Source organism: Rhododendron vialii, chromosome 12a (genome assembly GCF_030253575.1).
Source record: "Rhododendron vialii isolate Sample 1 chromosome 12a, ASM3025357v1".
Lineage (NCBI taxonomy): Eukaryota > Viridiplantae > Streptophyta > Magnoliopsida > Ericales > Ericaceae > Rhododendron > Rhododendron vialii.
In genome coordinates this window covers 34,718,232-34,774,996 of record NC_080568.1, presented here as the reverse complement: position 1 = coordinate 34,774,996, position 56,765 = coordinate 34,718,232, and the positions used below count along the sequence as shown (strand labels likewise).

The 56,765-nt window shown below is 37.6% G+C and overlaps 5 protein-coding genes and 1 non-coding gene across 6 annotated transcripts; 2 read left to right on the top strand and 4 right to left on the bottom strand.

The window, feature by feature from the left end:
• Positions 1 to 1,112: 1,112 nt before the first annotated feature.
• LOC131310913 (casein kinase 1-like protein 2) lies at positions 1,113 to 7,064 on the bottom strand. The gene is made up of 14 exons (XM_058338178.1): positions 6,834 to 7,064; positions 6,679 to 6,719; positions 5,636 to 5,705; positions 5,363 to 5,511; positions 5,172 to 5,267; positions 5,009 to 5,079; positions 4,721 to 4,782; positions 4,536 to 4,599; positions 4,376 to 4,460; positions 4,141 to 4,267; positions 3,968 to 4,050; positions 3,650 to 3,707; positions 3,254 to 3,396; positions 1,113 to 1,878 (listed from the first exon to the last, which is right to left on the bottom strand). Exons 1-14 carry the CDS (start codon positions 6,907 to 6,909, stop codon positions 1,579 to 1,581), a joined length of 1,425 nt encoding a protein of 474 aa, XP_058194161.1. The 5' UTR covers positions 6,910 to 7,064; the 3' UTR covers positions 1,113 to 1,578.
• Positions 7,065 to 8,230: 1,166 nt separating this feature from the next.
• Positions 8,231 to 16,837, bottom strand: LOC131310743 (probable phospholipid-transporting ATPase 4). Its single transcript, XM_058337924.1, has 11 exons — positions 16,597 to 16,837; positions 13,314 to 15,275; positions 13,101 to 13,211; positions 12,449 to 12,725; positions 12,274 to 12,362; positions 11,507 to 11,594; positions 11,208 to 11,417; positions 11,004 to 11,129; positions 10,252 to 10,350; positions 9,958 to 10,149; positions 8,231 to 9,117 (listed from the first exon to the last, which is right to left on the bottom strand). The coding sequence occupies exons 2-11, from the start codon at positions 15,092 to 15,094 to the stop codon at positions 8,458 to 8,460; spliced, it is 3,633 nt and encodes a 1,210-aa protein (XP_058193907.1). The 5' UTR covers positions 15,095 to 15,275; positions 16,597 to 16,837; the 3' UTR covers positions 8,231 to 8,457.
• Positions 16,838 to 22,838: 6,001 nt separating this feature from the next.
• LOC131310758 (coatomer subunit zeta-1-like) lies at positions 22,839 to 26,731 on the bottom strand. Its single transcript, XM_058337953.1, has 6 exons — positions 26,627 to 26,731; positions 25,254 to 25,413; positions 24,957 to 25,104; positions 24,780 to 24,857; positions 23,836 to 23,920; positions 22,839 to 23,098 (listed from the first exon to the last, which is right to left on the bottom strand). The coding sequence occupies exons 1-6, from the start codon at positions 26,663 to 26,665 to the stop codon at positions 23,039 to 23,041; spliced, it is 570 nt and encodes a 189-aa protein (XP_058193936.1). The 5' UTR covers positions 26,666 to 26,731; the 3' UTR covers positions 22,839 to 23,038.
• A 2,311-nt stretch (positions 26,732 to 29,042) lies between these two features.
• On the top strand, positions 29,043 to 29,116 carry TRNAN-GUU (transfer RNA asparagine (anticodon GUU)). Its single transcript has one exon. It is a non-coding gene; the product is annotated as a tRNA-Asn (tRNA).
• A 10,591-nt stretch (positions 29,117 to 39,707) lies between these two features.
• Positions 39,708 to 42,363, top strand: LOC131310756 (transcription factor MYB26-like). Its single transcript, XM_058337951.1, has 3 exons — positions 39,708 to 40,078; positions 40,815 to 40,944; positions 41,496 to 42,363. Exons 1-3 carry the CDS (start codon positions 39,946 to 39,948, stop codon positions 42,115 to 42,117), a joined length of 885 nt encoding a protein of 294 aa, XP_058193934.1. The 5' UTR covers positions 39,708 to 39,945; the 3' UTR covers positions 42,118 to 42,363.
• Positions 42,364 to 46,143: 3,780 nt separating this feature from the next.
• LOC131310755 (uncharacterized) lies at positions 46,144 to 52,236 on the bottom strand. The gene is made up of 10 exons (XM_058337950.1): positions 51,733 to 52,236; positions 50,167 to 50,261; positions 49,944 to 50,011; positions 49,817 to 49,860; positions 49,547 to 49,624; positions 49,304 to 49,457; positions 48,360 to 48,503; positions 48,139 to 48,249; positions 47,448 to 47,513; positions 46,144 to 46,730 (listed from the first exon to the last, which is right to left on the bottom strand). Exons 1-10 carry the CDS (start codon positions 52,026 to 52,028, stop codon positions 46,632 to 46,634), a joined length of 1,155 nt encoding a protein of 384 aa, XP_058193933.1. The 5' UTR covers positions 52,029 to 52,236; the 3' UTR covers positions 46,144 to 46,631.
• Positions 52,237 to 56,765: the final 4,529 nt, after the last annotated feature.

Sequence of the window (56,765 nt, the reverse complement as noted above, 5' to 3'; positions counted from 1 at the left end):
GCTTTATTTTTGTACATTTGCAAGTTTGGGGTAAGAAATGCAGCAGATAAAATTGCTGTTCTTGTCACAAGGATCACAGTTTGAACTTTGCCTCGATGTTGATCGAGCTCCCCCTCTAGTAGATGGGGGAATTGTTCTCAGATAAAATAGTCGACATGCGACTAAACAGGCTAGGAAAAAAAAAGTCCAAGTTGTTGTCGTGGAACTATTGTGCGCCTGATTCAAACCCAACAAATTCTCAAACCATTTATTACAATTGACAATTTGTCTGTCGTTTATAGAAGATAATTCAGTTTGATCAATTTAATCTCTCTCTCCTCCAAACAATAGATGGTGACGGAATCTGTGTTCAGCTTGGTTTGGATTGAGGTCATTTTGGGGTGCCAAGCGAAAATAAGAACGAAAAAACCAAGTGGAATTTGAACGAAAGATCAAGAGAGAGAGAGAGAGAGAGAGAGAGAGAGAGAGAATATGCCCAGTTTCCAAAAGTCACAAGTGAAATTTAATTTGAAAAGGTTTGTCAAGGCCAGTCCTTGTCCATTGTCTCCACCTAAAAAGAGTATGTGACATATTTGGAGCCAAATTCTAATTGAAATTGAACGTACAAAGTATTTGATTCAATAATTACTTGAAATTTCTAGCTCGATTAGTAAGTTCAAGCCTTCATAACCGCTTGATGAGACTAAATATAATTAGCAGCACACGTTGCACCCGGTGGGACTACAACTTCGGCCCTGACATAGCGTTGTGACACCCCCTGCAGATTGCTATATGGTGCTACAGAGAATACTCTGCAGCGTATATATAAAGTTTGTCTATTTACACATCCATTTATGTACTTAACTAAAACCAACCATTTCAAAACTGCTAAAAATAAATAGCTTCAATTTCTGATATCCCAGCGCAAACCGCCGGACCCTATCCTTTCACCTGAGCCCTTTTTAGGGTGGCGGGTTGTTAAACAGAACACATGACTCTTCCCGAGGCCTGCCGACGTCTCCAGACTCCACTCATATGAACCGCAGCAAAACAAAAAATTAACAAGTTCCCGCTCTTCGCATTGAGAACAATAATCACAAAATGCTTATAATTTCCCAAGTACAGGAAAAACAAAAAGAAAATGCTTATCTTAAGCTTCATAATCTTAATTCCAAGTCTTGTAATCAGAAGAGCCAGAAAATTCCATACAATGCAAATAATTACAGTTTACATTGGATATAACCCGCACAACATGGCTTATGATGTCGCTAGAACCATACACATTGAAAATAGCAAAAACAAAAGAAAAACCCCAGAAGGAAGAGCAGTGGAACAACACCAAAATAACTCATCAAAGACCGTATCGACCAAACCCAAGGGGGGACAGTTGGTTTCAACCGGAGTGCTGCTACTAGATCTGTTTTTATCGTGTGGTTTTCAGAGCATTATTCTCCGACTTGAACCACCTACAATTTTAGCTCAGCCGCTTTCCGGGAAAGATTCAAAAAAAAAAAACCCCACAACAAATTTACCCCAAGAGGATGATGAGGTATCCCGTTTCAAGATTTACAGTGGGAGAGGGTGTTCAGAACGTAGGAGTTAATAATGCAGCCTTTCATCACTATTAAAATTCAGGCCTTCGATACCCTTGAGAGCGGATTCCAAATTCTTTATGTTAGAGGTGTTTCTCATAGAAGCGCCGCGCTTTTGATCCGAGGATACAACCGGTGAACTCCTTTTTGCAGCACTAGAAATTTTCTGCAGCGCCCCTGGGCTCACATCTGTGGTTCGGACACGGGAGGGATCAGATTCGGTTCCAAATATCACTGGGTCACGACTACTGGAGACAGCAGGTCGCCTTGAAGATCCACTTGACCGCAGAAAATTAGAGCTAGATAACTGCATGAGCCAAAAAACATATCAAGTGACGGAAAAAGTGGGGAACACAATAAATGGGCACAAATACACAAGAACGTTGATGCCATGCACATTACAAGACTAGTTTGAAGTGTATTAACTGGCTTACTGACGCTATTTCTAGAACAGGCAGTTCGGATCCAGCTGGACACCTTCAAGGCTGGCTCACTGAGGCTATTTCTAGTACAGGCAGTTCGATCCAGCTGGACACCACAAAGGCATACCTCCTCTCTCATAACAGGTGACAAGTTTGTTCCCACTCAACCTGCTGCTCTTTCCTTTTTTCACTAGTCCTAACAGATCTACTGGATAATTGGCATTTTAGCCAATAGATGAAACCAGTTATTGGCCTGTAAATGAGGTTTTATACCATGAGCATACCATGGCTGCTCAAAGCAGCCACTGGAACACATGTACACACGCGTGCACAGTTAGAGGGAGGAGGAGGCAAGCGCCCATCTTCCACCTATATCCCTAGTCACTCCGCAGTAATAGTTCCACCTATGGAACTTCTCTTAGTTGGACAAGTGACTGCTGAACATGCACAACATGTGCTCATACTTGGCTGCAAGTGCCCAAGCTTTCATAGTTTGCACTTAGAAAAGTTCCCTATTATACTGTATTCAACTGTTCACAATATTCATAACGACCCAGCTATGTTACAGGAATAAAGACTAGCAGAAAGCTGATTCTTTACAGTTTACAAAGCTTCACTCATCTACCATTGCATCAACGGAATCCAAGTCAATGGCCACATGGGGGCAGAAACTGTAGCCCAACCTCACTGGTTTCCTTTATATTTGATCAATGCAATGCAAAAGGCTCACTGGTAGAATGCCACCGATAGCCAGCATGATAAGTATGCATACGCTATGGTTGGCATTTCTGATCAGCGATCAGCCCCTGTTACTATGTAAGGCAAATTAACATCGAAAGTGTTACGACCTGTCAATGTATACTATGTTCGAAGTACGTGACATAACATATCTAGTAAGTCTGTCACGTGGCCTTGCCAACTTTCAAGGCCCAAATAAAAAACGATTTTCCTAGATTGGTTGGGCTTGAGTCACTACATGCACCCAAACCAAATCTCATTTTGCATTCACCAAAATTCAAAACAATGCTACTATCTGCGATTTAGGCACACTGATGCTCCTCTACGGTTCTATCAAAGGCTCTAGGAAAAGAACAAAACAGTTTCATCCAGGTAGGTGGATGGGTGGGTGTGGGTTTGTTAACAGTATCTTTGAATCCCAAGGAATTACAAGCACGCATAAGCAGAAGTCAAACTGTAACCATACTTGTAAAATAACTTGCAAGGAAATATAATGGAGAAAGACAAATTAATTGAACTCACATTAGGGTCTTTGGAGGTTGGTGAATCATTTGCAACCAGACCTTTTTGTTTAGACAAGCTTCCAGCATTTACTGGTAGTCCGGAGTTTCTACTACGAGAAATATTTGCCGCAGACCAACCAGTAACTCTACCTTCCTCACCCCCTACAACAATTTCACGGTATGAAAACATCAAACTATGACTATTGACTCAATAAAACACAACCAAGATACTAGAATAAGATCAGATTTTCATTACAACCAACAGCAGAAGCTCCAAAAACCATGATCGCGTAGGTACAAGAATAAGTTATCCATACAACAGAGAGCAGAGATATGGAAAGAAACAACTTAATGTGCATTGAATATAAGAGAGTATAAAAAAGTTTTCCCCAAACATGGGACAAAGAAGAACTACCTGCATGTCTATCAATGTTAGTAACTGCATGAGGCATCCCTGAACTTGTTCCAGCAGCCTGTCCAAAGGCTCAATTAGTGTATAAAGCCAACACAAGATTTTTCTTGTGAGAAAAATTTGGTATTGAAGCATTTTCAGAAGTTGTTGATGCTTGGCAATCAAAAAGAATTTGGAAGTTTAAGCTGATACCGACATTTAATGAGGCAAAAGAATGCACACATATACAGATCACCTCCCGTATTACACAAATCATTCACCAGGGCAGGAGGAAAATAATAGATAAAAGGAAACAAATAATAGTTGTTGTATCTAACTTACAAGAGCTCGAGAAGGAGGATTGGCAAGCTGTGATTGCTGATACTTCAATATAGTCCAATCAAACACATAATCAAACTGAAAGCCTGAAGCAACAAGAAAGCCACGAATAATGGCATTAGACAGTAACTTCATTAATAGACAACTTTCAATGGAGGAAACATAAAAACTCAGACCTTCACGAATGAAAAGATCACGAAAGATTCTCTTCAGATAAGCATAATCTGGCTTATCGTCAAACCTTAGTGATCGACAATAATGGAAGTATGATGCAAATTCTGTAGGATAACCCCTGCACAAGGCCTACAAAAAAGTAGATAACTTTTCAGTAAGATTTACAATGCCGAGCAAACATAATAGGCGCACCCCTTACTCTATGCTAGGAATATGGGGTCAGAAATCAAGAATTACCTCAATAGAGGTTGAAACTTTCTTCTCACTGATCTTCTCATACTTCTGTTTCTTTGTCCCTGCTTTCAGCCCCTGCCACGGGAGACTGCAAATATACAACATAAGAAAGCAAGTCCAGTAGAAGAACAAAGAAACTAGTAAAGATGGGACGAAAATTTACCTTCCTCTTAAGAAATACATAAGAACATATCCAAGCGATTCTAAATCATCTCTTCGGCTTTGTTCTATGCATTATAAAAGCAACATGGTGAGAAAAGACCACTACAGTCATAGCAATGCCTAACCATAAAAGTAGTTGTTATATACACATGAATAGTACTCAAATTCTGAAAACCCAAAGCATACCAATCCCAAGGTGAGTATTCATGCTTGCATATCTTGCAGTACCAGTCAAATTCTTATTTTCCCTGCATTTCATATCATGACAGCATAAAGAGAAAAAAAAGACAGTAACAATCGTCAAAAGTCACACTAAACCAAATCCATTAAGGGAGATAATACACGAAGCCTAGGTGGAGTATGAACAAAGGCAGGTAAATCAGGATAACTAAACATATCAGGTAGGATCTGAGCCAAAGCTACCAATATGAAAGCTTGAAAAAAATTACATTAACAGAGTTCAGCAAAGCTTACCTGTAAGGAATGTGTTGATGGGTTGAGGAGTCTCTGTATTTCTTCGCCAGACCAAAGTCAATAATGTAAACCTAATAACGAGTGAATGACAAACTAATGAACTAATGTAGATCATGGAACCAACTACATGAAAAGCAGAAACCAAATATTTGACTAGGAAAACCTGATTTGCACGCCTCCCTAAACCCATAAGGAAATTGTCTGGCTTAATATCTCGATGTAGGAATGACTTGGAGTGAAAAAATTCCACCCGATTGATCTGAAACAAATACAGTTTCCAGATAAAAATCAAGCAAAACTTTGTCACTATACATTACTCCGTATAACACAGTGGGGGCAATGACGAAATCTTACCATCTGATCAGCAAGCATAAGAACAGTCTTTAAGGATAACTTCCTACTACAAAAGTTAAACAAGTCTTCGAGACTAGGTCCCAGTAAATCCATCACAAGAACGTTATAGTCTCCTTCAACACCAAACCATCTGACATTCGGAACTCCAGCTGCCAAAATTAAAAGAAACAATTACAAACTGATAGGGATTGCAAATAAACAAGAAAAATTGTCAATTTGCAAGTGGGGTAAGGGGAGGGGAGAAGACTGGCAGTAGACAGGACAGTTCATTACTTCCTCCCTGTAAGATTTTGTACAACTTTGATTCATACAGCAATTGAGGATGCTTTGTCTTCACATTTTCCTGATGTAAGAAACCATAGCAAAAAGTCATGAATAAAAGCGACGTCTAATGTCATGCACAAAGTAAATCTAGAATCCAAGCAAGGGTCAAATCCAGATAATATGATACCAAAGAAATTATGATAGTGAACAACAATAGTGACTGTAGTCTACACTCAATCTATTTCTTGCCAATTTGGTCTTGGAAGATAAGCAGCAGTAAGAATGGTAACACCTTAAGAGCATTAAAATATAGGTGCACATCAACTGATTAAATTTTGCTGCGTGCATATAACAAATTCTGCTCCTGGTCAACATACAACAAACTAAGTAAGTAGTTAGTGTTTGGTTCGCTTGAATGATCTTGGAAAGGAATGGAATGGTCATTTCTTGGCCCCGAGGAATGACCATTGACCTAAATTGGTAACGGTGATTCTGCTAGTAAAAATAACTTCTTGTAGAGAACCATGAGCAGTCCAGAGGGAAAGAAAATATCCATTCCAGCTTCATCCAAGCAAACCAAACACTCTCCAACTGTTTCCAACAATGATGGTCCCAAAATTTTGCACATACAACCTAAACAACCAGCTAACAAGAAGTCTGAAACAACATGAAGAAGTACATATTATGCCCACAACTCCAAATACAAGTTCCCACAGCCATTCCATGAAAAAATTAAACTTTCACATCACTTCCTATCCAATTAAGTTGTTATCGTTTTCGTATCAAAAACATTTGCTTCAATTGGGAGTTTTCCAACAACGCCCATTTTGAAGGAAAAAATTCACAACATCCAAAAATCAAATACGGACACTGGACACAAAATCACCTAGTCACATAATGGCGCAGACGTCTTTCAAAAACATCCCAAGCCACTAAAATTTGCGAGAGCGAGGAGGATCGAGAGCGGGAGTGAAAGGGCCCTACTGAGAGATTTATGTGACTAAGCAAAATCAACATATTTCATATATATGAGAGAAAATCGAAGCACTCACGAGCTTAATAGCGACTTCTTCGTTTGTCTGAATATTAGTACCTGAAAATTTTCAAATCAACAACCAAAAATTACAAAAAAGAAAAACAAACAAATTTCACCAAATAAGAAAAGGAAAAAAAAAAAAGAAAAAAAATGAACAATCGGGAGACGAACCGAGATAGATCTCTCCAAATGAGCCGCTGCCGATCTTCCGACCGAGTCGGAACTTATTACCTACGCGAGGCTCCATCAAAACCGTCTCAAGACCAGCAACTACGACGAAATCCGAGCTCTCAAAATTCAAAACCTATCCAATTCCGAAACCGTTGACCTACCAATTCAACGATCGGAAATCAACAAATACTATCTTCGAGAAAGAGAGAGAGAGAGAGAGAGAGAGAGAGAGAGGGGTGGAGGAGGATTAGGAGGAGGAGAGAGAGAGAGAGAAGGCATGACGATGATATCACCGCTGCAAACGTTTTGATCGAATCGAAACAGACTTTTTGCACCCTCTCTCTCTCTATATATTATTTCTGCCTCGTTTTTATTTTCTTTCTTTTTTTTTACCCAAATTAAACGACAGAGTTCTGAATATGGTTAATTACAGTTACCTCATCTGAGGTTTATTAAGTAATATACAATTCATGCCTTTCATGTTTAAGAAATTACGTACTCCTCCCCACATTTTTCTAACCCTGTTCCACATAACCCCTTCTTTGGTCAACTGCTACTAGATGGACTGAGGCTGAGTTTTCCTACTGGGCTAAAGATGCTTATTTTCCTTCACAAAATACAAAGGGTAATAAGCCCTCTTTAACCATTTAGCCCCGTAGAAAAACGATGTCTAATTGATACTTGCTTGGTTAGCCTTTACATTGCCAAAATGCCAACTTCAATCTAAAAGCCTCCACCACCTATCGAGAGACTCGAGCGGCATAATCATCCTGCCGCACCATGCAGTGGCAAATCCAGAAATTTAATACAAAGGGACACTAATTGATGGTACTTTGAAATGTTTTCCCAATTGAAACTTCATAAGATAATACAAAACTCAAGTATTCATCACGAAGCACAATCTCTATAGAGTATACCTAGTTTTGTCTTACTAAGAATCTATACCTAGTTTTGTCTTACTGAGAAGGCAGTTTCGGGATAAGTGGTAGGTCAATAGATGGCCTGATTCCAATCTACTTGCCTAACTAATACGAGTAGTAGAAGTTAAAATAGCCTCAATTCTTGCACATAACTTAGCAAATTTAATAGTCTCTGGAAAGAAAGGTATTCATAGAAACATTGCAGAATCGTAGTACTCGTATTAGATTGAAGCCCTCAGCGAAACGAATATTTCGCAAAGAAATTCCATTATAGCCACCGTTTTGATCCTTTGGAACAACTAAGTAGATCCTTTTCTCACACAGACGCTATTTGCCACTGAAGTTTTCTTGTACTACAAAATAGAACCTCATGAATTTTCACTCCTCTCTATTTTTGCTCCAGATTTCCTTCATATTGGTACAGGATTTCTGAAACATAAGGTGACAATAGCAAGCAAAGTAGGTTGATGTGCACAATTTTCACAAAACTGCAATGAGATCAGATAAGTAATGTACATACAGCAGCTTCAGAAAATCTAGTATAATGAATTGGGACTTCAACAAATCCCTCTACACTATATAACAAACTAAATAAACAAGAAAATGAATTGGGAAAAAAGCCCATGAAAACAAAACTAAAAATGCCCAAAAACCAAAAGAATTATACAAAAAGAATCGGAGGGACAAGGATCGCGACACCGTTGCTAAGGAGACATTAGAAATTGTGTCGAATACTTCTTTGTGATCTTCCCTCTCAATTGTCTGATCTTCGCGTCTACCCTAGCGGTAAAACCTATCTTGGTCTCTTGTCGTGCTTTAGACCGCTCTCGAGTCCACATAATTCGATCCTCAACATCCTTCTTGTAATACTTAATTTCTTGAATAATGTGATGGTCCATTGGATTAAAGCACCGTTGGAACGATATATGAGCCAAATAGGGAAGAATACAAGCCAAGGTTACTAAGAGAGTGGTAGACCAGTAAATAGGAGCCGGAGCAAGGGCTTCTACGAGGATTTGGTAGGAATCACCGGAATAAGTGGGTGACATCATTCCGTAGAGTAAAAGAAAGATGTACCACGTGGCAATGCTACCCCATACACAGAGGTGTTGGATCCATGTGAAGTGAGACATTATGAGGGCGATTTGGCAGTTGACGGCCCAAATTGTGCACGTAAACATTGTTGTACCAATTGCTGACATGTCAGCGGTTTGGCCACCGGACCGGAAGGCTTGGTCGTAGAAAATGATAATGGAGAGGAAGAAAATAACAAGGGAACAGTAGAGGCCGTTCCCCATCCACCCAAATATCCTAGTCCAGTCAAAGAACAAGTTTCTTGGTCCCTGCTGATAAAGTGCTGGGAACTGCAAAATAAACGGGGATACAGTAAGTATGAAACCAAACAACAATAATACGGATACGGGAATCATGTACGCTCTCCTCTTTAATCCACTTACTATACATTTTTTGCCTTTTAGTCTCTAATGGGGGCGCGGGGGAGGCTAAAAGTGAACTGTTAACATTAATTCTCCGCGGAAATGGAGTTTCACACAAGGGTGTTCAACAAAACCAGTAGAACTAATAAGCTGATCTGAACTGGTGTCTGGTGCAACAGTTCAGTCTGGTTTTCTACATGATCAGCTGGGTTCTGATTCAAAGTAGTTCAAGATCCTTACTCGGGTACAGTTCGGATTTAGATTGAAGTGAACCACATAGAAACAAAAGTTTAATATGTAAAACACACATATCACATGTAGTATAATATTTACAGATCAATGCACAAATTATTAGTGGATATAAAGAGGCTTCCATGTTTTAGGTGTAGTTTGTTTACTGCTGATATGATTTCTACACCTAATTCATCACTGAAATTGCATTTATGTAGAGATAATAGTAAATTACAAAGAATGAGTTTGCATTTACATGTCTTATAAAATCTGGTTCGGAATAATATAAAATTTGAAATATATATATTTTTACCTTGGGAATACTGGTATATTCAATTTTGTTAAATATATAGTTTTGGTTTAGTGGTGAAACAGAAACAAACTAAAACGATTTGATTTGGTTCCTCAAATTTCTAGAGCTGTAGGTATTATTTGGTATTGTAGAACAACCGAGCCAACCTGGTTCACGGACGCTCCTGGTTTCAGATTAGTGCATTATAATCAGCCTATGAGGGTTCAGTGTAATTATTGGCCTACCTGTAAGCAGATCTCCGAAGAAACATCTTGCTCAAACACTCCAAGTGAAATGACCGGTAGTGAAGTAAGCATCACATTGAATAGCATCAAGTACCAATCATCGTAAACCGATTGCCCAGAAAAGCCGGTGAATGCCTCGAAGTAGAAGATTGTAAGGCCAAAAGCTATATTCTTGTAGAAGAAATAACAGATCTGAATGCAGAAAGAGTTGCAGTTTGAGGTAGAGATAAAAGGAATGGTAGCATGAAGCAAAACAACTGTGTTATGCCAATATAATTAGTTCGGATTTATTACCGCCTGGGCAATTCTCTTGTAGCACCAGTGTCCATGTACTACCAAAAGTCTTTCCAGAAAGCGAAACTGAGCAATGGAAAAGTCACTAGCCATCACAGCCTGCAAAAAGCAAAAGTTTCAGAAGGCTGACCATAACACGCAAAGGCAGTACGTGCAATAAGGAGTAGCCAACCCTTAGGAAAAGTACACATTTCGTAAGTCATACCAAAACAATCGAATAAAGTTTAAGGGTTAAATTGGTCACAGTGTCCAATAAAACAAAGAAACTTGCAATAGTTTAAAAGGAGGGGCTGTTAGTCCGTATCTTGGAACTAAACCAGGGAATCAAAGTATTAAGTGTGTTCAGGTGTGGCAACATCTCTGTATTTAATCCAGACTAGTAACCACAAAAAATTGGAACATCAAAGAAAACTAGGATGCATGAACAGAAAACTTCTAATATTCTGGATACTACTTTAGAAAGATTCTTGATAGTAAATAAAAAAATTACACTGGAGAAAACAAAATTAGAAATTAATTCAACAAGGACAGTTCCCACGGTAGAGGGACTGGAATCAGAAAAGATAAACTGGAATCAGAAAAGATAAACTGGAATCAGAAAAAATTATTAAGTCTCGTATTAGAAAGAAGAAGACAGGGTTGGTGTCCACCTTTGGGCAAGACACTCCTGTTGTAGAAGATCACCTTAAGGCGTTCTCATTAAAGCATAGCCGACCCCAATTATACTGAGCATTATATGAGATATTACCAACCTGCATTCCTTCGACCCCACTAATGCCAACACCTATATCAGCTTCTTGAATCATCCCAACATCATTTGCACCATCACCTATTGCTAATGTGGTCTTCCCAGTTCCCTCTTTTACTAGTCTTGTTACCTAGTGCGAAACCAAAATAAATTAACTAAAGTTCAGAAGCCAAAGATAAATTTTGTTGACAAGAGTAAAGGACAGTACCAGGGCTTTTTGCTTAGGAGATACACGACAGCATATGACAGACGCACAATCAACTGCTAAATTCAAGAACTGATTCTTCATATCCTCCTCTAAGGTATAAGTAAGAGTTTTGCCATCAATAATCAATGCAAATGCAGCATGAGGATCATTTTCTAGCTTGATCATTTGCGAGGCATTGGTAATTTGCATCAAAATGTTCTCCTTCACAGCCTGATGAGTAACAAATGGAAATAAATTTTGACGTTAAAGCATACAAATTTCCTGAGAATTATACATTGCGGTTTTTCTAGAACATGTACCTCTTTGGTATCTTGTGCTAACAAATCGGTATTCATTGTTGTTATGCATATCTTCTTCATGCCCTGTCGGAGCAGACTACAGGAATATCTGCATCACAAAGACAACTCCTTTATATTAGTTTCTGGAGGACTTTTAAATGTAAGTTGCTAGGGATGAATCATCAGAAGAGTGGCTCCAGGGATTTAAGTACATACTGGCAGTGCTCACCTTTTAGACACATATCTAAACACAACCTCAGAAGGGTGCAAGAGTAGGGTTCATCCAACCGACAAACTTGAATAAACCTCTCTCCAATATCAAGGAGCGACTCCAGGGATTTAAGTCAGTGATGACAGACATACTGACACTCACCTTTTAGACACGTATCTAAACACACCCTCAGAAGGGTGCGAGAGTAGGGTCCATCCAACCGACAAACTTGAATAAACCTCTCTCCAATATCGAGGAGCGACTCCAGGGATTTAGGTCAGTGATGACAGACAAACTGGCACTTCAAGGTGCTCACCATTTAGACACGTATCTACACACACCCTCAGATGGGTGCGAGGGTAGGGTCCATCCAACAACCCGACAAACTTAAATAAACCTCTGAAACTAGTAGTGGAAGAGGACTTTAAACATAATGATACTATTCTTTGCAAAAAAAAAAACATGAAATGCTACAATTACCATCAACCGGTTTTGTACTACTGCTAAAAAGAGAATTTTTTTCAATTATCTCATTATTATATGTCATTGTCACTTGAACTCTTCAGTGGATACATACCCAATGTTTATTGCCGTTTCCATCTTATCTCCTGTCAGAACCCAGATCTTGAGACCAGCCTGTGCCAGTTTATCTATACACTGAGGAACCTGCGGAGAAGACATGCAGTAAGGAAGTTAGAAAACCACAATAGAATTGCATGTAACTATGGCCCTATAGAAAAGACAACACATACCCCTGGCTGCAATTTGTCTTCCACAGCAGTTGCGCCAATGAGGACTAAATCTCTTTCCATCATATCAGATACCCTTTCAAGCATTGCCTCCCTATCACCATTAATGGAAGTCTTTGCTTTAAGAAACTCCTTGTTCCAAGCAGAGAACTCAGCCTCTTCAAGTTTTCTGTAAGAAAGAGCCAATGTACGTAACCCAACTTCTCCGTATTCATTCAGGTGCTTTGTGGTAACCTCCTCGTACATTCTTCCATTCCTTGATAACCTTTCAAAGATGATGCTGCATAACCCAAGCAAAGAGACCATGTAGGATTTAACAGGCCGACATAGCTTAAAGCAAAGGGTATGAACTTGAAGAGCAACTGCTGTATGACAAGAACTTAGAACAAACGTTTTATTTTAGCAATAACTTGTTCTCAGAATTTTAATTGCAGTGCCTCTTGTTTTGGCATGTTTCTAGTATTTTCACTCAGTTTCCGGATTTGGACCTAATTCAAATTGGCTTCTTTATTTTGTCTTTCGTTTGTTTGTTTCCTTGATTAGCCCCAAAATTTTAACCGTCTTCTATTATTCTTGTCCTACATCCTTGTATGGCTGAAAATGAGTTTCAAGGAAGGGGGGAAAAACATAAATGAAAGGATTTCAAGAGCCAAACCTGTCTGCACCTTTGCAAAAGAGAAAAATTTGGCCATCCTCATCTCGGACTATAACAGACATTCTCTTCCTTTTGCTAGTGAAGTCCAACAGATTGAGAATTTTGTACTCCCTGGAAATTATCCAGAAGACAAATGAATGGTAAAACAACAAAAGTCAAGGGCTGAATAACAAAACGCCAAAATATAAAAATAATTATTTGACCATGATTTACCTTTCAATCGGCTCTTCAGAACGAGAATATCTTTCACGAACAAATATGCTCGATTGAGTTCTTTTACAGAACTCAAACCCAAATTCTCTTGCAGCAACAAGAAAAGCTCCTTCATCAGGAGACTCAGCTTCATAGGTAAAGCCACCATTCTCCACATTTGCTTCTGGAATTGCAGTGTGACAAATAGCAAGTATCCGGAAGAATAACAAAATGGCATCCGAATCAGGCTCTCTCAACCAATTTCCATTCATGAGGCGGCCATCCTCAAATCCAAACCCCTTTATCTTAGGTTTCCGAACTTTTTCACCTTTAGAAGTCACAACAGTCTCGAGCTCAATTTCTGAAACATACGCACCATTTGAGCTGGTCCGAGGGGACCCTTCGAGATCAATGGCCATTTGATGTGCTGCAGCTAGTTCGACTTCACTAGAATTCATACCATAAGCCACACCAGCAATCGAACACTTGAGAAAGTCCATTTGGTTGCAAGTCAAAGTGCCAGTTTTATCAGAGAGGATTGTGTCAACTTGACCCAATTCCTCATTTAAATTTGATGTACGTGCTTGAGCTGGAGTTCCAGTCTCATCATCATACATATGGACGTCCCTATTAATAAACATTGCCTGCAAAACCTTTACCACCTCAATTGAAAGATAAAGCGAAATGGGTATCAAATACCCGTATAGGATAAGGGCTGTGATCAAATGGAATAAACCCGACAATGCTGGATTATTTGGATTATATAATTTCGAATAGACAAACGGCTTCAAATACCACCATTTCGGCATCTGGAAAGCTGTCTTCACGGCAAACCCAATTGAGCTTATTACTGAGATCAATACAAGGATGCTGAAAAGGATGTAGATGATCTTATCCATCTGTTTTTCAATCCTACTCCTTTTTGAAGGAGATTCCGTCGCGTTCTGCATTACTTTGCTATCGTGACCGGTGAATATCACGACTCCGTACACATAAGCTGTGTTCCTAAGCTTTGAGTCTCTGAGGAGAATTTGACTAGGTTCAAGAGGATAAACCTGTCGGTCACAGTCAAGATTACCCACAAAAGTGTAAAGGCTTGGATTTGGGTCTTCACATCTAATCTTTCCTGTAAAATCCTTGAAAGTCGTGTCATCGTCCAAAGGCAATGTTACTTCCAAAGCTCTCTTCACTTTTAAGTTCGTCTCTCCATCTAAATTCATAGTCTCCACATAACAAATCCCATCCTCATAGCTAGATGACAAAATGAGTAAATCAGCAGGGAAAAATTGATCCTTTTCAACTTTCACTACATCTCCAACTCTAAGCTTCATCCATGGCTTAGGACCAAAAACACCGTCCCCTTTATGGACTCTGGCTTTTCGCATGTTTACCTTCATGTCCTGTATAAACCTTCGCCAATCTTCCAAGGCTTCCTTAGCCATACTAAGCCCAACCACAAACGCAAGAGGAGCAATCATACTCACGGCTGAGAATGGAGCAACGTCCGTGAGCGATAGAAGCGCGGCCAATAGGAAATACAAGTTGGCAACACGACGGAACTGCTCAAATAAGGCCTTGGGTATGAAAGTGATGATGTTGTATTTTGTGGTTGATATGTAATTAGAACGATATTTAAAGGGTTTCTTTTCATGGCGTCTTGGTTCATTGCAGTATACGATTCGTGAGTATCCGGGGCCAGAAAATTGATGTGGCTCTTCAGTTTCAGTAGCATCTGCGTGAAGGCAAGCAAATGTGTACAGATTGCTCCTGCGGATCTTACCCCTTATCCTGCCCCCGGTCATTTTTTCTAGGTCTCAATCCAACCAAGTTCTAGTACCACATAACCAACTCCAGAAAGAAAAAAAAAGCACCCAAACTGTGCCTTTTCTGAACTATATATACCCCTCCAAGAAAGAATTAAATACGCCCGGATAAAAATTTAAGTCGCGAGCGGAGATTTCTCGATTTGCAAGAAAGACTAACCTGTGATTATATCAAAACCATTAACATACACCTTTTTGGAAGAATATTGAGTCATTGACCATGATCTTATAAAGAATATGTTATTAAGATTTAGAAGTAAATGAATCAAACTTTCATTACTTACCAAAAAAAATGGAATTTATATCTCATTATAACAGCAAATGCACTAAAGTCTATACAATCATCACACCGAAAATCAAATTCGAGTTCAACTTTTGTTCCCACACTTGTATCTATAACATCTAGAGCTAATGACAACAAGATTAACCAAGAGCCAATCAAACACACCCACAAAAAAAAAAAGATTAAACAAGAAAAATTTCACACTTAGTTCAAAAAATAAGAAGCAACAAGTAAGTAGCTAAAATAAAGATGTTAAGGTGGATGTGTGGTAAGACTAAGAGCGATAGAAATAGAAACGAAACTATTCGTGAGACATTTGGAGTTGTACTTATACATAATAACTTGAGAGAAAATAGATTAAGGTGGTTTGGACATATTTTACTTGTATCTATTACATCTAGAGCTAATGACAACAAGATTAACCAAGAGCCAATCAAACACACCCACAAAAAAAAAAGATTAAACAAGAAAAATTTCACACTTAGTTCAAAAATAAGAAGCAACAAGTAAGTAGCTAAAATAAAGATGTTAAGGTGGATGTGTGGTAAGACTAAGAGCGATAGAAATAGAAACGAAACTATTCATGAGACATTTGGAGTTGTACTTATACATAATAACTTGAGAGAAAATAGATTAAGGTGGTTTGGACATATTTTTCATAGACCTACATAGTCAAGAACAGTGACATGATACTAGCAGATAGTCGAGCTAGGGAAGAGTCGAGGCCTAAACTGACTTTGGATGCCGTGATACGAAAGGACTTAGGCTTACTAAATCTATGTGAAGAGGTAGCCGAGACAGAGCTCAATAAAAAAATATGATTCAGGTAGAAGACTCAGTTTGGTTTGATTTGGTTCAACTATAAGAATCAGCAAAAAGGAAGAAAAAAAATACCCAATTTAAAACTGCGTACTCCAAATTTACAAGCTGTCAAGAAAATCAAGAAATAACGAACTTGTTTTCTGGTGGGTAACGAACTTGATAAGAGGGAAAAAAAAGAAAAGAAAAGAAAATCACAACCTTCACAGCTGAAATTTTGAAAAAAGAAACTTCAACAAGATGAAGGACCCAACCCAATTGCAAATTCCTCCGACTAAAAAAAACCACAGAAAGATCATAATTAAAATTTCAAATCTAGCCAAATTATATACACGCATAGTCCCGATGAATGCAATGAAGAGAGAGGGAAAGTGGGTACCTGGCAAATCTAGCGTTTACGATCTTCCACAATTGGGATCATGAAAGAGCCTTGAAAGTTGCAGAGATCGCAACGAAGACGAAGGGGGTTAAGAGAGAGACAGAAGAGAGAGAGGGAATCTAGAGAGCTAGACCCAAAACAAAGACCGTCTCCCGTTCAAAGTCCGACCCAATGCCAGGATTTTGCGGTATTTTTCTGAGTGTGTAATTTCCGCTGCAATTTTCCGTTTTATTTTATTGTGCCAGTATGTATCCGCCCTGTATTTTAATTTTTTCGACCTAGATATCCAGACGTAGATGTGTCAGTAATCGTCTAGTACTTGTGAGTTTCGTGATAGATAAATATGTCTAAAATTGTCCGATAAATTTGGATTTCATTGTGATGCCCGCCTGTATCGAATAATTCCGAATACGAAATTGAGTAAATAAAATTATGCAAAATAGTGGAGTAAGTAATGTAGAGAAATAAGCAGGCAAAAAAGGCTAGCAAATTGCACAAAGGAAAGACGAACGAGTCAAGAGTCTTCTCTCTTTACCTAGGTTGCGGGTCCCAGAGTACAAACGTCGAACTCACTTTGAGCAAGTGGTTGGGCCCACTGCGCACTAGATGATCAGGGCCGTTAGTATGTTGGTCTCAGCTACAGCAAAATTCATACGAGTACAGAACTTCAAAAAAATAGTGGAACCTGATTTCACGATACTTCGATTGGTTCCACAGCCATTCACGGCTCTACGCAATTTTAGTTGTCCAAAAGTATTTTGAACGATTCTTAAATTCAAAATCGAAAAGTATTTTGAACGATTTTGAATTTAAGAATCGTTCAAAATACTTTTGGACGGCCGAGATTGCGTAGAGCCGTGAATAACTTATTCTCCCTGTAAGCAAACCGAAGTGTCGAGAAGTTTTTGTGTGTCGGGTGGGTACCACACACGTGGTATCTCGTCGGCGATTCCAGCTATCCAAACATGTTTTGGACCGTCCGAATTTTAGAGAGAGAAAAAGAAGAAAGAGAGTAGTCGAGTGGAGGGAGAGAGCCGAAATAAATATGGATCATTCAAAACACATTTAGAAGGCTGAAATTGCCGACGGGTACTACAGCACCCAAAAATTTCTCTTCGTGTCACATGCACAAGACATAGAGCAAACCCAAGAGCAAGGAAAATGATAACGCCAAACACCGTTTTTGTGATGGCAGCTTTTAATGCACGAAGTCCTTGTAGCACAGAAATTTTGACATAAATAAAATACATATTTTGGTATTATCGTTTTTATTTGAGAAATCCGAGACATATTTTGGAAAATCATGATTGTCAATTTCGCATAATGTCTTTCTCCTATAGGGAATTTAGGTGCCGTTCCACTTTTTTTTTAAATCTTCTTTTTCAAAAAAAGAATAATTTCAAGCTCAAATATAATGAAAATGAAAAATAATTTTTCAATTTTTTTTGCACCGTTTAAAAGATTTCAATAAAATCTATCAAACAAAATCCATATTGGTAAAAAAATTATTTGTGTAAACACATGATTTTTGAGCTTGAAATTACTTTTCTTTTCAAAAAGTTCTTTTTCCAAGAAACTGGAACAGAGCCTTACCAAATCCGAGGGTCGTGGATCATTGATATAGTGAAGTAGGGTTGAGCCAGGTACGGACACAGAGCAAACTCTCCTGAATGTCCCGCTGCACCAACTTGAGCTCATTCCCGCCACAGACGCCGCCACCGTCGCCGCTGAGCTGGTTCCAAGACTTGGCCACTCTAACTCCCTTTCACGAGTGTGATCGACGGATCCGACTCTGGCACCTTGGTTCCAGACGACTTTTCTTTTTGTTTTGTTTGGTTCCGGACCGGTAGTGTCCACTTTTATTGTACTGTATTTTTTTATTATATATTATCTGAGATGATCTTGTTCGTCGAAAAAATAAGCGTGAAAGAAGAAAGTTATTGAATGTTTTTGGATGATCGTCTCATCCAAATTCCCTCTACAACACATTTGTGTAATTTTATAGAGGAAAAAAAGTGTTTGGACTTTGGAGACCACATGCTACCACTTCCTCAAGACCATTACTCCAGCCCAGCCCCAAGTTCCGCAAAACAATTGAATGAGCCGGCTGCTCGAAGTCACATTAGATGTTAGTGGTATTGTGCTAGTTAAAGCTAGTGGGCGACGATTAATCTTTCATCCATTTTGGGGCTGAATGATGGTTAGAATTAGAAAGCTTACATGTAGGGTTGGTAAAAAGCCTATGATTATTTATTTGGGATTTGACTTGCCTAGCCAGATCGTAGGGATCCAGTGGGCAAAACCCTCAAAACCTAGAAAAAAATGTCACGTTAATTGATGATATAAACAATAGGTTACAAACACTTGTTATGCACAACACTCGACATAATTTGTACTCCACTTGATGAACCATTTTTTACTCGATTATATACTCCATTACACAGTTGGAAAATCACATAAAAATCTTTGCGTGTTTTTTTTTTTTCTTTCTGTTTGCGTTTTCTACTTGCGTGTTGTGATTTGGCCGATTTCTCGTTGATCATGAGGCAGACTTATATGAGGTAAAGTTGGGGTGGAATCATGCTATGGGAGAAGTAGATTCTCTGCTTTCACGTACACCCAATTGACTTGCCATAGACTTGTAAAAAAAAGACTTGGAAAAGAAAACGAGGTGTTTAGTTCGGAAAAGGAGGAAGAAGACGGGCAATAAGGACTTAGAAAATGATTTTAGCACTCCAATTTTTTATGATGGCACTCCAAAATTTATCTTTCAATGTATCTTATTATGTATAATTTTTACACTAAAATACAAGTTTTGAAGTGTTATAATAAAAAAATGAAGTGTCAAAATCATTTGCCTTACAAGCAACATTAACAGATGTTATGTTAATTGATGGTGTACGTGTTTTTAGTCCACAAACTACATGGATTTATGCGGTGATAAGTGAAAGTCAGGGATGCAATTTGCACATCGAGCAAATCACAGGGAATCTAAATGAAGTTTGTCCCTTTTTTTTTGAACTTCTTTTGGTTTTAGATTTTCTTAAACAGTGTACTCAGAAAATTATCGTAGTAGTAATTTTTTAGACTGAAGTTGTAAAATGTAAATGGGTAAATGTATTTTTTTAATTAAGCATTATCGGTCTAATCTTATTGATCAGGAAAAAGGGTTACATATATAGCACGCCAATTGTTAATAAGATATCCGCGTTGTCGTCATCTTCACATCTTATGTCTTCTCACGATTAGTTTAAGTAAGGATAATTATTCCTTTAATCCTAGCCGTCCATCTCGTTCGTCCCCACCTCACACGTTATACTTGATTGAAAAAGAACCCTAAAAACACTTCTCCCCACCGTTGTTCCGTCAAAACAGATTAGACCCTCCACAATTGACACCTCCACGTACGCCATGGCAGCTACTTCTTCTTCTCTAACCCTACAAGTTAGGTTCGGTGATGAAAATGGTCAAACACCGACCGAACCGAACCGATATCATTCCTAGCTTATATCCAACGTTTGGATTCCCATCGTTGGCTGGTTCTTGGAAAGTCACCCAGGGTGGCTTCCAACGTTTGAATATCCAAGGGCGGGTCTCTATCGAAGAAACAAACAAAAAACTGGCGTAGAGTAGTTTTCATTTTTTTTTTTTTGGTAAACGGGAACTTTTTATTATTTTTTTGAACAGGATAAACTGGAACTTCATTAAAAGAAATTAAGACAGTACGTCCCTGGAATATTGTTTCCCAATAATGTCTGCATAAAGTATAAATTAATAATACATGACGGAATATAAAAATACGATATGCATATCTCTCACTGAGATTGAAATCTCATTTGCGAGGGCATCGGCACATTGGTTGCCTTCGCGGTAGATACGCTTGAAGCAGATCTTTTCAAATCTCTCTCTTAAATGATGGTTGGTCGGACAACGAGGTTGCCAAATTGGAGTACTAAATAGGAGTACTCCGTATTATTATTTTAGACAGTAGACCCACGATTGATTTTTGTTCCGTTTCCTAAACGTGCGACCATCTAGAAAACGATCGAGGAAAGAGAAATTGATTAAGAGGAACGCGGTTACGCGGGGCATCCATCAATATTACTACATACTAAGTACAAGTACATGTGCTTTGCTTGCAAAACATCCAAACTCCCAATTATAATTTTCTAACTTATTTATGTTGTTTTTATACAGAGAGAGAGAGACGTGGGAGGGGTGTGAATATGGAGAAAATTATTTTATGCCTGTGGCAGTGTCCCAAATTTATTTTTCACCACACATATGTCATTCAATTCATAGAACAAGACTACTGCTAGCGTGCATTGAGCACGAGACAGGCAAAAAAACTAAGTTTTTTATCAACTAGCGTTGTGCCCATTTGAAATACGAAGCCGAAAAAAACAATGTGATTTTTTTTTGTCCCGTGCACCGAACGGGCATAACACTAGTAGTGTGTAATTAAGCAAGTGTATCTTGATTATCTGGTCATAAATGTCAGTTAAATAGATTTCTTTGTATAAATAAGTTGCTCAACAAACTTTATAAAATGAGTGATTCGGATCATAATACTACATGCAAATCTTAGTTATCATCGGACCGCAGAATCATAAACACTGCACATAGGGCTCTGATTCAACGAACCATATTCACATGACTTGTCCCGGTGCTATTCAGATATATTTACAAACACAAGCAACTGCCTGATAGATAGGTTTTTGACCTTTTGCAAAACTTCCACTGTGGGCTAATTAATTGATTGCTACAAGTCCCTCCCGATTATGACGGTGTTGTAACGAAAGTCATATAATTTGCGTGCACATGCATGAATGAGAGCGTAAGTGCGAACGTGCATGACAACATCTTTGAAATCTTACCACACTACAAAATTCGCGAGAGTGAAGATTAAGAACGGCATTTTAAAGGATTACACGACTAAGAGGCCAAGGTTTCTCGTTTGACGGAAACAGCCATTGACAAAGTCGCAAAAGTCTCATTCCATGTAAAAATCTAGTAATACTCCAAATGGGGACGACTCAACAGAAAAGAGGACCAAAGCATTAAGCAATATTCCTTGACCAAACTATATTCTAAGAGACAGTTCAAAAAAAAAAAAAACTATAGTCTAAGAGGCTGCAGCTTGACTTCAAAGAGGGCCGGCTCCATATTGTTGAACGTATAATCGGATTTTTATTAGTCATTTTGTACAAAAACATCATCATCATTAGAATGAGCTGGATTTAGCATTTTTAGTTAGGCTTATAAGAGTTTTATATCGTTAGGCTTATAAGATAGTAAGAAGTTGATATTTTTCCTTCTTTAAAAATGTGAAAATAGAAATATTGGCCCAGAAAAAAGGTGTTATTTTCCAATCTGATGAACAAAAATTGTCTAATTTAAGAATAAATCCCCCCCCACCCCCCCTATGATAGGTACATTACTCTCTTCTTCTTCTTTTCTGATAGTCAAGGGTGTTCGGACAGCTTACGTCCATCTCAACTAATCTTCTTCTCAATCCGGCCGGTCAAAGACAGGCCATTCACGCTGGAACTACGGAATTCACAATAAATTATATTTTTATTGCGATCTAACCCTAATAATCGAATAATGATTAATTATGTGGGGAGCAAAATAGTAAACTCACAAATCAACCGGATTAACCATTGGAGCTATAGATACATTACTCTCCTAGCTTATATGGACTTGTTGATATCTCATACTTGCAGATACGTAAAATTCGCATTGGCTCTACTTAATGGGGCCTCCTGGGGTGGGTTCATAAAGCAAAGCCCTGCACCTGTTTTGTGGTGTTGTTGGGAACAACCCCATAAGTAATGCCTGTCAAGCAAGATTGGGTCCAGATGATAGAAATATAGAAGAGATTTACTTATTCACGTACGGAGGGTTGTGATTTCCTTATTTACGGAGCCCGCACGATCTCGGTTTTCTGTTTTGGCTTTGAAACTTAGAAAGTCAGGATTTAAATGAAACTTTTCCAAATTGTCCAAAGCCGAAACAGACGTGTGCGATTCACCTCTGTAAACAATTATTCACGGAAAATTCCAGTAAGAAGTTTTTTCTCAATATAGAATGGCTATTGCCAGCCAACTGTCAAATACGCCAATGGTTTATGATTGGGTCACCAGTCGTTAATCCTCCTAGTAGTAGTATTAAAAAAATACTGTAACAACACCCTCTTCCTTCCTCCTCTAATATCCAATCATAGTGTAGCTAATTGCACCTATAACATTAATTATTAATCAAATCATATACCGACAATGCAGGGAAAAAAGTAGTAAAAACGACAATGGGATTATTAAGAAACCAATTATATAGTAGTAAAATTGGAAGTGAAATAAACAGCTGTCTCACCAAATCGCGAAACAGTTTTAAATAAAGAATGAAAGGAACTTGTTTCCTGTAAGTACTATGAGATACTACTTCATCTGAGAAGGGATCTTGTCAAATGTTCACGTGCTGTAGCCAAAGCTTGACTGAGAGTCTGTCGATGTATTGTTGAAGACTTCGAGTTAGATTACAATGGAGATATTGAACAATGAGAAAAAACTTCTTTACGAAGTAACCCATAAACAAAGATTCGTTCAAAAATGTTTTGGATGGTCCAAATTTTAAAAAATTATTCGCTAGAAGAGTTTAGTGGATAGTTTTTTTTTTTAAATCCGGACCATTGATTGCTAAAATGGACGACTGAGATTGCGCAAAGCCGTGAATAACTTGTTCATGGCTCTGTTGTTAATAAGTTTCTCTCTTGAGCAATACACATAGATGGTAAAATCTCAATTTAGGGGTGTATACAAACTCGCAAGCCCGCCCAACTCAATTTGCTTTTCTAAAGGTACATGATTGATATTTAGGTCCATGAAACTGGGCCAGGTAGAATTTTTAAACCCATTTAAATAAAATGGACTTGACAATATTTTTTGAAAACCAGATCAGCGCAGCCCGCCTAAGAGTTCTTTTGTTTTTTTGAAAACAAAGGGCTTGGATACCTATTAGTACCGTTATCTGGCCCATTGATGTGCACCCTCAGTTGTAATTTGCAAATACGTCTACCAATTTATACAAGTTGCACGACATAACAAAGTGAAGAAAATGTAAAATTTGGCATCTGTCAATATAGAGTGCCGGGGTACCCAACTGGTTTACTGAAACTCACCAAAATCTGGAGTCATTTCTATGGTCATACGGTTGAAGGTTATCGTATCTAATTTCCTTTACCTGGTCAGCCAAGGGTGCCGCTTCATCTCTGCTATGGGTCTCCACTTTTCCGGAAATTATATTGCCATCATTTTCAAGGATCATGCTGCCACAAACACACTTAAACAGTGAATCTTTCCTTACCGAAAATAGCATCTTCAACAAAAGAATAAAATTATTTAGTGCAAAGCAAGTAAATATAGGACAGATTAGTGCTGAGCAAGTAATATAGGACAGATAAGTCGTCTCCATACAAGGAAAATTGGCAAGGCTGTAAGAGTTCCCTATTTCCAGTGATATCTCTGAATAGTAAATACGCTAATATGCATGTGTCATGATATCCGAAATAATTCCCAGTATTGATTGAGACCAAGACAAAGCTGGAGATAGAAGGTAGAACAGTTACTTTAGCAAGAAATGACATGTTATGAATGAGAGAGGAAAAAGTTGGAAAGAAATCGATGGCTAGTGGAGCTGATTGGGTAAAATTCATTACTATTTAGGAGTCAGGACATCGATATTTTATAAAATGAATTGGAGGACTTAGTTATCCTGGAAATGGAAGGACAAATTTGAAGGGAAAAATGATTGGCTTTGCGCGGTAAGCAACAACACCTCAGCTACTTCTAACATGGAAGCAAATAAACATCACTACTACATGTGGAAGCATCAATGTAGGTTTCTGCAAACTAATCTTGAAGTTTGATCTCGAACGCCAATGAAAAGCACCTAAAGCTAACTTTTGGAGATTGTTGCACAATACACTTGCTTTTTTTTAGACCAATAAATTGCTTCAGAAAACACTAGCCAATTGGTGCAACGCTACTTTCTAATAGGGAATGACCAGCCTTTGAGTACCTAAAGCAAAAAAAATTAACATATTGAATAGGAGAACCTAAGGCTCAAAATCATGCGAAAGTGTATTGTTATTATGATATATGACTACAAAGGTGCATATTGCATACCCTCCATCAACCATCTCATCCAGGCATAGAAGAATAAGATCTAAATTCGCGAGTGCCTCTATTTTGTCAAAATTACTCCTATAACATGAACACCACTAGATTAGACAGCTGATCATAAACTGGAAACCATGGAATTTAGAACTGAGGAACTACGGTCAACATTATGATCAACACAACCTGAGGAGAAAGGAAACTGCATCAATGAATCCTTGGAGAACTGTGGCCAGGAATAGTTCATTTTCAACATCAGCTCCAATTACAAAGAAGTGGAGGTCTTGGACGAACTTATAGACAACGATATAGTTATCAAACATTGCAATATCCGCTGTGTATGGCAATATAAGTGTACATGAAAAAATATTAACGCACACTTATAACCAATAATCATTCTGCCAACATAAAAGAATTACACGCACATGCATGAGTGCACATAACACACACTGGCACGCAATAGGATTGCCTTTTTGAGCATACCTTCCGTCCGAGCATTTGCCTTTTGAGTTCTGGTAAACACAGACTTTTCAAAAGCTGATTTTGCACTAATAGTTGGCCAATCGTCGGAGTAGTACTTGACTGCTACACGCTTCCCTTCGGAATCCAAGAGAAGAATGCCTTTTATACTAGGGCAAGTCTCCTATAAAACTCAATCAAAGCCAAAGGAGTATATATGACCATAATCAGTTGCAATGAGAAGAATGCCCGAATTCTACTTGAGCCTAGTTTGCAATCCAAAGCTCATAGAAAAAGTAGTGAAATAACTCTTATCCAACCGTCAAGGTATATGTATAACATAACCAATATTGTGTTTGTGTGAGTGTTTCGTATAGGGAAGAATCGTATGATTCGTATCCAATAGACAAATACATGTAATTTCCCCAACAACTTAAATTTGCTGAACTAGTTCTCCAAACTTTAAAAATACCATAACCTTTCCAATCTACACGTCTGTTTTCACAAAGTTTATATATATTTTTGAGATCTATCTTAGTAGAGTTTTGAAATCTACAAAACAATTCCCTGAGGAATAGGTATTTTTGTAAAATTGCAATAGAAAGTGGATTATATAGCTTTCACTTTTCACTATTCAAATCAAACTTAAAGATTCAAAGTTTCAAACAACTTTATGAGTTCATAAACTTGTGAAGATTGTTGTACAGGCTCTTATTTCACAAACTTTGTATAGTTGGAATCCTCTCATGGAGATACATACCAATTGCCAGAGCGCAATAGGAAGTTCTGCCAGATAATAATACACAATGTGGAAGTCATACACATGCAATTCAGTATTCAAATCAAAACTTGAAATTCAAACAACTTTATGACTTCATAAAATTTATGAAATTTCTTGTACACGCTCCATTCGCGATGATCAAAATGCTCGCCAATTCCCATTGTGAATCTACAAAAGGTTCCATTTTTACATACATGAACATCGAATCTTAGCGACTGTGGTCCTATGTGTGTCCGAGTGTCAAGACTAAATTTCTACAAATCCACTTCCAATTTCAGCAATCACATTTATGACAAGTGAGCATCAATTTGTTAGAAGGTAAAACAAATGACGAAATTACACAAATCCTAAGACAACGGTACATCGAAACACGAGGGCATTAACCAATCTTTCTTATCTAGGTTCTCAACGAAGAAAAAAAGAACAGAGCAAATGAGGCTCAATGTAGTGAATTCAGCTTTCATTCAATGAGAAACAGAGAGTTTTTGAAATACATCATAGTACGATTAAGATTAATAGAGAGATCATCAATGCATTTTAGCAAACTCATTGTGAATCGGAATTTATATGAGAGAGAGAGAGAGAGAGAGAGAGAGAGAGAGAGAGAGAGAGATACTCGATAGAGGATAGAGCTCGCCATGGATTGAAATCGCATTGCGTTTCACTGTTTGCTTTGATGGTCGTCGGTAGGCTGTTATGTTATGCATGGATATATGGGCCGGATCCGGGCAATCAACGATTAGGTCCTGGGCCTGTGTAGTTGAAGCGTAGTTGGGCCTAATCAAATTCCGATATTGGGCTAAGCAAGCTGCTCTTTCCGCGAAAACTCTGGGCCTGTGTGTTTGATTACGGGGTAAATTCGTGGCCGGTCCCCAAATTTTACATGGGGTTCCATGCAAATCCTATTTTAAAGTGCTATCTCATCTAGACTTTTTTTTAAGATGCTTTTACTATTTTGTCCCATCACTTTTCAAATCCTAAGAATTCACACCCTCAAGAATTCACACATCTCAGAATTCACACCTTCCAAAATTCATACATCCTTTGTAAAATTCACATTTTTGCGGAATTCACAACCCTAAAATTTATATCTTTTTTTACTGAATTCACGTCCCATCTGCACTATTCATATCCCCAGAATTCACACCTCAAGAATTTACACCACGTTTCATTCTTGGGAGGTGTGAAATTCTTGCAAAATGACTAAAATTCACACCTCTTTTCAAAATTCGCACCTCTTTACACTATTCACACCCCAGAATTCTTGGGAGCTTGTGAATTCTTGGGGCTGCAAAGGTCCTTTGTAGAATTTACACAATTTTTCAGAATTTACCCCCTAAAATCATAAATTCACACTCCTTAGCAAAATTCACACGTCGCTGTCTGCACAATTTACACCCCAAATTATTTACTCACTGTTTAGTAGTGATCGGACTGACAAAGCAAATATTTTACTACTAATACTGTAATAGTCGTCACACTCTGCCAATGGAGAAAACTCCATCGCTGGAAACAAAACTACTACTATTACACCTTTTCATTATTACGTACTTCTTTTTTTGTTGTTTTTGGACTACCATTATAGGAGTGCCTGAAACAAAAAGAGAGCTCTCTAGTGTGTGTGGGGGAGAAAGAGAGAAGCTGAAAATTATGAAGAGCAGGACCCTCCGCTTCTCTCTCTACAACCTGTTTACCTCCGTCTCTCCTCCTCCGCCCCCTCCTCTTCAAAACTCTAGATTTCCTCTCCATGGGACTCCTCCCCGTCGACCACGCTGTACAATGTAGGAGACGAAGTTGTGCGGCTTTTCAATTCGAGCGGAAAAACTTTTTCTGAATCGCCCTAATCTGTCTCTTCCCTCTTCTCTTGCTCTCGATTTTTATTTGAAACACTTTCTAGTGGAAAACGCTCGGATCGGTAGGATCCGTTTGATCGCGGCGTTCGAGGATTTGATCTGAGGATCTGATTATCGCGTTCGTGTGTAGGGTTTCGGCTGCTGCCGAGAAGATTGAGGGATGGGTTATGGACGCGACCAAGGTTGTGGTAGGGTATTTTTAGTAGTTTACTTAAAACAGGACTTACGTGAAATGAGTTTGACATGCAGTCGGATTGGACGGGTTTGGCCATGACAAAAGAGGATTGGCCAGTAAGAAGTCCATTACGGGTATCGTATTGGAGTGTACATCAGAAACACTACTGGGTGGTTTGGGCTAATAAGTCGAATCACTTATTTTGTTGTTTTTTTTTCTTTTATTAGTTGGTTTTTTGTTATATTTTTTTTGAATTATTGCTTCGTTATGATGAGAGAAACTTAATAAGTAAAAAATCATGATCGAAACTTAATTTTTTTGAATAAAGACAAAAATATTGAATTTCGATCGCAATTTTTTGCTTCTTAGATTTTTCTCGTTATGATGAAGCAATAATCCACACACAAAAAATTGACGAAAAACTAACAAATGCAATTTTTTTTGAATAAAAACAAAAAATAATTCATTTGACTTATTAGGCCAAATGACCGATACTCACCTAAATAAATATGGATCAATATACATGCAATATAGAACCTCACAAAGTAAGTTGTATACATTAATACTATGAGGAGCGGCCGGATTAAAAAATCCTTCCCTTATATTCCAATGTCCCCTCTGTGCTCTACTCAACTACCAATTTCGAATGTGGGTTCCTCCATCGTTGTGAGTTTGTGTGCACAATTGTTGTGTCCATAGCATAAACCGAACTATGAAATATTCGGTGTCAGTCCTCTGCATACGTAGCTGGAACTGGAAGGTGAGGGGGGAGGAAGACGGACTGTGCCTATTTCTATGGAATTCTCCTTGGCATTTTCAGTATAACTAGTTTTATCAGGCATAAAACAACTTTGTTCATCTCCTCACACTTGTTTTAGGTTCGTTTCCTTGGCGAAAACAAATGGTAAAGGTTTCGGAATTAATGTATCCCAGTTCCACCGCACGAGTTCAGATGCTAAATTATACTAGTATATTTTATATGCTCAGATTAGAGGGCAGCAAAAGCTGGAGTAGCTCAGTTGGTTAGAGCGTGTGGCTGTTAACCACAAGGTCGAAGGTTCAAGCCCTTCCTCTAGCGACTTCACTACTTTTTACTGTACCATTTTATTTCTTGTGTTCTTCTTCTGGTTGTGAGTAATTTACCTCGTGGGTTTTCTTCTGTTACCTTTTTAGTTTTTCTTATTTCTCTCCACATTGAATGGTTTTAGGAAATCTCTCTCGATCTCTCTTTCTCTTTAATAACCAAAACACGTATGTGAACCCCAAGAGATTGGCCTAGACTGCCTAGGGGTGAAAGCAGATTGCTAAGAAAATTTTGCGGGAACAAATTCTTGAGCGAATCAATTAGGGCCTAATTGGGTCGAACATCCTATGACATATGGCCCAATTGTAATTCAACAATCAGGACATATATTTGTGAGAGTGGGCTAAACCGCTGAATCATCAACAAGGGTTCTAAAGTTAACAATACAAATTTTTATTGGCCCCGAGATTTAGAATGTTTGACTTTCGTGGAATTCGAATTTGCAACCCCTTTGGTCCAAACCCTTCGGTCAAAATTCTTGAAACTTGTGTGATCTCCACAAAACTAGGATTATTGTTTCTTTGAATTGCAAGACACCTCACCTCCAGAGGTTACTATGCCATCCATTTGAAAAATACATCAGAATGTTGTTGTGGCTTACTAGCTGCTTCTTTTTCACCCTCACAAACTTTGATGGGAGGAAGACTAGTGGAAAATAAAAGTGCAACTCACTCTGATAAGGCTCAAAATATCGAATGTAGTACTCAGTAATGTACACTTCATCCACCAAATCAATTACATTAGTACTTAATAGCGGGAATTTCGCAAAAGTAATACACACATTACGCTTACATCCGGACGAGAGCCCACACACAATGTGTGGGGGAAAATAAAAGTGCAACTCACTGTGACAAGGCTCAAAATATCGAATGTTGTACTCGGTAAGGGACACTTCATCCACCAAACCAACTAGTACTTAATAGCGGGAATTTCACGAAAGCAATACACACATTTGTGCATATGCTTACATCCAGAGGAGAGCCCACACACAATGTGTGGGGGACAATAAAAGTGTAACTCACCGTGATAAGGCTCAAAATATCGAATGTAGTACTCGGTAAGGAGACACTTCATCCACCAAACCAACTAATAGTACTTAATAGCAGGAATTTCGCAAAGCAATATCACACACAGTTTTATATACTCTTATTACATCCGGACGAGAGCCCACACACAATGTGTGGGGGAAAATACAAGTTCAGCTCACCAGGACAAGGCTCGAAATCAAACACTGTACTATATAAGGGCCGGGGCATGTTCATCCGGCCAGTCAACTAGTACTACTTAATAATTGAACTTTTGACAGGACCAGTCGCACATACACTCGCATGATCTGTGTGCATGCGCAGTTGTTCAATTGCACATGCCTTGTGCTTTGCATAATTTGGTACCATTTTTGCCTTAATTTGGATATCCTGGTTTTTGTGTCGTACTTCAGCATTAAAATAAGATTTGGAAAGAAAAATAAAAAAAAAGAAAAGAAAACTTGTTCCTCACTTTCACCTCATATATATGATCATCACTTCCTTGGAATCACAATTATGCAGCTGTGGTGTGTGTAGAGAGAAGGACCACGATTGTCACCATCTCTATCATTTGCTAATTGATGTATCATAAACCACCTAATCATTATACCGTCGAGAAATTTCAACGTTTAGATAGACGTGATGGTGAATATGAACGTTAGTTTCTTTCACCTTTTGAAAACAAGGTTTCGTTCCGAATAGACCAGACGATCAATGAAATGATTCGATCTCGAGTCTATTTGATGTAGGACAAAAGTGGAAAGTTTCTATATTTTATTTTTATTGCTTTAGAATAAGATTTTGACGAGGAGCATATTCGTTTAGATTTGAATTATTAACTTCTCGTATTGGGTTTGATTTTAATTTCCAATTTTATTAGGATTCTTGGTCTACAAGAATTGGAATTTTATTTTAATTAATTAGGAATTATTTTTTCTTTAATGTCGCTTGCTTTGGCATAATTTAAAAAAGAAATTCAATAGAATTTCTAGGGTTAGGATCTTATAAAAAAGGTTTTAACCTAATGTTTTATTCAACTTTTCATCAACATTATTCTCAAAGTTTATCTCTTTTCTTGTGGATTCAACAACTGCTCGTATATTTGATTATTTAACTCATTTGGAGTAATAAGCTAACTAATCTCTTTGTGAATTTGTTGCGTCACTATTTCACAACAAAAAGGACATATTTCAAGCACATTTACGAAAATATATAGAAGGGAAAAAATGCAGAAAAATCTTGCACATGAAATTACTGCATAGCCTGGAATTATAACGAATACACATTTCACACATTGCTCCAATTTGAACCTGGATGATCATCTGTTGGCTTTTCTATGCAATGAATATTCAAAATACCCTGTTTGTGTTCTAAGGTTTTTCTGTGTGAAGGAGAGTATGTAGAGGTTCTACACCGGGAAAAAAGTTTCAATGCAATGATTATTTGTAATGCCCACTTACATGATGTAAGCCCCAATATGTGCGGGTCTCACCTTATGTGGGAGAGACATTACTAATAACTGTCGCATTGAAAATTTTCTCCTACACCGGGTATCCCCACGACAAATATGATCTTAGCTTAATTTTCACATGATTCAATTCTTTCGTGATCTTGGCTCTCGTAAACGTGAGTTTTCAGGTCAAACAACATTTATCCTCGTCTTATCGAGATTGCTCTCATATCTTTTCCCGGCCCATGAAAAAGGGTATCTCGATCGGAGAGGGGACTTGATTTGGGGTGAAAGGTGAAAGATCTAGGTTTTGAGTAAAGTAATTAATGGAAACTCTCCCCATTAGGGCAGGGGAGGTTGCCAATAAGAGATCGAAGGAAAGCATTTTGGTGGGGTTTCTTCACTTTCTTGCATTGCTAGCCGTTTTCTTCTCAACCCTTTTCTTATGAAAATCTATTTTAAGCAAAGAAATTTTAAGCATCTTGAATCAAAATTCGAATATCAACCAGATAACACCCAAGAGGTCACTACAAGAAAAACTGTCAATACCGGCGTTTGAAAAACGCCAAGAAAGATCCGACAATTACCCCAAGAAAAGTTTTAGCGGGGACGCCAATGTCGGCTTAGGTTTGTGGCGTTTAAAAAACATCGGCAAAGATCTATGGCGGCGTTTTTCGAAAAAAGTCACCTATGCCTGCGTTTTTTGAAATGCCGCTAAAATAAGCGTGGGCAAAACCACTTTTTTTCTTGTAGTGGGTGGAAGAGTTGGTAAAGTAGCCGAACTTAAGTGTTCAACTTTTCCAACGCGGCGTCTAGCTAGTTCAAATCAGACATCTGCGAGAGAGGTTTTGTTTTGCTCTCGCCTTGGTGGGGTAGTATAGAAACTTATGAATATGGACTATGGTCCAGCCCAGGGGGAGATAACTGCATTGTTCTCCTCCTACTTCACCCTCTCTTTTTTCGGTAAACATCAAAATGTCTTTACAATGGCAATTTATTTTTTCTGTATTAAACTTCACATAAATGTACGGTGAATAAGAGTGTTGAAGTACCACTGCCACCACGTGGAGTCCTCCGCACCACGTACATATTGCCATCCCTCCCAATCAACGGCCCACTGGGACTACACGCAGTTGAGCGATGATAATTTAATTTCTACTATACGACGGTCGAGCTAGATTGTGGTAAAAATAGAAAGTGAATTCACGCACTTCTATCTCTAACCTGAGATAGACTGAGACCTCTGAAGTATTCAAGTTTTTGAACTCTGTTGGGGCTCTTCATGGCAATATGATCAGATTCATATATACCCCATAACTTGTGAATTTACTGTGAAAAAAGCAGTCTATATATATCCTCTTCTAGTTTCTGGGAATTTCACAGTTTCACCTGAAAACTTACCCACATGATCAAAAAGCCTGTCTCTCTCTCTCTCTCTCTCTCTCTCTCTCTCTCTCTCTCTCTCTCTCTCTCTCTCGGAGAAAAGACACAGAATTTCATTTCCATATATTCTCTTTAATGTACTTTCACTGATTCCTCTCTGAGTCAAGAAAAGAACAAAATTCACCCAACCCAAATGTACCTCTCATGACTCAACAGATAAAGCAAAAGATACGGCGTGTATTAATTGTTGCATGTGCAAGAAAGAATCAAGAATGAATTTGGCTTAGTCTGTTTTTGGATTGTAGAGTGTTGTTCACGTGATTTTAGTTGTCTAAAAGTGTTTTTTAACAATTCCGATTTAACAAAGCTCTTGTAGATAAGAGTGAGCTTCATTTTTTTTAAAATTTGAACCGTTTAATGCAAAAATGAATGACTACGATAAAATGACATAGACCTCTAAAGTTGGGTCCATCAAGAATCTCTATTTCTCTTAATATTTCTTCCATCGCAAGCTTTCAAACTATCTTCCGATGTGTCTTTAGTAGTAGTTATTTTGCTTTCTAAGCAAAGTAAAACGTAAAGAGATTAAGGGGGTGTTTGGGGACTTCTTTTTCCCATTCTCATTTTTGCCTTTTTAGATTATCAGTATTTGGCAGCTCATTTTGAAAATGTGTTTTAGAAAATACATTTTGAGTACCTACTTCTCATTATTGGGTTTTGTTGTTTTGGGTGTTTGGCACCTCATTTCAAAATGAGTTTTTTTTTTTTTTTTTGCTCGGCCAACGAAACTATTACTGTATAAAAACTCAAACCGGATACATCGAGGGTGCTCGAGAGAAAAAAGAACTACTTACTCGAGCAACCAAAAAGAAAAGGCGAACTAAACAACACCCTCCAACTGAAAATTGGATGGTGAAACACCTTACAGCCAAGACATTTTACAACTTAAACAATCTAATTCCATCCAAAAAAATCCTAAAATCCTCCACCGAATACATCTTTATATTGAATTTTGCCTTTACCCACATTGCAACTCTAGTTTTAATCAAATCACCCACTTCCCCAGAGCTTGTTGTAGCATTGTTGAACACGTACGCATTTCTTACCAGCCACAAAGACCACAATGTTGCGAAGAAAGTAGCTTCCCATAAGTGTTTCTCCCACTTTCGGAACCTACTGTCACACCACCAAATAAACTGGTCTTCCAAAGATGCAGGGCACACCCACACTACATGCCACCAATCCAGAATCCGTGACCAAATATCCCAAAAAAATTGGTAATGCATGAAAAGATGACTAGGAGTTTCCAAGTACTGTCACATTTCAAAATGAGGTTTGGCATAATGAGTTTGCTCATTTTTTTGGGTAGTCCAAATCATGCATTTTGTAAGGATTGTAAAATAACAAATTTACGCAAAAAAATCAGCTTATTCAGACATTGATAGGTATGTTAAAAGTTGAATTCTAGACGAAAAAATGGATAGTCTAGATCTATCAACTATTTTTTAAGTTAAACTGTCCATAGTCGTTCATTTTTTCGTCTAAAAACTCAACTTTTAACATACCTATTGATGTCCGGACAAGCTGATTTTTTACATGAATGCATTATTTTACAAGCCCTACAAAATGCACGGTTTGAATTACCTTAAAAAATATGCAAATGAAGCCCATGGAGGTGGCGAAAAATCCCATTTTCCGGGTCATCCGGACAGAATATACACTCAAATGTAAAACATGCTTTCTTACATTTTCCATATTCCCACCACAAAAAGAGCATCGCTTTATGTTAATTTAACCTGTTAACTACAGTAAATTTTGATATGTGGTAACTTTTTGCTGATATTTTTTTTTTAACCTTTTAAATGCCACCTCTTTTAATAGGAAAGGGAGAAAGGTTATTCATACTTTGTTTGGTTTGTAATTTGAGTAGTATTTTTGAAAAATAATGGAAGAGAGAGAAATGAAAGTAATAATTACTGATCAGTGATGCACACCATTTCCACTGTAACTAGAGCCACATTAGGTCTTAACAAAAAATACATTTGTCATAACACCAAGAAGTAGGCTTCGTAGTCAAGACTTGAAATTTAGCGATTATTCTTTCGGAATGTCTCAGGTTCAAAGCTTCTTAGGTGCTATTAACTTTTAGGAAGGAGAGATGTTGGCTTGTATATGATTGCTTCCTGATGCTCTCCATCTCCTTCTCGATGTACCTTTATCGAGTTTCTAATAAAATTCTTTTGCCGATCAAAAAAAAAACTTTAAATAATGGAAAATGATAATGCCAAATTGTTTCTGTTGGTGCCAAAATTCTAATGCATAAAAGGCTTGTATCCTGTGCAGTGTACAAGACTTTTATGCGTTGGAGTTTTGGTACAAACAAAAATAGTTTTGGCATTATCACCACCTTTTTCTTTTAGAGATTTTTACCACTAGGTACAAAAAATCACATTTTAATTCCTAGTATTAAGGTAAAATACATACATGTAATTCGAGCCCCCACTAGATACATTTCAATTCTGCATCCGCCACTGCATGTAATGTGATGGAGTGAGTTTTTCTGCGAGTGTTTACGTGTGGTTTTAGAATTATTGATCAAACACCTATTCCATTTGCGATAAGAAGCGCTTTTTCCTCGCTTTCTTAATTAGTGTAAAGAATGTCCGTAAAGATTGCTATTGAGTTATGCTGTAGTTGTCATTATTGGTAGAAACCTTAAAACCCTTCTGATCATGAGACTCAGATTTGACTTTAAAAATCACAAATATGTCATAGTTGATGGGGTTGACTGCAATTTTCCACGAAGTATTTAATCTATCGAGATAAACTCGTAACTTCCTTTCTCTTGAAACTTAAGTACACTTTTGATGTTGTTGGGCCGAAGGCTTCTTGACTACAGAGTACTTGTTATTTTATTAACAAAACTCTTACAAGAATTAATAGCATTTGCTTTGGGTACGATTCTATCACCCGCTAAATTGAAACAGTGGAGATTTTGTCACCATTGAATTGAAATCGCAATCGCTAAGGCGTCCTCAAAATTCAGGACAATGCTATGCTAGCTTAAAACAAAAACAGAGAGGGTGGGGCAGGCACTCGATTGCATGGAGGACGTATTGAAAACACATAATCACAAAATAAAACCAGCAGTTGCATTAAACCCGTTTGTCCATATATGATGATGATGATGTTTTAATCCTTGAACGGTCAGATCCGTTTAGGGGGGGAAAAAAGTCGGTCCCCTGTGATGGGGCAGCCGTGCACTGTATGTTATCCCTTCTACTGTAGTACGAGTAATTATTTCTTGATTTTGGAACAAAGTCACGTAATGCCTTAACACCATTATCCACCACAAAATTTTGTGGGGTTCTTGCATATAGTATAGGATTCCGTAGAACTGTGTGAATAAAGGTGCTGGGGTTCTTGAATAAGGGTGCTGGCAGAGCTGGCTCTGAGCTGAAGCTCGTGTTACGGCGCTTTAGGCCTTCAAAATTTTTAAAATTTGAATGGCCCCATCCTACTTTTTTACCTCTTACAACAGTTCAATAAAAGGGTTTTATTTTTAATTTTCACTTTAAACCCCCGAACAATGAGGGGCGGCTCTGGGTGCAGAGCATCATGCGTCGGTGCTCGAAAACCACCAAATAAACACCACAAGAAAATCAGGATCTAGTAATGATCAAAAGCGTCACAAAGAACACAAAAACCGTCGCTAAAGGCTATACCAACAGTTACGATTTTGACGAGCATTGGTACAAATTTTTTTAGTAACGTTTTCTTTAGCGACGCTTATAACCGTTGCTAAACAAATTTTTTTTTTATTTAAAATCACCATTTTGTGATTTAATGGTCGCGTGTCCTCCACATGGTGTTACTTGAATCGAACCCAAGACCTCCTGAACTCATGCACGCGCACGAACTATCTAAGCTAGCAAAGAACTTATGTTACTTGAAGCACCTACTAATATTTATACTATACTAACCAAATTTTTCTTAATTCAGTTTATACCATACAAACACCTACTAATATCTTCTTCTTCTTCTTTTTCCGATTGGAACTGTCTATTTTTTACATAATAAAGAGTACATCCTTCGAACTAAGAATGAAATTAATTGGGTATCGCTACACACTTGATTGGGCAAAAAAAATTTATTTTATTAATGAAATTTTATCTCAATAAAGAAGTTTTCTAAACTCGATTAAGCTAGATTTTTACGAGAATGATTTAATCAACAAGAAAAACAAAATCAATGGTCTCAATCACAGTTGTGTTGTGGTCGAGTGGCTACTGTGCGTTCAAGTACAACACAAAACGTAGTTGGTTATGAATTACATTGAGCGTATATATTTTAAATGTGGAGTAATTACTCAATTTTTACAATCATCAATCTAAACCGTTGGGATTTCACGTCTCACTAATTTCATCACTATCACCAACATCGAAGATCATCGGATATCGACGGTCGCCTTATCGGACCACATTTGATGTATCTCGAGACATTAAAATATTAGATTGTAAGACCCAACCCCCACCTGAGTCATTTTTTTTTTCCAATCGGAACCGTCTATCTTTTACATATTAAGGAGTACTTCATTTGTACCAAAAATGAAGTTAATCGGGTATCACTACACACTTGATCGGATAAAAAAACTCATTTTGTTAATGAAATTGTGTCTCGATAAAGAAGCTTTCTAAACCCGATTGAGTCAAATTTTTACGAGTATGATTTAATCAACATGGTAAAAAGTCAACCATCTTGATCGTTAGTTTGAGTTTGAAAAATTGATCGTATAAAAAAAAATTGGTTTTGGCAGTGTAAAAATTTAGTAACGGTTAATGAAAATCTTCGTTATAGTCCGGTTTTTAGTAACGGTTATTAAAAACCGTTGCAACAGTTTTGTAATTAAAAACCGTTGCAACAGTTTTGTAATCTAGTAACGGTTACATACAAACCATCGCTATAGTCCTATTTCTAATAACGTTTTGCAAATCGTCACTACATACCATCTATACCAACTGTTTTTCCAAGCATTATTAAAAAAATCGTTGGGAGATCCCAAATTTCTTATAGTGAAAAGGGCCTCATTTTTAATTTTGCACTTTAAGCCCCCGAACAGTCAAGGGTGGCCCTGGATGCTGGGCATCACGTGGCGGGTGCTCGAAGACCACCAAATAAATTTTCGTGTCGTATTGGAAAACGGATCCGGGGGCTCTGCTGCCCAGGAGGGCACAGTAGCCCCTACCCAGCATGGTAAACGGCACCGTTTGGTTTAAAATAAAAATTCCTCACCACCAACTTGCAATCTTATGGAGCAGAAATGTGATTATGAGAGCCCTAGAGACAAAATTTGATTATGTCTCTTTAGAATAATATGATCAGAATAATAAGATTTTCACACCCGTACAAACGGATTAAAAATTAAAACACTTAATTTTTTAACTATATTTTTTAATATATAAACAGTCTAAAAAATTTAAGTGTGAAAATTTTCACCCCGTTTGAATCGATACAAAAATCTTGTTATTCTGGTCATATTAACAAGATCTTTGCACCGATTCAAATGGAGTTAAAATTTACACATTTAATTTTTTGAGACGGTTTATATATTAAAAAATATAGTTAAAAAATTAAGTGCTTTAATTTTTAATCCGTTGTACAGGTATGAAGATCTTATTATTCTGATCATATTATTTTAAAGAGATATAATCAAATTTTGTCTCTAAGGATCTCATAATCATATTTCTGCTACATAGGATTGCAAGTTGGGGATGAGAAATTTTTATTTTAAACCAAACGGTGCCGTTTACCATGCTGGGTAGGGGCTACTTTGCCCTCCTGGGCAGCAGGCCCCCGGATCCCTGGAAAACAATGGACCACATACCACGTGCTCTGAGCAACCAATCACAGCCGTTAGATGCGTGGACCTTTTACTATATGCAGTTACTGCCTCGAGGGATCCATGACGTCAAGGGCTATCTTAGCCGACTATTCATGCATCGTCAAATGTAACTACAATCTTATACTGCTCATAATTATTGTCCTTTCTAAGAAATTGATGTTTTTTTTTTTAAACAAAAATAATATACTTTTTTCATAAAATTTTAAAAGATAATGCATAAAACTGTTTATTAAATTTTATCGGAAATGACATTAGTTTCGATCGATTAAAGCGATTCAAATTATGGGAAAGTATTAAGTATTGTACATAGTCGGTCCTTAGCTCAACAACATGAGGAGAGCTATATGAAAAGATAATTAAACCAGGACCAAGCTGTTCTTCCCTAAGTTTTCATGTTGAAATTTTATTTATTTTTTTCAGGTGCATGTTATCAACTTTTGTGGGTCGATACATACACAACTTTGTTCCCTTTTTAATTGGCCTATTGCCAATGAATAGTGAGATTGGTATCTCTGAGATCAGTTGAGGATTCGATTTGAGGTCCAAATTTATCAGAAGAAGATAGTTTAATTTGACATGTACAGATTAAAACAAAATGAAAGAATATATATATATTTGCAGTTGCATGTGCAAGTGTGAAAATCACTTCGTAATAAGAGGGTAATGAGGGAATCTGATGAATTTAGTGGGACCCACCAGCTTATATTCCACATAGTTATGTGTGTGTGGAGTCCACATGTACGTGAGAAATTGTGTTTAGTTTTGTGCTTGAATTATTGTGCGAGTAGCATTTTTGTTATATATAAGCCATGCAACAGTTTCAGTGGGAAATTTCAGAGTTGAACCTCAAACCCTATTTGGGGTGCCCTTGCCCTTCTCTTTTTGGTACATATCTCTCTCTCTCTCTCTCTCATTAAATTCATCAACACCCCATTAATTGTACTCTCAGTTGATATCATCCCCAATATCCCTCACCCGCCACAGCTCCTCAGAATGCCATCTGATCTTTGACTGCCATTGACTGCACACCTAGAGAGAGAGAGAGAGAGAGAGAGAGAGAGAGATGGGAAATCATAGATGCTGCAACAAACAAAATGTGAAGAGGGGGCTATGGTCGCCAGAGGAAGATGAAAAACTTGTTAAATTCATATATACCTATGGCCATGGTTGCTGGAGCTCTGTCCCTAGACTTGCTGGTTACAAAACTCTCTCTCTCTCTCTCTCTCTCTCTCTCTCTCTCTCTCTCTCTGACACGCTCATATTTCTTGGTTGGTGATCACTTGCCCTAGTTCTAATTAACACAGTATTTCATATCTTCTCTAGTGTGGCTTTATTATCTACAATTAGGTTTTAGTCTCTAGCTAGAGCAGTACTGATTCTACTTCTCCCATGTCATGTGCACTACATATATATATATATTGCTCACCAGTACTGTATCTAATTGTGTCTAAAAAACCACATTTTGTTCTAGTAAGTACAAAATGGTATATGCCTGAAGTGGAACCATATATGTAACTAAAATAGATCGAGCTAGCTAATTATTAATTAAGATCTTTGAAAAGAATTACTAAAAGAAATATGAAAGCAGATTAATTTGTTTGGATCTAGCTCCGATCCTCACATGTTTAATCTTTCTTTCTTTCTCATGCATCTTAATTTGGTGTTCTATCTCATCTTCTTTCATTCTTTTTTTCTCATCGTTTTCTTTCTATATTTTTGCTATAAAAGTTTAATTTCTAAGTCTAAAATTAATGATCAAATTCCTTAATTTTCATTCTTTTTTCTCATCTTTGGAACTCTTTGTGGTACCCCACTAGTGAAAGCCAGATATAGCCCTTTACCTTTGGTTGAATCTTCCATGGGGATTTCATTCTATAGTTATATATTTATATATATACATGTGCATCCTTATCTAGTAATTGGTGGATGCAGGTCTTCAAAGATGTGGGAAGAGTTGCAGATTGAGATGGATAAATTACTTGAGACCTGACTTAAAACGTGGAAGCTTCTCTTCTTCCGAAGCGGCTCTTATCATTCAACTCCATAGCATTCTAGGCAATAGGTAAGTTCAATATTATTCATTATCTGAATCGCAAACAAATATTTAAAATAACAAAATCTTTACGATACACGAACATAACTTGATAAATGATTCTCATATTCATCAACCTTTCATTCAAGAGAACAGTAATTAATATGGCTTATAGTTTCAAAATAACATTGGCATTCCTTCGTACGAAAATCCTGGAAGAATATATAGTATTTCCGTACAAAAAATACAACTAGTTTACGTATCTTTACATTACAAACAAAATTTCCTTACAAAAACCTACTTAAGAGTTACAATTATAGTTGGAATTAATTTTAATTCAAAGTTTGGTTTAAAATCGAATTTTCTGCGTTTCAAAGTTCAATTGAATTCTAGTGGAATAAATTAAAAGTTGGGTTTAAATCAAAATTTATACATTTCGAAGTTCAATTGAATTATAGTCTAGTAAAAGTGTTACATGTTATAAAAAAAAATCTGTTTGTGTACCCTTGTAATTAACAGTAAATCCTACCATTATTGTTAACTCTTTGCAATTTGATGCAAAATGACATTTCTGGGTACAGATGGGCTCAAATAGCTAAGCATTTGCCAGGAAGAACCGATAACGAAGTAAAGAACTTTTGGAATTCAAGCATAAAGAAGAAGCTCAATCTCTCTCATCGTGCCCTCCCTCTAGAAATAACCCCCTTTCCTAATTCACCCAATCTCAGTGGCACTTTTGAGGGTTATTTCCCAGTAAATGCAAACCCTAATTGGATGCCATTTCCACAACAAAACCAGGTCTACAATATTCCCACCTCAATATCAGTGCTACAACCGTTTGATCAGATCACTTTTGATCCTAATTTGGTTCCTGCCCCACAGGATCAAATCCCAGTGCCTCTGAACCCACCTACATATGAATGGTCTTCATGGCCAATGAACTGTGATCATCACCCTGAAAATCACTGCATGTTAAACAACAATTCAATCCCATGGCACACCGAGGGCAAAACGGTCATTTACGATGAGATCATCAACTGCAATACTGCCATACCATATTCTTCATCTGGTTCCCATGTTGACCTAATTACAACAAGTCTGCCATGCTTTCCGTCCGGGTCAAATCCGCGCGATCCGCAAGTGCCGAGTAATCAAATGGAATCCCTAGATGCATGTGATGATATGTTGGTATTTACAATGTAATTGTTTTATTCCAAACAAAGTGCAAGCAACTTCTGGAGGATTGGAAAACCTAAACGTTGCTAATTCAAGTATAGATTCAATATTGAATGAGCAGTGTTTGGGGCTCATTGAAGAATCCATAAAGATGTGGGGGATCTGCTGCTTCTTTCAAGTTTGAGTCCTCTCTATAAAAATGTTTAATTCTATTGTTTGTATGTCTCACTTATTTCAATATATAGTGAATCATGCATTAATTTCTCGAGTGAAGAACTCTATTTATTTGCCCTTCAATTACTAGTATTACTTAGCTCACATCATCTCCAATATGAACGTACAATTATATTCATGGTCAGCGGATCGACTTGGATTAAATTAATCACCAGGAGGATAATCTCATAGTTCACTAGCTAGCGAGTGCTCGCTCATTAGAAGCCAGGCAAGCCCCAATAAAAAAGTGAGTAGGGCAAGCAATTAATGCTACCTACACAACTTTAAAAACACAACTCCTGACACAAATATATGCGTCCCGAGTCATTCGATGCATATGGGTCCTACATGTATCGAACATTGACTCCGAACACAATCGCGTCCGGGTTTGTGTTCTAAAACTGTGTTTGTGGGCTTTTAATTTGTATATATTACTATGACAGAAAGGGCATTTATTAACATTTTTGTACATGCAAGCCGCAACCTTTGCATTTATTGAAGGGCAGGTCATGCATGTATGAATCTTCTGTTTTCAAGAATCTCTCAAGTATGTTTTCAACCCGCTAGCTGGGCCAGCTGCCTATGGCATTGGTCCTCCTAATTATAAGTCGCTCTTTCCTCATAAACACTATGTACTGCTAGCTAGCTAGCTCCATGTCCTAATTATTACTAATTAAGATTCATTAATTAATTAATGCATGGATAAGTCTAGCTAGCTCGATCCTCAAATTAATTAAAGGACTGCATTAATTGTTAATGTGTATGCATGTTTGTACTTATTTAGATTATATATATATTTTGTTGTTTCTCGTTCTAAACTGAGACCGACATGTCGTTTACTGCACTGTAATTAACGATCATCTCAATTTTGTGGTATTATGCAAAATATTGTACTAATATCTTCTTCTTTCTTCATTGGAAATTTTAAGATGAGAAAAAGTTCTTTCCGGATCAACCTGACAAGGAGGCTGTCCGGACAGCCTCCATGTGAGCCCCCTTCGTGCATTTTTTTTTAGAAAATTCGAACCATGCATCTTGTAGGGCCTCCAAAATAATGTATCTACGCAAAAAATTAGCTTGTCTAGACATCAATAGGTGTTAGAACTGTGGATCATATATTAAGTATGAAGAGATACTAAGGAGTTCTAGAAAGAAAGCTAGATGCCGGAGCGAAACGAGTGGAGCGATGGCATCTGGCCCATTGCCGATGATCTAGTGAAAGTAGATTGGGCCTTCGGCCCAAGCGTTCCGTAATTGGGAGGTGCGGGGGACAACGCCCCCGCTGTATGGTACGATATCGTACAGGGATATTTTTGGAATACATGCCAAATCCGGTTAGGGTTAGAATAGAGTAGGTATAAATATTCTATGTTGTAAATCCTATTTCATACTGTGATAATAAAATAACAGTAGCCGCTCTCGCTCCCGTAGACGTACCCGATTTTGGAGAATCACGTATATCTCTATATTGATTCTTTATTGTTTTCTACTCGTAAATCGTGTGCATGTGTGTGACGATCCTAACAATAGGTATGTCAAAAATTGAATTTATACACAATAAAAAAGACGATCGTGATCTATCAACTATTTTTAAAGTTAAATTATTCACGGTCGTCCATTTGACGACCGTGATCTATCAACCGTGACCCCCCTGTCCGGTTGATCCGGACATAACTTATTGGCCAAATATCTCAAATTTTACTCATGTTGCATTACATAGTTAACTTAGTCACAAAATGCGCATGCTAAAGTGAGAGCGCCTTTGGCTTCCGAAAGCATTCCAAACTAATAAAGTTATGAGCCTATCAAAAAAAAAATATTAAAGTTATGAGAGCAAGAATTGAGAGGAAAAACGTAAGGTGATGATTGAATAGTGGAGTGTCCTACCGAAGAATTAGGTGGCTTGGATACAACCCCCGATAACCAGACAATATAAAGAACATTAGACCGCATATATGCATCAAACTTTGAAAATTAAGAAATGTGATTGGAAATTGAATGCTGGGGGAAACCAAAACAAACTCCTTTCGAGTCTAATCATAATTACAATGATCACGCAATTTTTTATCCGGGGATACTCCAATGGAAAATAAGAGACCGAGTTCATCAATACATACAGAGAGGGAGAGAGAGCAGCAGGTGTACAGTACAACTGTTAGCACCTTGATTTCCAACAACCAAGGTGGTAGTTCAAGTGGTTGGAGGCTTGGAGCAGCTAACATAAGGTTGTTCCTCCCACCGGTCTTGAGTTCAATACTAGGAACAGATAGTTGGGAGAAGAGGCTCCAATTAATCTTGCATTTCGGTGGGGGCCTTGTGATAGAGCCCACGACGTGGTGATAGATCAATATTTTCTCCCCGGTTAGATCAGCTGTGGCTTAAGTCCAAGCTTTCTATGTCGGGTGAGTTCCCCGTTAGATCGTGGTCACTAAGTTGGTTCTATTCAATCCACCATTTTTGGTCTTGCAAAAAGAAAGGTGTGTGTTACAGTAATTTCCCGCCCCAAGCCAGACAAGGTAGCCCAATGGGCCATCGTTCGGGACTACAATTGGACCTCTTAGAATGTAGCCCACCTGGGCTATGGGTTCTTTTTTTCACTTGGAGATACATCACTGGGCTTTAGCTTCCAACCTTCAAGAACTACTTATTTCCTTGCACATTTCAGTACTACTGAAGAATTACTAAGTAGGTCCAGCTAAGTTGTGGGTGTGCGCCCATTTCATAGTGGGTAGACACATGAACCTTTTCATAAGAGCATAAGAGCATTTAATTTATGAGCATTAGCATCCCCGATCTCTTCCGCTTTTGATTTGAGTTATGGTTTTATAGCATAACGTCCTCTCTGGAGTTGCTTTGATTTTTGGAGGTATACGGGGGGCCACTATTTCAATGATAAGTTTTCAGAAAGCAGCTACTTTTTGTATACATTGTCAAAGGTTTAAGTCTGTCTGAATTATATGGATATGGTTACTGTTGTATTGGTAGTGACCATGTATATTCATGCTACAGATAGATCACTTCATGTATGCAATAACCCAGACCCTACTATAGAGAATGGGAAATTGGGAATGAAAGATTAAAAGGAGGAAGTGGTCCTATATTTGTATCCATGTATCGGCATATTCAAGGATTGGGATTGTGGCAGCCCATGCCCACATTGGATGCCGAAAGGCATGTAGTACCCATGTGGTTATTGATGTCGTCAAAGCTTTTGAAAAAGGATTAAGTAAAAGTTACTCAAATGGTAGTCTTTTCAATCTCTTCTTTTCATAATAGCTGACGTTCGCGTGAACTGATCCGGATACCTAAGTTACCGAAACAAAAAAAATAACAAAAATCTTCTGAGATGTGATTTTGGCCCTTCACTTTTAGTTTTGTTTTCTCAAATGATCAAGACACAAAATGGAGTGCCAAAATCAATTTCCAAATCTTTTTTGTCTTCTTACAAGAGAACCAAAAAGAGTACAAATGTAAAGAAGTAGTGTCTTCAAACATGATCCGAAAGCAATGAAGGAGGAATCCAAATGCAAGGCCAATCCTTGAAGATACTATTCCTTTGCATACTCAGTAGTAAACTTCAACACATGGGCCAAGCCGACTCAGTTTTAGCACCCACCCGAGCAAGAATCTATTCTAGCCAACCTGGTTAGACTAGAAAAACCAAAAAATCAAAGAGCATGCATACAACTCATATGCGTATTCTGAGCTCAATTAATGCAACTCAAAACCAGGATCTTCCATCCTTTTTCCGAAGGACAGACCAAAAGGGAATTTTAACACAAACAAGTCATTGGACCACATCAACCATAATCTAAACACAAATTTCCTGTCATGGCACAATTCTCATCAACAATTCATCCTCATTGCTGCTTCTTAAAAAACTGGATAATAAAATGTAAGAGATTCAACAATGGAAATCGAGAGAAAAACTACCCGGCAAGCACAGGATCAAATAACTCCAACCTAGCCGTTTCCAATTACATCGTAGGAACAACTACACAAACAACAACCTCCCAAATCACCCACTACTTGTTGAAGGGACTAGAACGAGAAAAATACAGAAAAGCAAACTGGGCCGATCTTGTCCTCTAGGAAGAAAAAGGGAGGAATTCTACAACATGGCAAATCTAAAAATGAATGATGGAAGCATTTGCTCCTCACGCAAAAAAAATAACCTGAAAATTAACTGAGATGAGAAATGAGGATAAGAGAAGCAAAAAAAACCCTAAGAAAAGGACAGCTAATTCCAGAACCGAGATGCATGAAGAAACAACAACTAAAACAACAAACTGCATCTCCACATGTACAGAAATCCCTGATTATGTTGGTCATTGTTCGAGGTGAAGAGCAGCAGAAATCCATTCTGAAGCAGCTGTTTGAGTTTCCAACTCAATGTGTGGTGAAAGAGAGAGTGGAGTGACAGAAACCTGTTCCAAAGTAAATGAAATAATCATCATTGAGAATTAGAGGTGAACCGCCTTAGAAACCAAACAAAAGATGAACCAAAGAAAATCAAATGAGTCTTATCTCCATTTCTAAAGACTTTTGAACAAGTTTCATCGTTCTTCTTAGCTTTAGCATAAAGCAGATTAACATACTTGAGATGAAATTTCATTTCTCTGTTTCCATCTAATAATGAAGTTATTGCGTGCTTTTGACCATTCCAGGATTCCTGTTCATTACAATGTTACAGTATGTACAGGAGTTGAGTGGAAATAAGTTGCTCCACTATGTCGATTATACAAAATCCTATTAGATAAATAAACATGAAATAAATGCAACGCAGTAGAAGATAAAAAAAAGTATGAAATGGTAATATCGTGCCAGCTTCGCATGCGTCCAAGACGCAAGCTTACCCTAACAAAGTTCAAACAAAAGGTCCAGCTACTAAAATACTATAAACCACCCTAATGAGTTCAAACAAAAGGTCCAGCTACTAAAATACTATAACCACCCTAATGAGTTCAAACAAAAGGTCCAGCTCACAAAAACCTAATAAGATGTATATCTTCGTGTCAGGTCAAGGTATGCGAGTCACAAGCAGATCATTCAGTATCCAATAATTGTCAGGATAGTTGGTTCTAAACATACTTATTCTAATAAGCCAAAAATTGCCAGAAACAAAAGAACCAGTAAAAACATACAAATCCATTTTGAAGTGCTCTATAATCCAGATCCTCATCCATATCATCCAGCTCCTTATCGAGAAACTGCATATAGAGAACAAATTACCTGAGCCATACCATCATAAACACTTAAACCTTTTGTAGAAAACAAAAAGGGACTAAGCAAAGGAAGCCAGGCAGGCCACATCACAACGGCAACACAGAGAAGGAAATTCTACTTGAAGAAGCAAAATTTAGAAGAAAAAAATATGCTTGGATGCACAAGCATTTCATTAAGAGAGAAAATATAAACCATCCAACAGTTTAGGATACAAAGGATACAACCAAACAAAAAAGAATCCCAAAAATCCAATGAGCATGGAATAAAGGAGCTAAGAGCTCTTGAGCTAGACTTTACTTAATAATTAATATGGTAGCTTCATGAAAAAATTTTGCCCGATGAATGAGATGGTCCGTGTGACAAGCATAGACGTCGACGTTACTTAACAATTAATTTGGTAGTTTCAGGGAATTTATTGTCCACGAAGGAGGATAGCATGAGGAGAAAAAGGGGGGCAGAAAACCCATTCTGGAGATTGAAACCGTCCAAAGATGAAGAGTAATTAGTGTTAAGCATATGTATACTGAGCAAGCCACTGGATAAAAAAACAGAAACGTCACACTAAGGAATTATTGCATTTGTTCGGAAACACTTGTCAAACTTGTCCACCTCTTGTTGGAAGTACTTCACCGATCGGTTGAAATCAGATTTCCCCGCAGCTCCAACTGATTCAACAACCTCCAGATTCTTTCTCTGTGTGGTTAAACGACGAGCTGCACCCTGACAGAAACAAAAAGGTACAATTTTAAAAAAGACATTGGAAGAGTTCCTACACTCATTTAAAAGGCCAGTTGTTCAATCTTGTAATGACAAAAGAAACGACTACTCACTGCAGCAGAGGCATCTCGACTGAGCTGGGCAAGCTGCATGCCAAGGCTTTGTTGGTTGGACATGAAACGTCCAGACTTGTTGGATGAGATTGCTTGCCAGCTTGGTATGGATCTCCACAGACTTTGCTTCGTTAGTTTAAAGCCCTAGCCAAAAATGGCATATGAAAAGTGATTCCAAAGTCAAAGAATGCAATAATGCAATCAAAGAGAAATTCCTGTCTTCAAAGTATAAGAGGATGTCATAAGCTAAGAAATTGCCACAGGTGCATAGCCCACTTAAAAACATCAGAACCTCCTAAGGTGGTTCTTTCTCTCTTTTTTCAGATTATGCTGATGAACATGCAAAAAGCCCAGAGCCAAAAACAATCTACTAAGGCTTTCATAACTCCAGTTTTCATCAGGAATTCCTATAGTTCCATCTGCATGCATATAAACACTTGCATCAAGGGTATCCTGGTGATACCCCTTTTGTAAGATTTATACCAAAATAGTGATAGAAGCCCACATACAAAAGAACCTATTAAGGGCACACACTTCCTCGCCATCCCTCTCATTACAAATTTAAAACAGCTAATTATATTCTGTACTACCAGGCACAAACCAATAGAGTGCATATCGAATTGTTTCTATAAATTGACACATTTTCCTCGTTATATTCAAGCAGCACTAATCCGCACCCGTTATTGATGGTTCAAGACCCCCTCTTTCACATTGTTGGATCCAGTGGCGTGAGAAAGGGTACTTTGGCTTTGTCAAATTCTGTAAAAGGTTCTGTATCATGCAAATGAAGCAATAACCACAACTACAAATAAAAAATCACTCTTAAACACAAAGCAAATAAGATGATCCACGTTGTCTAAGAAAATGTCCAATCAATTATCAACTTATCACAGAATTTCACTGAAAACAGCGAAGTTTCAAGTGAAATACTAAAAGAGGCAAACCTTGTTGGTCAAAGGAGATGTGGGAACTTCTATATTTAGTGAACAACTTTTCAGGAAAATTCCCTTCTCTATATCCCTTACGGCTGCATTTATTAAAGGTAAACAGACAGTGACAGCATCTTTGAAATCACTAACTTGACTTTCGTCCTTCTTCCTGAAAAAAAATTATTGAACACAATGCATTATATATGTCGACAGGGCTAAGAAACAGCAAGAAAACCCAACAAGTTTATAACAACATACCAGTTCAGAGAAATCGACAGAGATGGTACACCACTCATCAATGCCTCTCTAGCTCCAGCTACAACACTTGAGTAAATCCTGAGAAATCCAAAGTAAAAGACAAAATAAAGTCTCTGAAGCAGAGTAATAGTTGCATCAAATTATCCCTGTCACCTCTTAACAACTTCAGCAACTTCAGCAGACCTAGGGTTAGACTTCACAAGCTTTCATTTGTTTAAGAGGAAAAGTTGAAACCAAAAATGACAATTCAGTGAAACAAATTATACTTACATTTGACGACCGCAGCTTGAACCCCTATTGATTCCACTTATTACCTGATAAAATAAAATAAAGCTTAAAAAGATGGGACACATACCAAACAATCAATTATTCCATTAATGACAGCAGAAAAGCATACCAACAAAGGCTTTGACCAAGAAAACAATGCCCCAGAAAATGCTAATGAGACACAATCCACAGGAGTCCCTGAAAAGAGTCAACACCAGATCCTAACACCATTAGATCCTCAAATAAAGTGCAACATTGGAATCAAATGAGCAAAATCTTATACAATAAACAAACCAATTAGACTACACGGCATCCGATGAAATACTCATGAACAGAACAGAATGCATTCGTACCAGAAACTTCATACGCTGTGGCACCATTGATATCAGCAGAACTCACAGCAATTGTTTCCTTCAGCGTGACTGAATGACCTGACACTGATTTGTCCCTAAAAGATTCACTAGAATCTTAGCAAAAATCAAACTGCAAATTACACAGAACTACAAAATTGTAAAAGACATTCACATTACAAATATCACATGAAGATGAAGAGATTCAGGCAACGACTACAAAACCAAAAATCTTTCGTTGAACATTTTTTACAAACCAAACTACTCACCAACCAAAACTATGCCTTGTACAATCATTCGGGATAGCCTACATGAATTCTTTTTCGTCATTTTACTCTCTCGAGCACCATATAATCTACTAAGTTTACTATTCATAAACTGTATAGCATTTCATCTAATTTCAGTTTTCTCCTCCCCTAGTATTTTCATTATTAGTGATGTTATCATTTGTTTCCTATTACATCTACTGGTCTCTGTTATGTATCAACCACCCAAGTCTATTTTCTCTTTTCTTATCTTCAATTGTTGCTATCTAATACTTCATGATGTCTTCATTTCTGACACTATATCTCCTAGTTTTACCACACATCAACCACAACAATCTTGTTTCAGCTATACTCAACAATCTAAAGTGGTGTCCCATAGATGCCCAATATTCTGTCACCAATTGCAAAGCTCACTTATAGCTTTCCTCCCAATATTGTACTGATGCATCCTTGTAGGTATCCATCAATAGCATAGCACACTATAAACACCACTCCACTTACACCAATCTACTTTTTCTTTTATGGGTCACATCGATCCCTGCATCCCCACTAATAGTTTCTTGACCAGAATAACTAAAATTTTCTTTCTGTTGCGTACCTCATGAGTATTTACAAAAGCAAAGATCATTCCTAGATTCAAAACTAATCTTACAAGTCAAAGAAATCTCGCACAACAAGATAACACATTTACCAGGCCGACCTCCACGTACACAAGGATGTACATGTCTATCATCTATCTGCTCCAAGACTCCCATGTATTTCTTGGTTCTATAACTATTATCAAGGGAAAACCCCTCTATGGTGTGAACGTCCGCCTCAAGCTGGCTCACACTTTTTTCCCCAAAATATCCCTAAAATTCCCTACAGAAACTACCAAGGAGGAAGAAAAACAATGCCACCTCAATTTTTTTCTCCCCTCTTCTCTAATTCCACAATCCCAAATTAATCAAAATCCAAGAATTTCCTCTTATCATCTTTTGCGCACGCATCTGGTTACTATTATAAAGAGAACACCTTTTGGTGGGAAGGTCAGTTTTGAAGCTACCTCACATTGTATTTTCTTTAACTACCTAAACTACCTCAATTTCTTCTCCCATCTTTGCTACTTTGACATCTCAGATTTCATCAGAGATTAACCTCAATTGAAGATTTCCCTCTTTCCCTCTTTTGAATAATCAATTTGCACACGCATCGAACTTCTATTATATTGAATATGTTGTACGTGTGTGTGTATATACACACACAGCAGCAGCAGCAGCAGCAGCAAAAGAAGGAATCAAAATTCAAAGGTAAGGTAACTTACGATTGCGGCGCGCAAACGTGGACATTGTAAAGGCCTTGGTGAACCAAAGCTTCAACGAGGTAAGCAAGCCCAGGCGACTCAATTCCATCCCCATTCGTCACCAAAACAATAGGCTTCAAATCATGTTCGTCCGAATTAGGCTCAGTGCTATCGGACGGCAGCGAAGTAGATTCATCGGCGTTCTTCGATTGCAGCTCGTCTTCGCCGCCTTTTCTGCTGAGAAGAACCTGCTGGAGATTCGAGACCAGACCGGGGGGCAACAAGTTGTTGTTCTTTACGGCAGAGGTCGTCGTCATTTCTAGAGAGAGAGAGCGAATCGGATTTGGACTGATAGGGTAGGTTTTGTATTGTTGAGGAATCTAAGCCCTAGAGAGAGAGAGAGAGAGAGAGAGAGAGGTGGGGTGGGAGGGAAAGGAGGGTAATAAAGCGCTGAAAATGAAAAGTGTTTATTGATTGCTGCAACAGAGATAGACCGGTTCAAACGGTGTTAGTTATCGTAAGAGGAGCTCAGAGAGAGAGAGAGAGCGTTTTATATATAGCGGGGGGGGGGGGGGGGGGGGGGGCGCGCGCGCTGTCCCCTCATGCTGCTGGGCCCACTTTCGAGCCCACTCCGGTTTCGCTCCGATGATCGGAATCGTTTACTTTGTAGAGCTCGTCAAGGAAAACATTTAAAAAAAATAGCTTAATTAGATATCATTAAGTGTCTGATCGGAGCCCATATAACTCTCGGTCCATGGGTTACAGTGGATTTGATCCAGTGTTTCGGATCCATTCTTTTCAAGATAAAAAAGTTCCGATCAGGTACTTAATGTAATCAAATTAAGCAGATTTTTTTTAAAATTGTTCTACTCAACGAGCTCTACAAAATGAACGATTCCGATTATCGAAGTGAGCCCCGAAAATGGGCCCACAGCAGCCCCCCTCTTCCTATATATAGAGGGGGAATCAATTTCTCTTCCGAAATTTTATGTACCTCTATATCGGTGCATACTGTCACGGAGTAATATTTTGGAGCACTTTACAACCATACATTTTTGTGAGGTTCGTACATTTAATGGTAAATAACATAGAAATGTGTAATTGTAAAAAGTAATTCGGAGTACCACATGGCAATACTCTTGAATTATTGTATAATTTTATATTTTTCAGTTATTTAATTGCATAAAAAATCTAAAACAGAAAATAAATTCACACAAGCGACTCTAAAACATCTCGGTCCAGAGTACACCTCTTTCTCGGCACAGAACATCTCGGGTAATAATGGAGGATACCATGGCATTTGTTTAGTGAGAGAAATGAACAGTTTTGGCGGGAGAGAGAGAGAGAGACTCAGAGAGTGTTTTGCTGGGTTCGATGGGAACGAGCACGAGCAACCATTTTAGCGCGCGTGAAACGAGATTGCGTAGGTGATAGTGGAGGGATACCATGGCATTTTTTTAGGAGAGAGAAAGGAACAGTTTTGGGTAGGACTTCACAAAAAAATCCGGTGAATTGTGAAACCGGACCGAATCAATTCAATCCATACCTTTTGGATTTTGTCTGTGCATTAATGGTCTGGACGCGGATTCAAAAATTAAAAAACCGTGAGATACGAATTAGGATTGAATTTTTATTTGAAAACCGTGGATTATTCGAACCGAACTGTGAGATATTAAAAAAATAAAATATATATATATATATATAATATTTATGTAACATATAGAAAATATAATTATAATTTTATACCTATCCTTATAAATTAATTTTATAAAAATGTACGTTGATGTTTTTTGTATTGAAGTACTACTTCCTTACCACTGTGTTTTTTTTTTTAAGTACTTTGTTGTTGTTCTTTTATTCAATTACTTTGTTAGAACTGTTTTCATTGGAGTATTGTAATGTGTTTACTTTTATGTAATGACTTGATGTAATGTGTAATGTATTTATTTATTTTTTATTCAAGTACTATAATATGTAATGTGTTTACTTTGTTGGGAACTATTCAATTATTGAGCTTACTATAATGTGTCATGTATTTACTTTTATAGTTTTATTGAAGTACTTCTTTTTCCTTGGTTGGGAACTATTGAATTACACACAAAAAATTGAAAATTCAGGTTTCTTGGTTGTTGGTTGACGCAATCCGTGGACAAAATCGAGACCGAATTGTGATTCACGGTTTGGATTGGAACCGAACTGTGAGACTTTTGGTCCGGATACGAATTTTATTTTAAAAAAATCGTGACTCGCGGATTAGGAATCCTATCCGATCCGGACCGTGCTCAGCCTTAGTTTTGGGAGAGGGAGAGGGAGAGGGAGAGAAAAGAGAGATTGGGTAAATTATACTGTTGGTTCCTGTAGTTTAAGCAGTATTTCACTATGTTTCATTTCATCGGGTTTAACCTTACACTTTTATCTTATTGCAATGCTGGTCCTTCCATCATTTCCCCTTGGCATTTTCATCTGAACAACCAAGCATGCTGGCCACCTTAATACACTCTCTGCTAAAAATCCAATAAGTCAAGTTGGTATAGGAATCTTAAAAAGAGGTTGTGTTTAGATTGTTCTGTTTAACTTGATTTAGTTACAGTGGAATTTACATGATTATTATAATAGTATCTCATGATTATTGTAACTCTTCGCTTGACAATAACAAATTGAAAGAATTCCAAATAAAATCAACTCGTGTGCGACTCACGGGACTCGTTGATAAGGATATTAAAATCCTTTTCAAAATAGTTACTACGAACAACGTACAATAGTAAATTAAACTGATAGTTGTATACTCTAGCCTGTGTTTCATATTGGTTACTTTTGTTTCCTATATCTAATTCTTCATTTGAAACACTAACAGAAGATTACAACGGAATTATTTTGAATAGAAAATAAAAAGGTGATAAGATTTAAATTGATAAAATCCTTTCTTTCTTTCTTTTTTTTAACATGCATGACACTTGGTTGGTCATGATTTGCCATTTTCAACGTTGGACACGTAGTTTATGGCCCGCCTTAATCCTAAAATAATTTGTTAACAGAGTACGTAAGTAGCTTCACGCGTGGCTAACAACAATTAATAGTAAAATAGTACCCCTTACAACATTCATAATCGAGCATAGGGTAATTTATTTATTTTGTGATGATTAACCGAATGTCCGGGTCAGATGGCGTGCACCTCGACTACTTTTGGTTATGGGCCCTGAAGATAATGGGCAAATTCTCAAGTGGTTCCAACGTTTGAAATGTTTGGTTTCTGTAATATTCGAACATGCCATCATATAGAGGATAATCACTTATTTGTTTTCTCATACCCGCCTGAAAAGGAGGTTAACAATGAAAACTCCCTCCGTCCCAATTTAAATGTCTTCTACGATTTTCCTTGCGTTTTAAGACCCCCAAAAAACGTATTTCTAAGTATTATTTTTTAAATTTCCTTCAAAAAAAATTACTATTATTTTTATTTTTTCAATGAGCACTTTTTTGGTGTAAGAAAATTTAAAAAATAATATGTAAAAATATATTTTTTGGAAGTTTAAAAATGCATGAAAAACCATAGGGGACATTTAAATTGGGACGGTGAGTAATTACACTGTATGAGAAGAACTCAAAATAAATATAGTAATTTTCTCTTCTTTTTATTTGTTTTCTTTGAACTTTTTCCTATTCTTGTTCATATTTTCCATACTATTTTTTATTCTTCCCGTTGACACAAACGTTTATCCTATATACTTTTGAAAAATGCTATAAAAAACAAAAAAAAAAAGTTTACTATACGCCGTAAGATATCCACTGTTTTAAAGAATTATTAATCTACTAGTTCAAACCAGCTCTAAATAGGGCTTAATTTAAGGCTACTTGGGTGATAGCCAGTACACCCTCGAATGAACTATGGGGCCCAAAACATGAATTGTAAGATATTTTCTTAAGCATTCCCATCTTTTTCTTCGGCGGATTATGGGTGTGATTGAATTTTATATCAGCTTCAGATTTGGGTTATACAGTAATTACTCTAATGGAGAGTAAGGGAAAATGACGGCCCAGGACGTGTTTTGATAATTAATACCCGTCAAGGACATGCTGAGAACATTTGAGAACATTTGTTAATACTGAAAATGTCCTTGGAAGGTATTAATTATCAAACACGTCCTTGGCCGTCATTTTCCCGGAGAGTAATTACTAATTAGGGACCTTCAATTGCGCAACTACGCATGCCTTTTCCATGGTTGAAGTGGTGACCCACTAACCACAATGATTCTACTGGATTTGGCCCATACAAAATTTTCAAATCTCTTATGAGACAGGTCTCGTGGTCAATAAATAGCTTTAATTTCTTTTTATATTATTGGTGGGTTGGTGCCTGGGGGTTCAACCCAAATAAATGCATTGGAAAATTTGGAAAATGAGAAACTACAGAGCCGAAGGATTGCAAGCATCTATATTTCATCTACTTCTATCATGTTTAAACTAAAATAAGAGTTCACGAGTAAACCAAATCCTTCACTAACCCGTTTAATTACGATTGCTTATTTGTTCATTTTGTATATGAAAACCAAACTGATTCGGACATAAAATAAGCAAATAAACAATGACAAACCAAACAAGCGCTAAGCATGGTGCTTTGTGCATACCATAATCCCCCCCTCCCCCCTCTTCTTTTTTGGGCGGATTGATGGGTCTAGCACAGAAACTGATTTGATGTGGCTAAGGTAGTGTTCCACTTTTGGAAAAAGTTCTTCTTCTTTTTTCAAACGAAGGTAATTTCAAACTCAAATATAATAAAAATGAAAAATATTTTTTTAATTTTTTTTGCACCGTTTAAAAGATCTTAATGAGATCTATCAAACAAGATCCATATTAGTAGAAAAATTATTTACGTAGACACATAATTTTTGAACTTGAAATTGTCTTTTTTTTCAAAAAGTTCTTTTTTTAAGAAACCGGAACGCCCCCTAAGTAGCCATTAAGTAACTTCCTGTTATTACCCAAGCAAAGATGCTCATTAAGTAACTTCCTGTTCATTCCAGTTTGTTCGACGATCAGCAAATGCAGCTGCGTAT

What these genes read in the sequence shown, in the direction of transcription:
- LOC131310913 (XM_058338178.1), bottom strand. Translation starts at nt 6,909, where the DNA reads ATGGAGCCTCGCGTAGGTAATAAGTTCCGACTCGGTCGGAAGATCGGC. An exon ending in TTATGCTTGCTGATCAGATG is followed by an intron (nt 5,268 to 5,362) that starts GTAAGATTTCGT and finishes TATTTGTTTCAG; the next exon opens with ATCAATCGGGTGGAATTTTT. An exon ending in TAGGGAGGCGTGCAAATCAG is followed by an intron (nt 5,080 to 5,171) that starts GTTTTCCTAGTC and finishes ACTCGTTATTAG; the next exon opens with GTTTACATTATTGACTTTGG.
- LOC131310743 (XM_058337924.1), bottom strand. Translation starts at nt 15,094, where the DNA reads ATGACCGGGGGCAGGATAAGGGGTAAGATCCGCAGGAGCAATCTGTAC. An exon ending in AAGACAAATTGCAGCCAGGG is followed by an intron (nt 12,363 to 12,448) that starts GTATGTGTTGTC and finishes TCTTCTCCGCAG; the next exon opens with GTTCCTCAGTGTATAGATAA. An exon ending in TAGCACAAGATACCAAAGAG is followed by an intron (nt 11,418 to 11,506) that starts GTACATGTTCTA and finishes GTTACTCATCAG; the next exon opens with GCTGTGAAGGAGAACATTTT.
- LOC131310758 (XM_058337953.1), bottom strand. Translation starts at nt 26,665, where the DNA reads ATGCGATTTCAATCCATGGCGAGCTCTATCCTCTATCGA. An exon ending in GGCAAATGCTCGGACGGAAG is followed by an intron (nt 25,105 to 25,253) that starts GTATGCTCAAAA and finishes TGCCATACACAG; the next exon opens with CGGATATTGCAATGTTTGAT. An exon ending in CGGCACCCTTGGCTGACCAG is followed by an intron (nt 23,099 to 23,835) that starts GTAAAGGAAATT and finishes ATACATCGACAG; the next exon opens with ACTCTCAGTCAAGCTTTGGC.
- LOC131310756 (XM_058337951.1), top strand. Translation starts at nt 39,946, where the DNA reads ATGGGAAATCATAGATGCTGCAACAAACAAAATGTGAAGAGGGGGCTA. An exon ending in CTCTGTCCCTAGACTTGCTG is followed by an intron (nt 40,079 to 40,814) that starts GTTACAAAACTC and finishes TGGTGGATGCAG; the next exon opens with GTCTTCAAAGATGTGGGAAG. An exon ending in CATAGCATTCTAGGCAATAG is followed by an intron (nt 40,945 to 41,495) that starts GTAAGTTCAATA and finishes TTCTGGGTACAG; the next exon opens with ATGGGCTCAAATAGCTAAGC.
- LOC131310755 (XM_058337950.1), bottom strand. Translation starts at nt 52,028, where the DNA reads ATGACGACGACCTCTGCCGTAAAGAACAACAACTTGTTGCCCCCCGGT. An exon ending in CACAGCGTATGAAGTTTCTG is followed by an intron (nt 50,012 to 50,166) that starts GTACGAATGCAT and finishes GACTCTTTTCAG; the next exon opens with GGACTCCTGTGGATTGTGTC. An exon ending in GTCGAGATGCCTCTGCTGCA is followed by an intron (nt 48,250 to 48,359) that starts GTGAGTAGTCGT and finishes TGTTTCTGTCAG; the next exon opens with GGTGCAGCTCGTCGTTTAAC.